This window comes from Rhinolophus sinicus, chromosome 15 (genome assembly GCF_057876585.1).
Source record: "Rhinolophus sinicus isolate RSI-liver-muscle chromosome 15, RSI-T2T, whole genome shotgun sequence".
NCBI classification, from domain to species: domain Eukaryota; kingdom Metazoa; phylum Chordata; class Mammalia; order Chiroptera; family Rhinolophidae; genus Rhinolophus; species Rhinolophus sinicus.
In genome coordinates this window covers 122,245,953-122,318,041 of record NC_142515.1, presented here as the reverse complement: position 1 = coordinate 122,318,041, position 72,089 = coordinate 122,245,953, and the positions used below count along the sequence as shown (strand labels likewise).

General features: G+C 34.3%; 1 pseudogene; it reads left to right on the top strand.

Annotated features, from left to right (window-relative positions):
* Positions 1 to 31,734: 31,734 nt before the first annotated feature.
* Positions 31,735 to 67,304, top strand: LOC109437353 (exportin-4-like; annotated as a pseudogene).
* The last annotated feature ends 4,785 nt before the right edge of the window (positions 67,305 to 72,089 follow it).

Genomic DNA, 72,089 nt, shown 5'->3' with positions numbered 1-72,089 from the left:
AATAAATTGAAATAAATGTGAAAAAAAGGAAAAGGGGGAAAAAGGAAGGTACGGAGGAAGGAAGGGAGGAAAGAGGGGGAAAGAAGGAGGGAAGGAGAGAGTGAGGGGGGAAGGAAGGGAAAGGAAGATAAAAGGGAAAGAAGAAATAATGACCTCCATATTTTTCCAAGAGTCCACAGATGGAAGGATGCTAATAATATCAAGCGAGAATAACTGGAAAAGAATCAGTCTGTGTTTTACTATTAATGATGTAGAATATTTTGTGTGAACTGAGAAAAATCTAACTGGGGAATTCCAATATTTATTTAAACATGTCACTGAGAATAGAAACTTAATAAGCATTAAAGGGGGTACATGTGACTGTTGTTGTGAATCTGGGTTTTGAGCTGGGAAAACACTTTGCTTAAAGTTGCAGTGTGACTATACAACAGCAATTCCCCACTCCAGAAAGAGCTCAAGAATGCCAATTTTGGCACCCCAAATATGACTTTGATATTTCTTTTTATCTATTCCTTTCATATAAATTCATAGCGAGGAAATAACAACTTTCTAAAAATAAGATAGTTCAGTTTGGCTTTGTTTTTTAAAGCAAGCATGTATGATTTTTAGTTTAATGGCATCAAGTAAGCTCTTGCTGACTCGGCAGATAATTCTAGCACAGAGGCCTATTCACAGAACACGATTTTGAGAATTAAGATCAGAATGAAACCAGTCACAAGGCTGGCTTACTGATGAACCAAGTTTAGTAGCCTGGGTCAAATAAAATGCTAGTGAATGGACTGATTTCAGAGCTTGGTCTACATGCTTAATTAGCAGGTGGTAGTGTTTGTTTTGTCTTGTTTTTATCTCAGCGGAAAGATTGGGAGTTTATTGGGGCTTGGTGATAAGGAGGTTATCACAGTGCCTGATTGTTCTTACAATTATTTCAGTTTGTGTGTGTGGGCACACGTGTGTGTGAGTAGCAGAACATTTTAAAGCTCAATTTCCTTTAAGACTTAACTGGCCTGCTTGAAAATTTTTTTTTCTTAATGGAGATGAAAGACCCTAAATATCTGCTGTGTCAGTCACTTCAACAAAGCAGTATAGGAAGGCACGTTCCTTCTCAATCATCAAATAAAAACAAACAGAACAAAACAACTCTCTGTTTTCGTTGGCATTTTGTACAAACCCTGGTCCATTTTGTGCCTTTCTTCTAACCATTATTCCCTAGAGTTCATATAAATATTTGGAATTTAATTTCTCCATGTTTATTCAGTTTCCCTTTTGTAAGTCTCATTAAAAAAAAATAACCTATCCTCACCTTAAGTGTTTTTTCTTTTCTTTCTCATTTGCAGTAATGTTTTGAAGATTAATTTAAAAACAAACAAAACTTACCATTAGTCACATGTAAAAGAATTTTAACTTTTAGCTTAATTCCATCTAACAAGAAAAGACTTGGTGCGTGACAGGGAAGCCATAATAAGAGTTTTTAGTGTTTGCACGAAACTTTGATATCATCTAGTCAAATCCATACATTTTACACATAAGAAAACTAGATTTCAGATATTAAGTGGTTTATATAAAATCATACAGATAGCGTGTAGACTTATGCTCAGCTGATCGATTAAACATTTAATGTTATTTCTGGTTTAAACATATTATAACTGAGCTTCTACCAGGGATGGTAGGGAATGTTAGCCATAGTCTGAATTCAGAAAATCATATTTAATACATTTTTAAAAATTACATTTAAAAATTTTAAATTTAAGATAATGTAAATAGAAAGTTCTTATGTCTGCAGATAAAAGTAAATATGTTGTCATTATGAAGAATTTGGGGAGAAAATTAAAACAGTTTATAAAATGGGGAAAGTAGTTAAGCATAAAGGTTGAAAAAAAGAAGAAAGAGTAATCAACATGGTTTGGAAATTTTGAAGCCCTACTACAGAATTTATTCAATAAAAAACTGTCCATTCCAAAGGCTATCTTATGTAGACATAGTTTGACATAATTTTCCAGACTGGGATTGTATCCTTAAAACACTTAAGCTGAACTAGACAATTTCATAAACTTGCGCGTTTGATGAAATGAAATTTTCATTTGCTTCTCATTAGATCTGACATAAGCACATGCAGCTATAGGATGTCTATTGTAATCATAGTTAGGGTTTAGAAAACCAACAAGAGGAAGTGTTCATGATAAGTAGGAAATGCTGAAAAACAAATGCCACACACACACACAAAATATACATTCCCAAACCTGTGTTTAAGAGAAAGATTAGTTTTAGTTTAACATTAAGAGCAAGAGCCCTCTTTAGAAATCAATTAAGCAAGACATAAAGTAGTTTTAGATCAGACATGGATTCCTGTATGATCTTTAAGAATCTCATCAGAACCCCAAAACTACATACAGTGGGGAAGCCATGGGAATTTACTTCATGTTCACTTGAGCAGCTACATAAAATGGATCTGGAGCACAGTGATCCCTAGTTTTGAACTAGGAAAACTGAGCCAAGCAAATAATTGAATCATTGTTTTATCTAATGGGTAGACCCATGACAATAACAAGGATGGTAAAAATCAGGCACTGTTAAATTTCATCTCTGATTCATCCTTTGATCACTTGCAGGTTTATGGATATATGGATTAACACAGTATACTCAGTAAATGTAAATTATTTTGGCCTCTTTTATTGAAATTAAGTACTGAAATAAGGATCTGGAAATATCAGAAAGTATTCCAAATCCTCATACTGAAGTATTTATAGACAGAGACAATTTAGCAACTCAATGAAAACAATGTATTTCAGATAAAAGGGACACTCTGAAGTTTAAATGTGTAAGAAACCACTGAAAATGTTGAAAATATGTCAGTTAACAAAATACATGAAATTCCCTACCCCAATGGAGCTTAAATCCTAGTAAAGGCAGACAGGATATGTTAGTGAATTATATATTAGAAGATAATAGATGCTAAAAAGAAAAATGAACAAGTGAAATAATTGCTAGAAGGGAAAAAGGTTGGCATGCACTTTCAAATAATGTGGTCAGGAAAGTCCTTAAAAATGCAATATTGGGGCTAACGCTGAAAAAGCTAAGGAAGATCTCCATAATATCTAGGGGAAAATGTTTCATATATAAACATAATCTGTGTTCCATTTCAAAATATATAATCGATATAAAGTTTTTTAATGTCAATGAAAGGTTAAAAAGTATCATAGATAAACCCAGGAGGAAAAGCAGAACTCCTAAAAAAGCTAATGCAAAATATCAAATTTTCCCTTCTCAAGTAAAAATAACAGAATACTATAGAAAAACATTTACCAAGTCTAGAGGAGGAAAAGTTTGTGTATAGAATTCTAACTGATTACTAGAGGGGAAGGGGGAAGGGGGATGGTAGAAGAGGGTAAAGGGGATCAAATATATGGTGATGGAAGGAGAAGTGACTCTTGGTGGTGAACACACAATGTGATACATAGATGATGTATTACAGAAATGTACATTTGAAACCTATGTAATTTTACTAACCATTGGTCACCCCAATAAATTCAATTAAGAAAAAAAAATTCTAACCACGTCAAGAGTGTCATTCATATTTGACAATTTTGCTTATGTTTGCATTCAGAATGATCTTACTTAAATATCTTACCTTAAAAATACCAAATATATATTGAAGTAAATAAACTGTAAGTTTAATATAATGAGAGATTCAAAGAAGTGAAATCTTAGGATTGGGGGGGAAAATGTGGAAGGTTGAAACAATGTTACATTTTTCTCAGTAAATAATCTCTGCGAATGTAGTTATACAACATCAATGTCAAAATGATTTTCAAAGTTAAAAATGGTTTATTTCTGTTGTCACTTAGCTCTCTGGTAGCACTTATTTTATGGGTAATATTTACTTATGTCCCTGATTATCACTGTCTTTGTTGAACTTTGTACTTGAAAGGGAAAAACGTATTTTTGAATAATTAAAGCTTGTTTTAATATCTTCTTTGAAATAGTAATTTCATTAAATTCTACTTGGTGTAATATGTTGCTATCAGTCTTTGCCCACTGAAACCAAATGTCATTCTTGAGATTGCTTGGGCCACCCAGGTAACTTAAAAGTTCATATCACAGGGTGCTGCTGATCCTTGCACAGACTACCTTCTTTGTCTCTGTGCCCTCAGCCAGAGGATACACACACACACACACACACACACACACACACACACACACACCCCTATGTATGCATACATCCACATAGACATCCCCATATACAGAACATGCCAAAGAAATGTATACACATTTTAAGAAAGGAAAAAACTGCATTAAAATTACGCTGTGGTAACTACTTTGAGCACCTCTTGTAATTGCAGACGTCAAATGTGACTTGTATTCACCTTTTGTTATCAGTATATATTGAGTAGTACAATATTAATACAGATTTTCTTTCTTAACATGTGTATACATGTTTTTGGCACCCTCTGTACCTGTATCTATTGTCTCTGTAACAAATCACTATAATTTTTGTGGCTTAAAACAACACAAGTGTACTGTCTTACAATTCTTGAGCACAGAAATCTAAAATAAATCTGCAGGGATGGGTTCTCCCTCCAGGCTTTCAGAGAGAATCCATTTCCTCGCAATTTTGTGCTTCTAGAGGCCGTCCTTATTCCTTGGCTTGTGGCTCCCTCTTCAAACATCCTCTGAAACATACGTCCCTGTATAAGGACCCTTGTGATTACCATGGGCCCGTCCAGGTAATCCGGATAATCAAGATCCTTAATTTAGTTTAGTGAAGTCCTTTTACCATGTAAGTTAATGTATATTCACAGGCTATGAGGACCAGAGCGTGGACATCTAGGAGACATTCCTCAGCCGTGTGTGTGTGTGTGTGTGTGTGTGTGTGTGTGTGTGTGTATTTACAAAGCATACTCATTGTGGGTGTAAAAATTCACTATTTAAGTTCCTATTTATTTATTTCGCTCTTGGGCTATATAGCCTATTTTATAGATTAAAACTCAAGTGGACATTAATTTCTTATTATTTGGGAAAGAACTGCCACTACAAAATGCACATGGACCATTAGCTATTCTATACAGAAGTCAAAGTTTTACAAATGTCTGCGTCATGGAGTTACTTAATATAGCGGTATGTAATACCCCAACTTTTCCCTTTAAAAGAAGTAAAAAGAACAGATCTGTGCAATAAAAATCACTGAGAATTTAGAGAAGAATTTATCTAAGAGAGAAGATAAATATTTCAGAATGGATTTTAGACCTTATTCGCTTTCAGATACCTCCAAATCCCTTCCTAGCATGCAAAAAGTGCTCTCTGTGCAATTTCACCCTTTCCGGTGCTTTCATCCAAGAGAAGTTCCGGGAGATTTTTGCCTTCAGGCTTTAAAAGCACTAAATCTTATAGTACAGAAGACCACTTATACTTCTGAGCTTTTCGCCACTGTCTTCAGGAACTCTCTCCTTGAGTAGCATTCTAACATAACTTCAGACAGTATGGGGTATTACTTAAATACACATAGAACAGGGGGACAGGGTTTAATCCGATACCCTCCAATATGCAGGGCACCAATGGCATCATGAGGACTGGTGCAGACAGTACAGGCCAGTATCCTGAATGACGACGCAGACAATCATGAGCTAGAACCTGAGAGCTTGAAAGCCAAGCTGTCGGTAGGATAGCAACAGCCTGCATGGTGAAGGCAACACTGGGGCATTTTGTACATCAAGCGCTGAAGGTAGTTATCAGGCGCCACCTGGGTGCAGGTGCTGGAGGAAAACCAAAGTTTATAAAATGTGTGCTGATCAGATAGTATGGCTGCATCATAGACACAAATGATGGGATGGTCTACCTCTTGATATGTAAGAAAAGGAATCTGATGTTTCTTTTTTACTTTTTGTAGAACACATGAAGAAAAAAAACGCCCAAAGGCAGGCATAATAAATGATAAATATGAAATGACATAAAGAATTAAGTCTCAAGTGGGTCGGCTAAGCAAATTTAGATGCCTGGCTGTATTCTTTAAAAAAATGATTTAGGTTTGTTGTATGCTTATTTTCTCCCTTTCCTTGGGGTTTTGGTCAGTACTTGTTATTTATTTTCTACTGTTGAGCAGTTTTTCTTTGCTTATTTTTGTTTTTATTTAAATGAGTGAATCCTCTTAGGGGCACTCTCCAGAGATTTTCATTCACGTGTCCAGTGGGGCACAGCTGACTTTTTGCCTAGAGCATATTGGCAGAGATAAAGAGCATTTTCTTTTCATTTTGTTTATTTAATAGCTACCTTGTAGAGTTAGATAGTTATTTACATAGTGGTTGCCTCTCACAATGTAAATTACTTTCTCCTACTATGCTCCTTGTTCATTTCACAATTTTTGCCCTGAATTTTTAGCACAACCTTTCCTACTATTGGTAAACTTGGACATGAGAATAATCTGACTTCCAACTTGTATGCATATCATCCTGACACCTGATTTTCCTCAGGGGATTCAAGAGTGCACAAAGCTGCCATGTTATTACAGTCCTTCATGAAAGATTGCCTGAAGTGATGTCACAACATCAGACATTCAGCTCTATTTGACTCTGAAACATCACTTACAGAAAAACGTTGCTTTGGGCATATTTTTATTTAAGCTGTGACAACTCCATCTAATCATCTAAATGGCATACCTATGGACATAACATTAATCATTATCTTATTCTATTACTCTTTCATTTATTTAATTATTCATCACCTGTCCAGTTTTTTTTTTCTTTTCTTTGTGTGTGTGTGTGTGTGTGTGTGTGTGTGTGTGTGTTTAACTTCATTTTTAGATTGCCACTTTTGGCATTTATATTCAAAACCGATTCAGAATGGTTTCATTCCTTATCTTTAGTATCAGAGTAGTAGAGAATCTTCATTTTCCACATCAACACAACTACCATATGAGAGAATTTTGAAAGCTTTCTACACTACAGCATAAATCAACTTATACAATAAAAGAAACCAGCACACATTTTAATAATCAAAAATAAGTGTTTGCAAGAGCACTGTAGAGGATTAAATAATAACATTCAGAGGAGACAAATCAAAATATGGATGAAGAAGAATACTAAACGTAGTACATTTATTTATAGACTGAGGTAACTACACTTACAGCTCTTGTCATTAAGACAAAGAAGGTCAAGGCAATACTCATGAATTATCGGTTTCTCAAACCATATATTACCGACTCTGTTTCCATCAAAAAGGTACTTTTCAATAACTCCGAAGCACACTGCCTTACTGCTTCTTACTAAACAAATTTTGAGACTATTCCATGCAGTACCATTCCTCGTGATTGTATTATATATCTTCTGTGCGAAAGACCCTCAGCCACATTGTTCTAAGGAAGAGAAAAGAAGTTTCTGACATCTGCATCACTATCTCCCTTTCTGACAGTCCCAATAGAGCCTCACATTGCTACTTGATTTTTTTTTTCTCCTGACAGCAAGTCAGGCCAGACACCAATTCAAATGACAGGGAGGTTACAGCGGGGGCGGGGGAGTTGAGGGAGGGGACTGCGGGTGGGCTGGGGGGGGCTTGGGGGCTTGGATAAACAGTAGCTTGAAAGGCTAGGATTAGATAGTAGCTTGAAAATATTTATCATAGCATAAAACATGTTATAGTTCAAAACTATGTATTCTAAATATTAAGCTAAATTATCCAATTCTAGTCAACCCTAATCTAATTGTAATTAGTATTCACCATCTCACCTCAGATTATCTCTTCTTCCTGTAGAATGCAACATATTATCATATAACACTACAGGTATTATCACTTCATTTCAGGAAACATAATGAATTACCCATGGAGTTTTCATTTATGGAGGTGACTGAGTGATGACATGGAAAGGACAATGTCACTGAAAAAGGATGTTTATTTATTACTTACAGTTCCTGAGAAAAGGGGCATGCTACACCATGCAGAACCACATATGGATGCCCTGGGTTTGGTGAGGAGGCAGAAGCAGAAGTGAGGGGAAAGCCCAGGCTATGGTTTTATTGGAGAATCCATGGAAATGCAAGGCAGGACAGAGGGCACAGCTTGTATGTGGCTAGTCTAAATGACTTTTGCAGGCTTTGGGCTACAAGAGTGGTCTCTAGTTGCCTGGGACCTTGTCCTGGAATGATTTAAGGTGGGAATATATTGGCAAGGAGATGATTGGGGCTATAGACTCAGGATCAGTTGGTTGGTTTGCATATGAAAGGCTTGTTCATAGGCAAGTTATTATTAGGTTTCAGAATTAGCTACCCCTGGGAGGGACAGTCTCTCTGGAGTCTGTAAGGTCCCCAAATGCCAGAGCCACGAATACAGAATACAGAAAGAATACAGAAAACAGGATTTACAGTTAATGGAATTGGCCCTATGATGAAAAGATGCCAAATAGTATTTGGTTTGTTAAGAAAATATTATTTTTATACACATTAGGCCCAGGAACTTTATTTCTTTTTCCTATGTCATGTTAAACAAGAGAGAGATTTTCAAAAAGCTATAAAAAATAAAAGGATTTCCATGAAAATGTTATTTCTACTAGTAAAATTTAAAAGCAACTTGTTTCCTGTATGTGAATTAAATGTCACCTACCCATATGGAATAGCATGTTCTCTTCAAAACCGACATTTTTCAAGATTATTAAATCATATGGAATGAGACTTTGATGTAAAAGTAAAAGTGCAGGATATAAAATATTTTCTTCTAAAACCATAATTTTCTCTATATTTTATTCAAATACATGCTCCCCTTATTTTAGAATAGTTAAACATTGAAAATCTAGTTACCAGAAGTTTTTTTGTGGTTTTTTTCAGAATTGTCTTCCTTTTATGTCTAACAATAATAAAGTATTATTTTCTATACATTAATGACACTTGTCTTGTTGCTGATTATTTTATCTTGCTTCATTGCCTTTATCCCATGTCATATCCAATTTCTTCAACATCTATTTCAAAGAAACACCTCTGCTACAAAATTTTTCAAGATTTTCTTTGTTCTAAATAGCCTGTGCAACACCCCTATCTCTACCCTAGCCTAGAGTTATCCGGGCCTATTTCTTCTGTCTCTGACCAAACCATGAGCATCACAGTATCAGGCCCACGATCACTGCACATTTTTTTTTTGGATAAAAGATTCTCAAGCTCTTGTGGCACGAATAAATTAATTACGTCTGCATATTACACAAAACTGCAAGGAGCTTTGATCCCACAGCACTTCCTATGGGTGAAACTTCATTCTGCAGCAAGTAAATGACTTGCAAAAAATAAATACCTGTGAATGCATTTTGTTACTGTGAACCATGTGAATCTCAGTACATGTCCACTCAATTGTGTGTTATGATGTTCTCAAATATCAGGACACTGGGAAATCAAGTGTAGCAAGACGCTCAGTATTTGAATCTCACTAATGACAGAATTTAGTCTTGCAATTATGGTTTATTCATCTTTGAATAATAATCATGTTTGACATTAATATGTGAATATCTATATTGGAAGTTGTTAGTATATACTTAATTAATTGGCCGAGGTGGTTACAAATCAATATTTATATAGTACAATATGCACTGTTCTCACTGCAAACATCATTAATAAATCTGTTACAGGAAATCCATTTTGGTCTAAAGGTTTAAGAAAGAAAAAAAACATTCATCCTTATGATTTCACTTCCAAAGACTGGAGATTGTTCCATTTTCAAGAAAATAATGAATGTTAGAAAATGAAGCTTTCGTTTATATACATTTTTGTTTTGAGTTTTGCTACATCAGTTATTCCTTTCTAACTTCTATTAATGGAGTTTACCCTCTGGTGGAATGAAGTAATTAATTTGAAGAGGAAATAGATTCAAAGTTAGAAATTAATAAGAGGAAATTTTCTTTACTCATCTGTAAAATTACTTCCTTTATCAAAAAAAGAGAAGGGGTGCAAACAATCCAACAGACAGCTCTTCTGGGGAGTGAAGACAGTTTATGGAATACATATTAAAAAATAAACAAGGGAGAAAAAGTATTTTCCTGCCATAATATTAACAAGCCATATAGAAATATATTTGAGGACACCAAATGACACCAAAGATCGTAATTTTCCTGATTTCAGTTTTGCTTTTGATACTTACTTCCTACCCTCTGACTCTCAGGTCAAGTGATGCCAAACTTCTTTTTTAAAAATTTTTTTCCTTGAAATATGTTTGACATATAACTTTGTGTAAATTAAGGTGTACAACATGTTAAATAGATTTATATATTGTAATATGACTCAAACTTCTAACAAGTAATAGTTATTATTAGAAATTATTACAGTTTTCTTAAAAAAAAAACACTACAGTTTTTTTTAGATATCCTCAAGGTTTTTGATGCTGTTTTCTATTAGTGGATCACTATGAGACTCAGACATTTTTTTTGAGGTGTGCATTTAAAATATCCCTGCTTTAAATCTTTAACATTAATTATGTTGAGTCAATGTAGTTTATATTTTATAATGAATTTTATATGAGAACAAAATCATCCTAAATGCCTTTCATAAATACAACATTTATCACACTATATATTTCAGTTTTCTTTTCTAAATTACACACTAGATCATGAGATCCTTGGTGGAAGGGATTGTATCTTTTATCATGTCAAACTGTACTACTTTGCCAATTTTCAACTATTTTTTACCTATTAAAAATGACATTGCCATCTGATTTAATTTAGTATACTCATCTCCTCAGTGCTAAGCTCCACTTAACAAAAATAGTCGGTGCTCAATAAATGTTTGATGGGCAATTGAAAAAACGAAATGGCAATTTATATGGTAAGAATTCTTGAAACGACCTGAGTGTATGTTCTTACCCTTTTGTTTCCCTATTCTTATTTACTGAAGAAAAATCAACAGCAGAACTCTTGATTACTTGCCAGGTAACATAGGAAAGGAGTGTTCACCCACTCTCTGATACTACACACACACACACACACACACAGCCCAGCAAGTCTCACAGACACTTTGTATAGATTATTTCCCACATACACTCCACTCTTGCATGCTGGGCTAGGAAGCTTGCATATTATCTAACCACACACGTAAACAAAAGAGAAATAGATACAGACAAATGTCAATAATTTTTTTCATCCATTTTCTCATTCCACTTTTACCTCTATCCCCACTACTCTGAACTTCATCCTGCTTGCTTTGGACCCGTTTTTCCATGACTCCTAAGCTGTAATTTCTCTTGGGCTTCCCTCTACCTCACGCCCATCTTGGGGAAGCTTCCTGTCCTAGACTATTAGTATTGGAGCCCTTCCTAGATCTGTCCTAGACTCTCTTCCACTGCCACCCTTCACTTTCTCCCTGGACATCTCGTCCACTCCTATACTGAATTGTTCCCAAATGCCAATATCTTCTGAGTTTACATCTCCAAGCCAGACTCCTCTCCTGAGATCTGTGACCACACTTTCCACATAAATGCACCAAGGACATCTAAAAATATGTTACATTAAGTATTCATATTCTCCCACAAACCTCTGCTTCTTCTGCCATGTTTCCTATCGTAATGCACCATATCATGAATCATTTACTGTAACATTCAATCAGTGAAAACTGTCCTTTCCACATCTTTAGTTATTTTGTGACGTTATTCTGTATATTCCTCGATCTTAATTACTGCTGTCTTTGTCTGTGACTATCATCTCTTAACTGCATAATTTTTCAGGTTTTTCTCAATACAAGACATTTTCCAAATCTACAAAGAGTTATCTTAAACATCCATATCTTATCATTACGTTATGTGATTAAATTATTCTCATGACTCAATATTCTCCATCTGGCATAATGTAAAGGGCCACTTAGATTAGAATCTGTTCTCTGCTTTAGTTTCAAGCCTTTTCCATTACCTATACCCCTCCTCATGTTGTTTCTCTCATGCTGAACATTGTGGAGTTCCCCAGATGAAGCATTTCCTCATTCTCATCTCTGATGCTTAACAGGTAATCTTGTCTCTCACGGAATTCAGTTTCCTCAACATATGAACTTCACCAGTATTCCTTATCTACATTTTTATTGATATGAACCATTTTACTTCAGGTCTTATCTCAAATATCATTTTATTTGTGAAGTATAGGTGCGTTTTTCCTCTTTATGCTACCATATCATGTTGTACTTATTCCTGACTTACCACTTTTCACACTACTGTGTTTCCCCGAAAATAAGACCTAGCTGGACTATCAGCTCTAATGCGTCTTTTGGAGCAAAAATTAATATATAAGACCTGGTATTATATTATATTAGATTAGATTAGATTAGATTACATTACATTATATTATATAATACACGTTATGTTATGTTATGTTATGTTATGTTATGTTATGTTATGTTATGTTATGTTATACCGGGTCTTATATTATATTAAAATAAGAATAGATCTTATATTATTTTTTGCTCCAAAAGACGCATTAGAGCTGATAGTCCAGCTAGGTCTGATTTTCAGGGAAACACGGTAATTGTAATCACTTCATGAGATGTGTTCTTTCTCTACCAGACAAAGCAAAGAGAAAATGGCACTTAAGTATAGTAATTAATGTATTACCTGGCACATTTAGTTTTTATTTTGTCACTAAAAATTAATACGGCGATAAATTAATTAATCTTCATAACAATTCTATGAGTTATGTACCACATATTATTGTCATTTCATAGATGAGCAAATTGAGGCTGAGAAAGGTTACGGAACTATAAAAGGTCAAACAATTATTATGTGGTAGAACTAAGATTAACTATTATTGGCTCACAATTATTATCAACTCAATAAATGAAAAGCTGGATGACTTACAGAATGAGTGTATAAAATTTCCCTTTTCTCAGATCACTAAATATCTGTTAACAGTGACTGGGGTACACTTTTCATGACTGTCTCTCTTCCCTTTGGATGATTTTTTTTTCTTTTTTCACCCCCCAGGAAGTTCTTGGTCTCTCAGGCAAATATATTTCTGGCTGTCCACCTGCCAGGATGTACCGTAAGGTGAGCAGTGAATACTATAGGCATACTGAGACACTAGTTACATTAAGTTGAATAAACCCTTAAGTATTTAAAAGACTTTCCTATGAAGAGTTGTACAGACTGTGTCCAGGACAAGGGCCTCTGGCCAAAGGGACTAAAATCCAGTCCAGAATATACGGTCATTGTAGAGGAAGAAATGACATTTTAACTAATTAATTTTCTCAGCAAGTAGTGGCATATTTTCCAATTAGACTGCCAGACTGGATTTTTTTTTCCTAATTCTAATATTTTTGTAATATATGCTAGCAGAGAGCTGGCCCAGGAGGGCCTAGATATTCAGGTATGTATATATGACCTTGGAAATGTTCCTTCAATTCAATTTTCTCCTTAAGGGAAGGAGATAATACAATATCTAACTCCAAATATTGTTGAGAATATTGAATAATATCATGCATACAAAGCACCAGCACTTTGTGTTGCATACAGTAACTACTCCATAAATATTGGCACTTATTGCTAATGTTACTTCTATTAATATCATCCTAAACAATTAAGAATAGAATTACCATATGACCCATCCATCGTCTCCTGGGTACATACCCCAAAAATCTGAAAACATTTATCTGTAAAGATGTATGTGCTCCAATGTTCATTGCAGCTTTATTTACGGTGGCCAAGACATGGAAACAACCAAAGTGTCCTTCGATAGATGACTGGATAAAGATGAGGTACACGAGGTCTGGAAATTAAGTTCACGAACTCATCCTAGTAAAAGTGCTACATACCATGTTTCCCCAAAAATAAGACATAGCCGGACCATCAGCTCTAATGTGTCTGTTAGAGCAAAAATCAATATAAGACCTGGTCTTGTATTAAATAAGATCAGGTCTTATAGTAAAATAAGACTGGATCTCGTTAATTTTTGCTCCAAAAGACTCATTAGAGCTAATGGTCCAGCTAGATCTCATTTTGGGGGAAATAGGGCACCACACTGCTGAATATCACTATGATTACCTTTGAAATACTCCCCTTGGGAAGCTATGCACCAACCCCAGCGCCTAGTCTACCCTTCAAAGCAATTTTGAACTCTATTTCTGGAATGGCCACCAGAGCTGTTGTCATATTCCCCTTGATGTACTGAATGTCATCAAAACGTCTTCCTTTCAATATTTTCTTTATCTTTGGGTAAAGAAAGAAGTCATTGGGGGGCCAGGTCACGTGAATAGGGAGGGTGTTCCAATACAGTTATCTGTTTACTGGCTAAAACCTCCCTCACAGACAGTGCCCTGTGAGCTGGTGCATTGTCGTGATGCAAGAGCCATAAATGTTTCGTGCAAAGCTCAGGTCATCTAACTTTTACATGCAGCCTTTTCAGCACTTCCATATAGTAAATTGGTTAACTGTCCAGTTGGTACAAATTCATAATGAATAATCCTTCTGATATCAAAAAAAGTTAGCCACATCATTGCAACAAGTTTGTGAACTTAATTGTCAGAACTGATAAATACACAATGGAATACTATTCTGCGATAAGAAAAAATTATATGGTGACATTTGTGACAACACGGATGGATCTTGAGATTATCATGATAAGCAAAACAAGAAAAAGTTGAGAACTGTGTAATGTCACTGATAATGGGATATAAAATTGAAAGCAACAACGGAACAAGACAAACAAATAAAGAAACAAAAACTCATAGAAAGAGACAATAGTTTAGTGGTTACCAGAAGGTAAGGGGGGAGGGCATGTTAGAAGACGCTAAACGTGATCAAATATATGGTGATGGAAGAAGAACTGACTCTGGTTGGTGAACATACAGTGTGATTTATACAGATGTTGTATTACAAAATTGTACACTTGAAACCTATGTAATTTTATTAACCATTGTCACCCCAATAAATTTTAATGAAAAAAAATTCTTATAGATTTTGCATTTAGCTTTGGATTCTGAAAACTAATGAAGCTTTTTAGGTAAACCAACCTTTGAAATTTTGATGGAACACATGTTAAGACGGCAATTCCTCTCTGACACCATTTCCCAAATATTAGAACAATACAAGGAAAACTATTTTTTGTGTGTCCATTCTCTACTCAAAATTATCCAGCCTTACTATTAAACTGTTATACAAAATCAAAGACTTTCAGTATAAACTAATAAAAACTGAAGGTACTTTCTGTTCCTCAATTTGCACATTTAGATAAATTTCTGAGCAATATATTACAGACCATTCTAGACTAAGAGTAGGTATCAAAAGAACCGAAGCAAATTCTCAGGTGCATGAGATTTATTTGCAATGTGTAGTAGGCTGAATAATGACTCCTCAAAAATGTCCATGATGGAATCTTGGGAATGCGTAACTGTTACCTTACATGGTAAAAGAGACTTGCAGGTTTAAGTAAACAGAGGATCATGGGATATGGACATATCCAGTATTATCTGGGTGGGCCTGATAATCGGGGTCCTTACAAGTGGGAAGCTGGAAGGTCAGAGTCAGTAGCAGGAGATATGACAACAGAATCAAGAAGATGAATGTTGTGAGGAAGGGTGCGATGAGTCAAAGAATGAAGGTGACCTCTAGATACTGGACAAGTCAAAGGATCGGAATCTGCCCTAGAGCCTGCAGAATGAACAACCCTGTTGGCACTTTGAATTTAGTCCAGTGGACCGATTTTGTATTTCTGACCCCATGAGCAATAAGATAATAAAACTGTTGTTTTAGACACTAAATTTGTGATATTTTGTTACAGCAGAAGTGAGAAACTAATATAGGAGGTGATTTCATACAGCACAGTGAATGAAGACATAAGATAGGAAAAGAGGAAAAATCAATTATCATTATCAGTTAAATTACAATTATATACACCCGGTGCTTGATTCTCATGGATAAATCTGGGAGCAGTACAGCATACATACTTTTAAATTCTCTACTCCCCATCAAGGTATGAAAAAGCTGCGAGTTTTATACATGAACTTCTACTAATTGTGTTGGGGCTGATTCTGAAAACAATAATTTCCTGGCATTTCTTGCACTGCCATGTGGGCACTAAAGCTGGCCCTAGTGGCTATGAAAGCCCATTGGCAAAGATCTGCAGGTGCCAGGGTTGGGAAGTCTCCCTTTGGACAAGGAAGCATAATTAAGAGGATGTGATCAGGGCACTGATAGCTTCTGCAAAGGTTTCTAATATATGTTTACTCATAGTGAGCTGAAATTACTGTGACTTATTAATGATTAAATTAATTTTGAAAGACACAATACTTGGGATCACTATTCTGTGAATCTAAAGGACTCAAAGGAAAAGTGACAAATTAAAAAATAAACTTAACTTCTGTGTATAAATGCAGATTAAAGATTTACTTTGTTCACAGAAATGGGATTTATCAGGACAATTGATACTTCTAGGATATATTAAAGAACATTACAAAGTATTAAAGTTAACTTTTACTACTAATAAATTTTAATAATCCACACTTATATACCTGAATGAGTGACTGTGGGGAGAAATGCAGTGTTTTCATTTTTGGAAGTCATCAGAAGATAAAGTAGTATTTGTTTGCTTTTTTTGTTTTTAATGGAAGACTTGAATAAAGTATTTCCTGACAAAGCAGAAATCTTTGACCCCTCAGTGTTGTTTTCAGCCATAACATCAATTTCTGTGACCCAACTGTGTTTCTCACCCATTACCTTGCTATCTTTATTGTTTTTGTTATAATTTCCCTTTCCTGTTTCTATGGTAACAGAACAAAGTTACCAGTCCGTGCTTCTTACACCTTGCCAAACATCACTTTTGCCAGAAAAAAAAGAAGTGAAGGAGGGGGAAACACTACAGAAGTGTTGAGCAGCTGGAAATACAAGACCAAAATTTCCCGCAAATGTTCATGGCTTCAATTTCATACTTAATTTATCTATATGACTTAACAAAATCACTTAACCACACAAAAATACTTAACATTTGAAATTGGAAAATTACTGTACTAATATCATTAGTAAGAACTATCATCAGCAACATAGAAAACACTCAAATATCTCTAATCCAGAAAATTTTAATTACCTAGCCATGCTAAAAGTAACAAAATCATTTTCCCAGCTGCTTTTCTATTGCTTGTAAAATAAGCTCTTCAGTACAATGATAAGTTAAATGCTACTTTTGTATTCATGAAAAAGGAAGCAGTCTGAGAAGAGTGCAGCTGCCTCAATACGCTCAAGGAAACCTTTTGTCTTTTGCAGAATCACATACACACATGCACTCATGGCGTACACACACTCAAACCTAAAGAGGTGAGAACAATTTTTATCTTGTTTTACATTATACTAAAACACACTTTGGTATATCAATTGATGATGGGTAAAATGACAGATGGAATGGAAATCAACCTTTCAAATAAAAAAATCAGTTTCCGATGATTATATAATTTTAATATTTGACATCACTTTTGAGATATTCAAAAGACAGTAGATATTTTATACTAAATATAATAATGTGTATGAACGTCATATTTCAAAAGCCTCATCTAAGTTGCACTAGTATTTTCACTGTGAACAACTGAAAGCAATCAATTATCATTAGAAGCCTAGTTATATTTATCTCTGTCAAGATTTAAAAAAATAAATGTTGCTGCCCAAGTCTATGAAAATACTTCAGTTTTTCAGATATGAACTTAGGGTGTGTTCTGAGTATGTTACATTTTGTGATTCTTTGTGTAAGAAATTTCCCAGTGTCTTGCCCCAGAATAAAAAGCATCTGTCAGGCAGCTTTTTAGTTTTATTTTAAAATAGGAAGTATTTCTCATCTTCTTGCAACAACTTATTTATATACACGCAAAAATTATCTAAGAAATTAATTGTAACTCAAAATTAATTGTGCAGTTTTGAGGCTCTACATTATGAGCACTCATAATTTCATTCCTATGGAAATTCTCTCCTTACTCAAATTTTCTGTTTCCTTTTCTCTTTGACTGCTTTCCTCTTTAACTGCTTTTCTTTTTACTCTGTTTACTCTTAAAAATTGATGTGGTCTTTCCTACTCCTTCCTCTCTCAAACCTGACTATTTTTATCTACACCCATAGCTTTATTTCCCCCCAACAACTCCTGCTCATAAATAGATATACTAGGGCACTGATAAGCTTACACCATTTCAGAACCCACCATTTACATGGACACAGTTACAGACTTTGTGTTAAATACTGTATTTTAAAATTCGTATTTTTAAGACCTCCAAAACCGTGCAGTTTCTGCCACTGTAATACTTGCTCTGCCCCTTCTCTTGATTGTATACACCTGAAATGTATCCCAAAAACATGACCTGTGATTTCCTTTAGAGATTTCCACCTAGGTATGTTTTCCAAAGAGGAATCACACACGGGCGCTCTAACTCAGTGTGTACAGTCTGAATTCATATCCAACCTCTAAACTTCTCTTCTGATAAGCCCTACTTTATTGATTAGTTTTCATGCAGCTAATCACTAAACCAAGAAATGTGACAGCTATCCTTCATCCCCCATATATTTCAGTCAAAAACAGTATAAAACTCATCGTAAACATGGCACACAAAATCCTAAATTTGACTGACCATCACTGGTCTCTCTCGCTAACCTGTCATGAATGTACCCTAAACCATCTGCGTGGTTCATAGACCTATGAGACCCGTCATGCCTCCCTGCCTTTGAATTTACTATGTCTTGTGCTTAAGATAATCCTTATCTTTCATTCTAGTTTAGTCACCATTGAAACCCAGGCTCATACTTTTCACCACTTTCTGTGAAGTCTTTTTGACAACTTCCTTCATCAGTGTCCACTCATTCTCTTAAAATGCACACATCTGCTGTCATGATAGCGTTGCATTCTGAGTCTCCAGTAGTCTTTTTAAATCAAAATTGATCAAAATTAATTATGTTCATTCCTAACTCCACCAGAGGTCTTTAATTCCCACTACGAAGACCCTCATTGTCTAACAGAATCATGGCACAAATAGCAGCACCCAGTTAGTACGCCAGATGAACGAATGAATGGATTTACTGATTTACTCTGGATGAACCATTTATGTTCCAACCTAGCACCAAACCCTCCACTTGTGCTCATGACTCCCTCTGTTATCTTCTTTTCATTTGGAACGTCACTTGAAATTGCCTCATCTGTCTCTTATACCTCTTGCATAATTTTTCTCCTCTCCATTAGATTTATTTCCATTGGCATCAAACTTGCTGTACTACTTCCCATCTTTAAAAAGTCCACCCTTCACCATACTTGTCCTCCAGCTATCACTCTATTTGCTCCTTTCTAAACAAATCTGTTAGAAACAATTGTCTAAATGTGTCCTTAATGCCTTTTTTGTTAGTGTGACTTGGATCTTGTATATTCAGGTTTTGTTCTGACCTTCCACTCTACTATTTCTGTTCAAGTCAAGGGCACCAGTGACATCCAGTTTGTTAAATGTTCACTTCTCTCTTTTTTTTTTTTTTTTAAATTTTCCTGGCTTTACGAGTATTAGATGCATTTGACAAAATGGATGAAATTCTCCTCGTTAAAACACCTTCTTCTCTTAATTTATCTTCCCACCTCATTAGTTGTTCCTTCTTGGTTTCCTTTGCTCTCTCTGCTCTCTTAATTTGGAAAAACCCAGACCTCTCTGAAAAGCTTCTGATTGTTCTGACTGTGTATCTGTATGCATGTTATCTCAAGCAGTGCCACGCTTTAAATCTCTCTCATATGGTGTTGAAAGTAAACTGACACCTTGGGACGCTTAACCATGGAGATGGGAGGACTGTGGATGGAGGTGGGCACCTTGCTGACCCTCTAGTCTTGACTTTCTGCTGAACTCTGTGGTAACCTCCGGGGGAATGGAGGTCAATATAGGAGGGAGCCATGTTGGGCTCAGCCCCTCTTTTCGGCCACAGAGGACTGCCCTCTGTGTGCAAACAAGTTTGCCTTTCTTCGGTGGTTCCGTTTTCTTTTTCTTTTCCCAAGTAAACGGTTTATTTTGGTGGATCATCTGGAGAATAATTTTGGCCAGATGACAATGGCAACATTTCAAAATTTGTTAAGTCCAAGTCAGACTTCACCTTTGAACTCCATACGTATACCCAAAATCTTATTTGACTTTCCCCTCTTTCTGTCTAATAGACATCTCACACTTAACATATTCAAAACCCTAAATTAACTTCTCCATTCTGCTGCTCCAGTAAAGAGTAATGTTATTCTGTAAGTTTTTCAGGACCCAGTATTTGGAGTTATCCTATGGTCTTCTTTTATATTCTTGTCTGAAATGTATTATCAAATGATCAGTAAATCCTGTTGATTCTACCTTCAAAATGCATCCAGTATCCAATCACTTCTTATTACCTTTACTGCTAGCCTCCTAATCGAAAACACCATTGTATCTTACCCGAAATGTTCTAGTATCTTCCAAAGTGCTCTCCCTGATTTTGCCCTTGTCCCTAAAGCATACTGTCAAGTCAGCAGCCAAAATGATCCTTTGAAAATTACTTCAAATCAGATGAATCTGCTTGAAACTGTCCATGGCTTCCCCGGCTTGCACTCCGAATTGCCCCTTTCTTTCCCTACACTGTCCTGCAATGCCCCAAAAGAATTTTTGTCTTAAAATGCCCTCCAGCTGTTCATTTTCTGATTTTCTATCTTACTATTTCCCACCTCTCATTGCATTCCAACCACTTTGCTGGCTGCTAACTTTCAATCATGCCAAGCATGTGCTGAGCTTAAGACATTTATACCCCCAATTTCCTTTGACTAGAACTTACCCACAGACGTGATGCAGGAAACACTTTCTTCAGCTCTCGGATCAAATACTAACACATAAATGAGACTATTTTTGAACATACTATGGAACTGCCCCCTCCTCCCTCATTAGTATTTCCTATTGTATCTCCCTCCTCTAGATCAACTGCATAGTGCTTACCACAATCTTTCCTACCTAATATTTACTTCTCCTTATTGTCCCTTGGATTTGATTACCCAAACAAATTCAAAGAAAAATCTTCTGCCCAAAATACTACTCTCAGATCTCTTTGAGAAAATGTGATTCTACCTCAGTGTGAGTGTGTTTGTGTGTGTGTGTTGTGTGTGTGTGTGTGTGTGTGTATAATGGATTAATTTCTAGCCACAATTATTTACCTTTAAAACATTTCCTGCTCTGTGAATTTCCAGACATTGAAGTTCAATTTTACCAACTTTTTTCCTACATTCATTGTACTGTCCTTTGAGAATATGGTCACTTACAGTTTCTCTTATACTATTCAGTTAATTAATTCTCTTATGCTTTCTCAAGTTTGAAAAACTGCAATTTATAATGCTTTAATTACTTCATTGCTATTTTAGTTTTTATTTAGAATGTATAAAAGATATCATACTTAAAACATTATTATATTTAAGTAGCCTCTAGACATTCTAGTTTCAGGGCATCTATAAAAAATATACACATAAATACACACACATGAACATACACGTACAAGGTAAATTTTTTTGGTGAAAGTAACTTTTGACTTTCCCACCATGCAATGTTTCTTAAGTCGCTTTTACCATAGGGTTATATAAACATGACCACTTAAGAGAAATGCTCCTGATTACATTTAATTCATTTCTACTAAAGCCACCCACCAATATTTATTGATATGATTTAAAAAAAAGTATTTCCACATGTAATGATTTGACTACTCCATGACTGGTACAATGGAACAAACACATTTTTTAAAAAACAAATAAAATAACAACTTGTGTAAAATTAGAAATACAACCAAACTTTGTGGCTAAAAAATGGATTTAACTAACAATTTATTTACATTCAGTCAAGAGCAATTTAGAATATGGCTAACCACACAATGTTAGTCACTGACGTAAAACTCTTTAATAGGAGAAATCTGAGTACATTTTCATGGATACAAAAAGCATAAAAATCGAAATATATGAAATGTCAAATTTCTTCATTATATTTTCAATGTGCTTTAACAATATGTTTTATTGCAGTAATCATTCTAGTCTTCCTTTAATTCTACACTCAGTCAAAATAGTGGCTCTATATAGAAAACAAACATTAACTCAGGTGAATGCTGCTTTTCATTCATCATGCATTAATTCCTTAATATGACATTGTATTTCCATAGACGAAGTACAGGCCTCTTTCCAAATAGAGACCACATGTCTGTGCAATGCCCGGGCCATGTCCCTGTGCTACAGGTAATAATTACCACAGCATTCATCAAAGTGCTTGTCTGCAAAACAGCCATGTGTAACTTCTCCACTCCAATTGTTACAAATGGAAGGAGACTAGAAAATTAAAAAATAAAACTTCAAGGAAGAGGGGGCAGAACAAAATATGAATCAGTTTCCAGCTGACTTAGTGCAACCACCAAATCTTACTTTGAAGTAAGCTAAAAACCTAACTTTAGGGAGAAAATAATGAACACAAAGGGAGCATTTTAAAAGACTCCCATCTTCTTTGGAATATTTGTTTCTTAAATTGCCCATTCTTCTTAGTATGAGAATTTAAAGGCGTCTAACTAGGCTTTGAAACTGATATGCTCTTGAAGTTGTTAGGCTAAAGTGGAGAAGTCGGTATCTTTTTAAAGCATTTTTTCCATCATGATAAACAATTCCTACAAATTGCTCAGGTATTTCTATAATCAAGTATCTCCAAATATATTTAATTTATTTATTCAAAGCATATATATATATATATATATATATATATATACATTTATTGAAAGCATATCTATGTGTGTGTGTGTGTGTATATATATATATATATATATATACACACACATATATATACAGAGAGAGAGAGAATATTGGTCTTTTGTATCAAACATTTTAATACAATGCCTAATACCAAGATGTTATCTAATTTATAAGTGTAGATTATTGAATGAGAACAGTGTTCAGATTTGACTACCTTGTTTCCCAATTTAGAGTGAAATAACTTGTTATTGCTCATAAATAATGCATTTATAATACTGATCTGCCTTTTCAAATTGAATTTATTGGGGAAATTACACAACTCTTTTTAGCTGATTCTAACTTTTATTTTTGCTAAATTATATGCATCTTTACTGTAAATTTATGATAAACATACATAAACCCAATGACAGACAGTGCTTGATCTCTCCGCTGTTAGTGTTTTATAGTATTATCTCTAATGTCTATCTTGTACTCTGACACTTAAAATCATAGGTATTTGCGCACGCGCACACATGTCTTCACCCTATAATTGGAGCTAAAGTAATCTAATTATGTCATCAGATTTAAGTAAAAGTGTTTTCTAGAAATTAGACTTTGGAAGTTCAATTATAAGTGTAGACTACAGTAATTACAACTTTCATCAAATATTGGCAAAGTTCTCTCATGTGAATGAAGCTGCTATTCTAAAGAAGGGAAAGCGGCCAGAGTAGGTGCTCTGTCTCCCTAACATCTCTGTGGCTTGTTGAGTTGGGCTAGGTGAGCACTGAACTGAAATCAATGGAAATGGTAATGTATATTCAATTTAGCTAAGACTTTGGACATATATTAAACCCCTTTCAATGTATCAAAAACACAAAGAGAGATTTTTGAAATTTTTAAACTATATGAAGTTTGCTTTCAGGTTCTTTTTTATACAGCAAAATAAATTTTAAGTAGGTTAATCCAGATTTCTGTGTACAAATATTTTATAGTGTATATACACTTTAAAAAAGCCTACATGTATGCCTTTTCCCTCTTATCTTGTCTCCTTCATTTATAAACATCTTACTCTTAGGTCAGTTTTGTAATAAAAAAAGAAAGATGAGATTGTTGTATGTCTCCATTTGATTTGAAGCTGTCACCTTAGACATATCACATGATGTGACTAAGCTCTAATTACCTCAACTGGTATGTAGGAAAACCAAGACCTATTGATATAAAAAAATGACCCTTTACAAATTTATTTTTTCAATATATTTGCAATGTTACAATCAATAGGATCCTTGAAAAATGGTGGAACTAATGAATTTTAATTACTGTTGACAAAGCCAGGAATGTCCTTTCCAATATGTCATTATTGAAATACCTATGAGAACTTATTTTGTGCAACATTTGCGCTTGCATTAAATTTTATTATTTCTATTAAATAATGGGAGAGATGGGAAATAAAGATCCTTTGTACTTTGAATGAAGTGAAGAAGTCCCAAGTATTTACCCCTCTGGCCCATCCTTTCTCCCTCAGTGCAGGTAATAAAAAAAAACACGGCGTATCACTTTCCTGCTTTTAAGCCTTCCCAAGCAGCCTACATGGAGTTTGCCTATGTAAAGCACTTATCAGACCTGAATACACAGTTAGTATTTGAAGCCAGAAAGAGGAACATATTAAGCAGAGGGCTACAGGTAATATTTGAATATTGTTTAACACTGTCTCAGATAGAAAATAAAAAGAATAGCAAAATAACCTCTTTAAAGGCATATTCAAGACAAGAAACTTTTATCTCATTGTTTAAAAATAATCCAATTAGACTTAACTCAAAGAACAACATCATTTGTTATTTTTCACAAGGTGTTAAAACACTATCTCCCAGGTGTCTTATAAATATCTCATAAGATAATGTAAGTGAAAATATCTGACTTATGCTTGGAACATAAGAGGCACTCAAATATTAGTTTTTTTCTCTCACAAGATGAACTACTATGTACATTTTTGTACAGACATTCAGGGATATTATTTTTATGGTTTAAATATATGTCATAATTTTATTCTAGAGTCAGAAGTCAGAAAGCATGTTAAACCTGTATGGGTTCAGCCAGTCATTTTATAAATGAAAAAAAAAATAAAAAAGTGAAAAGCCATGACATCTAAGCAATAAGATAACTTGGAGTTAGAACAATCCAGTCTGTGTGTGTGTGTGTGTATGTGTGTGTGTGTGTGTGTTTTGTTTTTTAGGTTTTTGTTTTTTTAATCTTCAGCCTATGCTATTTCAAACCTATTTTTGCCTTGTCTCTTTACCTGCTCTATCAACTCCATCACAGCAGGGTCTCTTTGTCTGGACCTCCCACAGTGTCAAGTACAGCTGCCAACACATATGTCCATTTGATATCCTGTGGTAAGTTTTAAACTAATGGAGTATAATATAATGCTAAGATTGTGCTGCTGGAATATTGAGGGGCTAGGAGAATGGAGCAATGCTCAGTAGTGGGGGGTAGCATGGATTTGGAGCATCATTGCAGTTTGAAAATAAAACAGTATGTCTGTCTTAACATTATGACATTATATGTATTATCGGGAAACCTGAGTATCCCATTTATGTTTCTTTAGTAAAGAGAAATGTCTCTGTAAATAATGCACCCAGAATTATTCCTATAATACTCTTATAAAACAATAAGCAAATGAATGAAGGCAAATATATTAAAGTTTTTATTAAAGCCCCTCCTTGATACTCATGTACCATTGTCCCTTGTTTCTTTTAAGCCCTTAGAATGCGGTCTCCCTTGTTTATTTATAGATAGAAAATATTCTATTAAAGTTATCATGATCAAGAAAAAAAGGAATTGCTGTCTACGCACCTATATCAGCATCTGTATAACTGCTATTTTATACACACTGAACATTGAAAATGTTGAATCACTTTACATTTTTTTTCTAGTAAACAGCAATACCCATCTTGCTTTAAATATTTAAAACAAGTCCAAATTATTTAGTGAGAATGCAAGTTCTTTGAGGTTGAAGTTTCATAAAATCCTTCCAATGGCTCCACTGGTTGGAACAAAATTATTCTGTAAATATTCAACTATTGGAGGATGATGCAGATTTCCAAAGAAATAGATGCTGATATTGTGATTCAAATTGGTGGGTAAAATAGCTTGTGCTTTGAAAACCATGCGTAAGTAATTAGGGGGAGAAATGGTATTTTGTATTCTTGACTCTCTGTAATCATCTCAATTTAACATATGGAACTGAATATGGGATTAAATCAAACACAGGATGCACTAACTCGCCTCCACCTCAGTTTTTCTCTTTCAAATTTTTTTTTCCCTTTTAACCCAGATCGAATCTCTCAATAAGTTGGTTCCTATTTAGAATAGTCACAATTTCCCCTAAATTGCTTTTATGTTACATTAAAAACCCTAAGGTAAATGTCATTAACTGTAGTTTTAGCCATTAGTCTCAGCCCATCATTATACAATTGACTTAACATAGAATTTTTCTGTATGTGTAACTCTGACTAATTCAACTCTCAATTGGAAAACTTTTCAGAATCCTTTAAATGTAATGATTTGTCTTAAGCTATATAACCAGCAAGGGAAATTTGAAGTAATAATAGTTGAAGGTCAAGCCTAAAAGTAATTTCTTATTTTCATCTTTAAAAAAATTGATGACAAAGAATAAGAGTTACAACTTTGTTTAAAGTATAGAAGTCTGAAAAAAAGTAAATATAAACAGGGGACACGAACAGAGAAGAAAAGGAAAATGTTGCCCCTTTGGACATCATTAAGTAAATATAGATCATATAACATCAAAATACAGTTAGCAATTTTGAATGCATTGTATGAATATATAATCTTGCTACATTAATGTAAATATACAAGTTATGTTTTAATATATTGTTCATAATACTTCTTTCTACATATTTAAGTTTTAAATACAAATATTTAAAAATTATACTTGAAATATTTGCTACTTTGGAAAACCATTTGCATCTACTATCTCCTTAATAAGAAACAATTGAGTCTATAAATTTAAGTCCTTCCCAGGTGTGAAAAAGGAACCCTTATTTCAGGGTTCTTCCACAAAAATCATTTCTACCTAGGATTCACATCTCATAAATATCAGCTCCCAGGAGCATAGGATAAAATATAATCTATTGAAATACCAGACCGAGAAAGCTAACTAGAAAAGTTTTATGGAGTTTGTTGCTCAAACAAAGGCACATACCAACATAAATATCAAGCACACAATCAAAGACACATGAAACACTGACAGTAAACAAAATGCATGAACTTATTTGGCAGGAAATGACTGATTCTTTAACTGAATAAATACACTATTCTACAAGGTTTATTTATCACTCTTCTTTAACCCATCTACATAGGCCAGTCATATTGATCACACCGTGCCAGGCCCTCAGCAAATAAAGTTGGCCTTCACTTGGGTACAGAAGGAAAAGGTAAAAGTGTGAACACATACCTGCCTCTTTTTTCTCCATGTCTCCATCCAAAGACAAGAGATACTCAGGGCAATGGTCCTTCGAAGAGAGATCTGTGAAAAATAATGATATATTAACCATGTTAGGTTAACGGCATGTCTTGGAGAATAGTTTTTGAGCTGCTGGAGTTCATTTTCCAGGGGCAGGCTTTGTGGTGATTGAGTTAGATTGATTTTTGCCATCAAAATTTACATGTTGCAGCCCATAGTCACTCCATTCCTAACCATAGCTCAGCTCTCTTACAGTGTTAAACCGTTCCTGTCTGTCACAGTAAGCCCCGCCCCCATTATACCAACCATGTGATCATGTCCACAGGAGCTCAGAAATACTCTCTTTGGCTTATTTACCCTGAAAGCACACTCAGAGTGCAGCAGACTGTGTGCGTGGGTGTCTGTGTGTATCTGAAAATATGTGTAAACTAACTTTTTATTCAAAATTTTTGCAATGTTTAAAGTAAGTAATTCTTAACTATCAAATGGTTTTTATAACCAGGAAATTCTAGTATAAAATTAATTCTAATTGTAGCACCCATTATCAAAACACAGCAACGTCCCCATGTTAGTATATTCGGTATGTTTTTTGTTTCCAAATTGAAATAATGATAAACATTGTTCTGTTGGAATTGATCTGTGCCTAAGTTGATCTTTGCTCTCTTTACTCACCTTCTAAAGTGAGATCATCAGAAACAGAAGTTAAAGGGTTTTTCTATTCTAAATCATTTCCACTTTTTCTATATGGTGAGACTAGCTTATCACACAGAGCCATGCTAAAGACAAATAATGGGATAGATGCATTTTGTCTCATGGCAGGTTTTTATTTTCTGATCAATGAACAATTATAAAGCCTGCATCATGTTCTTACAGAAGCCATTAACAATGCTGAATATTTTACAATCAGAAGAGACCTTAGAAATCTGTCTACCATTTCCCCAAATACATTCCAGAGTATTTGTTCTGTAAAATAGTCTAAGGAACAATAATTTAACGTGGTTGTAGAGAAGTTATATGGTCAAGTACGATTGGGAAACTGCAAATTTTATCAATCTCTTGACAATTTGGAAAGCATATCTGTATAGTAAAACCAAATACTGTGCCAAAGAGCGTTAAACATTCAAAACACAGGGTTTAACAAAATATTTTCCAAATTTAGCTGCCTATGGTAAAACAATCTGTGATCATGCTCGTCTACTCCAACTGTATTTTTTAAGCTGATCTCGCCAATGTCTTACTCAATGGGTCCTGAGTTCAAAGTCAGGAGAATTATAAGTTGTGGTAAGTTGGCCATTATAAAGGTTAAAAAATAATAAAAATAAAAATTGAAGGTTGTGAATAATTTACAAAATATAAATGTGCAAGTAGATTTTATGTTTCCCCCTTCAATCCAATTCGTATGTTTTAATTTCTCTATTATACTTCAGTTGAACAGAAAGGAATGAAGCTACATCTGACATGTAATTTCTGCATAGTCTTCCAACCACTCACTGGCAGCTGAGAGAGGGTTTTGTACCACGGGCTACTGACAGTCCTGTCTGTTCCTGGAAAAACAAAATTGAGAAATTCTAGTTCTAACACCTAGCTCACTGGTCTCAAAATAATCCATGTTTCATATGCAGAAATCTACATAATTCTTAGAAATGTGTATGGCATATGAACATTATTGCTAGCATTATAAAAACTGGAAGCACATTTGATAGTTGATAGAAAGACACACAAAGCCTCAAGGGATAAGCAAACCAACTCCTTTCTCTTAGAAAACCTTAGCCACACCCGACTCAATTTAAGGCCATTTTCATGAACTTTTACCTGGTGTTTACAATAAATCTGAGGTGTTGCTGAACTTTGAACCTTTCCTGAGTGTTTTCTAAGGTTTCCTAGTTGTGAATGTTAGACAGTGATGTCTTACATTTTTTCAGCTTCTAATTCTTATTGCCAGGTATTGCAACTATTGATTTATGCAAAAAATTAAAATTAATATTCAGCATAGTTTTTGTTATATCTCATTTAACGATAAAACTATACATATAGATCTAAAAGTGAGGTTTATATACTGAAGAGTCCCTGAGACAATTGAATGATAACACTGATAATTTAATTGGATTTCCCTTAATAATTGTAAAATAATCACGAACACCTTCAGACAATTAAAAAAAGAGGCAAAGTTTTAAGTGCTTTCTAACTTTTTAATTTCAATTCTTCAATAATTTCCCAAGAAGGGTAATATTATCATCCTGTTTCACAGATAAAGAAACTGAGGCACAGAAAGATTGAGACTTCTTAAATTTATAGATCTAGTAAGATGTATTCCTGGGATTCAATTCTTGTTAGTCCAGCCTTAGAACCTGTAATGCCTTTCTAATTCTTTTTTCAAAATATAATGATTTCAAAATATTTCCACATATTTAGAAAATCTGCAAAGATTTGAATATATCTCAACCGGGTAGTGTCACAGTAAAAATATCAGCAATTTACTCTGTTTCATTTCCATTATAGATATTTTTAGGTTGTTGCATTTTCACAAACACCCAGCTAGAATGAGGCCTGGAAGACTTTAAGAATTAATCAGTTGGATTTCTGTTATTAAAATAATTCATAGTAAAGTAATTGTTTCAGTATTTCTCTGAATTCTATAGATTGTACATGTGTTGAAAGCTTTTTCTATTTGAATTGTTATATGTATGCAATTCTAATTGCATGCATGTTAAACATAATGATCTTCAAGTCATTAAATATTTGTTACTTATAGTTTTTACTACTTATAATTTTGCCTGCATGTTCAGTAAGTGCAATTTAGTAGTACATTAATACGACAATATACTTCCAAACTGTCTTCTAAGGGTATACTTTAATGGCAAAGGCCTTTAGATGTTAATTTCTCATTGATGATTTGTACAAATATATGATATAATGGAAATATTATCATGTAGAGAAAGTTAATTTCTTTGTGTATTTCATATTTTGATTAAATTTAAAAAATGATCTTTAAAATTCTCTTTCAGAGATGATATTTAATCTTTTCTAGAAATTGAAAAGTGCTTCTGGTTAGAAATGCACATCTGGGATTAGAAAACAATGAGTCGACTTGAAGTCATTCTCCATTCTCATTTCTTACAAAGCTGTTTTGACATTTGGAGACTAATCTAAGCAGAAAAGCAAAGCATAGGAATCCAATCAAGTCAGTGGTTATTCATCCAAGTCATTACAGAAGTAATTCTAGACCATCTGAGTTTGAATTCCAGAATATACGTATGAGATACCTGTTCTGAAATAACTGAGATACCTATTTTGTTAGAGAGGAATCATAGTGCATGGCAGATAATCTTAAGTAGGAACTGTTTTGACTTGTGTCAAGGGAAAAAAAAAAGAATATTTTAAGGACCCTTCTCTGAAGATTCACAGCACACATTAGCTTAATAAATCTTTAAAAGACATGTTGTTTAGAAACATTTTAAGTGTTGTTTAATCCAACATTTCCTAAACCAAATATGCTAAAAACTACATTTTAAGCAAAATCTCTTGATACCTTGATCATTACCAAACCCGTTAGGAAACGCTGCCTTAGAATATAATTTCTGGAAATATTTCAGGACCTTCTTGCAGAAAGTGTATTTGGGGATAGCACAGCTACCATCTTAGTGGGCTCATGTACCTTTTTCTAAATGTATAGCTAGTTGTTTGGTTAAAAAATATAATCCAAAGGGCAATCCAAACATAATCCTGAAGTACAATCCAAAGGAAATGGATGAAATAATATTCAATACATATGATATATTGCATATGATGTATTGAATATGTATTATATTTAATAATTGAATGGTATGTTTTACCTAATATATTTAAAATGTTACCATTTCAATATGCAATGAGTATAAAGGGTTAATAATCAGATATTCACAATTGAGCAAAGTAAGCCAGAGATAAGTAATACATAATGTATAATTCCATTTACGTATAATCCTACATCAGGCAGAATATCTGATTATCTAATAATCAGATATTCACAATTTTCACACTAGGTCTTAGATAACTGGTATCTTTACACTTACAGCAAATGTCAATATGGATGTAGGGAAGACGCTGAGAAAATTTGCCGTCATTGGCTGATGTTTACTTTTGTCTGTTAGCTTTTTGTGCCCCCACATGAGAGACGGCATGTGGGGTTCCCTCATGTAACAGACTTCACGTGAGGTACTGGTTAGCTTTTTGCTCCCTCGCATGTGCAGGACTGCATGTGAGGTTTGTCCCAGACTAACTCTGAGTTGTCTTTTTGTCGATTTTGCCCACAGCAGCAGATGAGGTAGAGAAGTAACTAAGTTATAGCAGAATGACGTGACAGGCATGATGCTAAGCTTTGAAAGGCCTTGGGCCAATGGTCTCAGGAGAGAACAGTAAGTATTGTTTGTCTGAATGAACTGGCCCGCCAGCTGGATATACTATATTTTTATCACAGTAACTGCTGGACCCTCCTGGAACTGGCCATCCCTGAAGGGGAGGCAGGCACAAGGAGCTTGGCTCGAAGGTACATCTGAAAAAATATATGACAGACCTCAGGTGGCAGTATTTTGTCATTTGTCATTGATGATTTTTCATCATTCTAACATTTTGGAAACGTGTATACAACATGCAGCTTACAACACCAGGAGATGCCCTGACTTTCAGCCTTGGATCTGGTGAGGTCCGGCTGGTTCTCGACCTCTCCAGTGTTGTTCCCCATGGTTAGCCTTCTTGAGAACTGGTTAGCATTTAGGAAACTTGTACCATGTTTACCCAAAAATAAGACCTAGCCAGACAATCAGCTCTAATGCATCTTTTGGAGCAAAAATTAAGGATCCATTTTAAGTTAATATAAGACCTGATTCTATTTTACTATAAGACCAGGTGATATATGATATATGATATATGATATGATATGATATATGATATGATATGATATGGTATGATATGATATGATATATGATATATGATACGATACAATACAATACTGGTCTTATATTAATTTTTGCTCTAAAAGACATATTAGAGCTGATTGTCCAGCTAGGTCTTATTTTCGGGGAAACAAAGTATGCAGCTTGCAGTTTACAGCATCGGGAGATACCCTAACTTCCAGCAACAACAACAGCAACAGCAGCAGCATTCTTGAGAACTTGTTACCATTTTAGAAACTTGTGTGCAGTTTGCAGCCTGCAGCATCAGGAGACGCCTTGGCTTCCAGCAATCACAGCGACAACGGCAACAGCAGCAACATCCTTGGGAACCAGCAAGGAGCACTGGGCCAAGCCTCAGCTTTCCCAGCTGCAGACCTGGCAAAGTTTTGATTCCTGACCTTTCCACAGTTGTTTTCCTCTTGGTTTGGTGAGCTTTTGGCATCTACTGTAATAGTTGCTATCCTATAGAGCTTATTACTACTTTTGGATACTTATGTTATTTGTGTATTCAGCTTTTGATCAATAGTGAAGATATGTTGAGATCTCTTAAACTTATAGGTATATATATACGTCTTTGACATGACATTCTTAACAATATATGTATATAGTTTCGTCTTAACCACCTTTACTTTCTGTCATTAGCACACTCCTAAGTGCCTTTGTCTTTTGCTATTGCACATTGCTAAATAATTGATTAGATATTGCTAAATAAACTACTTAGCCCATCTCTAGTGTATGCTCCTCTTTCTTTTCCCTGCTCATCATTACAATGGAATAGCCATATCCATTGTTTTAAAACACATTTGTGGTTAGTGGCTCCTAAACTGGGGAGCCCAGCTCTGGTTCACGAACTATTTTATTTACAACCTCTATGAATTTAATTTCACAACTTCTACAATTACATTTGTTTTGATAAGTTAAAAGTGATGGATTCAGAAATCTTTCCAGAAGCTGATATATATATATATATATATATATATATATATATATATATATATATATGTATATATGTGTATATATATATATGTATATATGTATATACATATATACATATATATATTAAACTTACTGTGATATAATTTATAATAAATTGCACCATGTAAAGAGTACTGCTCTATAAGATTTGACCGATGTATATAGGCACGTAACTACCACAATGCAATATAAAAAATCTCTATCACCCCAAAGTGTTCTTTTGTGTATCCTTTCAGTCACCTCCCTCTTCCAGTCCCAGACAGACACTGATTGTATCTTTCTGTCTCTAAAGATTATTGCTGCCTGATGTAGAATTATACATAAATGGAATTACAGGTTATGTATTATTTATCTCTGGCTTATTTTGCTCAACCTTTTTTTTTGTGTGAGATTCCTGCACTTATGTGTAACAATGGTTTGTTTCTTTATAATGCTAAATGACATTCCATTACAATTGTATCACACTTTGTTGATCTATTTATCTGCTGTTGAACAGTTGAATTTTAGCCAGTTTTAGGTAATTATGAAGAAAGCTGCTATAGACATTCTTGTAGAAGTTTTATTGCGGACATTTTCATTTCTTTTGTATAAATACCTAGGCATGGGATTTCTGGAACAGGTGTTTCCCAAGGTAAATTTTGTTTCCTAAAGTGTTTGTGGCATTTTATAAAACCCAGGAGCAGTGTATTGCTCTAGTTGCTCCACATCCTTTGCATCGCTTGATAAGGTCAGCCTTTAGAATTGTAACCATTCTAATGGGCTTACAGTACTAAAATATAGTGATGGAGATGCTAATCATCTTTTACGACATTTATTGATTATTCAATTTTTTGCTTTGTGATGTATATGTTTAAATCGTTTACCATTTTTTTCACTGCCCCCCGCCCCAATTCTGGATATAAGACCCTTATCAGCTTTATTGCTAATATTTTCTCCCAGTTTGTGGTTTCTGTTTTTTATGGACTTAATGGTGAATGTTTTCTCCAGAGACCAGAAAAATTTTAATTTGATGTTTATCATTTTTTTCATGTTCTTTTGCTGTTAGTGTCAAAATATTTTCTATATTTTCTTCTATATTTTATATTTTTAACTTTTATGTTTAGATCTATGATCCATTTTAAGTTAAGTTCTGTGTTTGGTGTGAGGTAAGGATGTATTAGGTTGGTGCAAAAGTAACTGCAGTTTTTGAAATTATTTTTAACTTTTAAACCACAATTACTTGCACTTAATAGATTTTGTTTTCTAAAGGATGTCCAGTTGTTTTAGGACCTTGCAATTGTCCTATAGATCACGGAAGCTTTGTTAATTTATTTTTCTATTTTATTTTGTATTTATCTGGACTAAGTTGTGCCCCCACCTCCCAGCAAAAGAAAAACAAAACAAAGCAAAAAATATCTTCTGAAACTCTAACCTCTAATGTGACTATCTTTTGAGATAAGGCCTATTAGGAGGTAATTACGTTTAAATTAAGTCAAAAGGATGAGGCTCGGATAAGATAGAATCATTGTCCTTAATAGAAGATACACCAAAGAGTTTACCCACATACTCTCTCCATATGAGCACAGACAAAAGGTTATGTGTGGACATAGCAAGAAGATGGCTCTTTGTGAGCCAGAAAGAGAGCAGACACCAGAATCTGACCATGTTGGCACTCTGATCTCAGACTTCCAGCCTCCAGAACTATGGCAAAATAAATCTCTGTTGTTCAAGCCACCCAGTCTATAGTATTTTGTTATGGCAGCCCAGACTAACACGGGTATTCTCAATTGCTATTTTTCTGAGTTTACTGCTAATTTAACCTTTAGTACCTAATCACCTGTTAACCTCATCCAGTAACATATATATCTATCTATATCTATATCTATATCTATATCTATATCTATATCTATATCTATATCTATATCTATATCTATATCTATATATTATATCTTGGAAGGTCTATCTGGTTTTTACCTGCAAAATTGTCATTTGTACAAAGGTTTTAATATTATATATTGCTAAAGCTGGTCCACATATTTTAATTTTCCCTCAAATTTAGGAGATATATATATATAGATATAGATATATATATAGATATAGATATAGATATATACACACACACACACACACAAACTATGAGGATAATCCACGCAATCATTGCTGTTTTAAAAGATGTGTACTAAACAGCCCATGAAGTGGTCTCCCTAATAAGACAGGTGCCCATCTGACGTCATACAAAAATCTTTACATTTGGATTATATTCCCCAAACTCTCTTTCATATCCCTGTGGCAAGATTGTGACCACTAATTTGTACTTTCTAATCCTTCTACCTTCTCCCCCTCCCACTGAAACTAAAACAAAAAACAAAACAAAAAAAAACACACAAAAAAAACAAAAAAACGATGTGTACTACATCTTTTCATTAATTTTTTTAAATTGCCAAATTAACATTTATTCGTTTTTTTTTTATCCCACACAAAATTTCATTTCTTAGGGGAAGATAACAAGGTACTGCATTATTAGACTAACAGAACTATCATTACAATCAACTACAAATATGAATATAATTCTATCATTTTAGATTCATCTTAATAGATGGTCCGGTTACCTCTGGGTAAATGATTTATCTTTGAACATCTAACTAATGACAGAAAACTGGATAGCACTGTAAACCTGGAAAAGAAGGAGCAATTGAATATAGTGGAACATGAATACTGTGGTTTGCTCAGAGGTATAGAGATATAAGATAATTAAGAGTATAACATGTAGGATTTCTTGTTAGCAGTTTAAAAATATCTCGTTGTAACAGCTATATACGATGTCAGAAGGGTAGATGGGGGGGTTATCACTTTGTGAGGCATGTAAATGTTTAACTATTACACTGTTTTGTGTACCTGAAACTAAAAATAAATAAATAAATAAATCTCATCAGTATTATTAAATGCATCCTGTAATCTGAGAGAGAAGAACTAATCTCTTATAACATATTTAGCAATTGTAACTGTATACATAAACACAAATACATCTAAGTATTCCTATACAAGTACAATCCATGACACAAGAAATAGCAAGATTTCCATGTAATTGCTTCAGGCTAATTAAAGAGTGAGATCATATGGTATTTATCTCTCTCTGTCTGACTTATTTCACTTAACATAATGTTATCTAGGTCCATCCATGTTGTTGCAAATGGTAAGATTTCTTTCTTCTTTATGGCTGCGCAATACTCCAGTGTATAAATATACCACAGTTTCTTAATCCAGTCGTCTACCGATGGGTATTTCAGTTGTTTCCATGTCTTGGCTATTGTGTATAGTGCTGCAATAAACATAGGAGTGCATAAAGATTTTTGAATTGGAGTTTTGGATTTCTCCAGATAGCTACCTAGGAGTGGAATTGCTGGATCATAAGGTAGTTCCATTTTCAGATTTTTGAGATACCTCCATACTGTTAGTGCCTGCACCAATCTGCAATCCCACCAATAGTGCACAAGCGTTCCCTTTTCTCCACATTCGCACCAGCACTTGTTGTTTGTTGATTTATTGATGATAGCCATTTTGACTGGGGTGAGGTGGTATCACATTGTGGTTTTTATTTGCATTTCTCTGATGGTTACTGAGGTTGAGCATTTCTTCATTTGTCTGTTTGCCATCTGTATGTCCTTTTTAGAAAAATGTCCCTTCATGCCCTCTGCCCATTTTTTAATTGGGTTGTTTGTTTTTTGGAGTGAGTTTTTTATAAATTTGTGATATTAACCCCTTACCAGATATAGCATTGGCAAATATCTTTCCCCATTCAGTAGGATCCCTTTTTGTTTTATTGATGGTTTCCTTTGCTGTGAAAAAACTTTTTAGTTTGATGTAATCCCACATGTTTATTTTTTCTCTTACTTCCCTTGCGCGAGGGGATATATCAGTAAAAATCTTACTCCGGGTAATGTCTGTGAAGTTTCTTCCTATATTTTCATCTAGGAATTTTATGGTTTCAGATCTTACATTTAAGTTTTTAAGCCGTCTTTTTCATGCAGCCTTTACAGCACTTCAAATAGTAAACTTGGTTAAGTGTTTGTCCAGTTGGTACAAATTCATAATGAATAACCTCTCTGATATAAAAAAAAAAGTGTTAGCATCACTACAAAAAGTTAGTGAACTTAATTGTAAGGTAAAAATTACCACTAGTCCCATTTTACAGATGAGTAAACTGAAGAAAAGAGAGTTTAAATGACCTGTTCAAGATCACATAAGAAGTAATATAGAAGGGATTTACTTAATGGTGGTCTTGTGTCAGAATCCTTGGTCTCAAATGCTTTAATACCAAAGACAAGAAAGACTTAAGAGTAGCAGTTTCAAGCAATTCCACTTATATCATCACAATTTGTTTTTATTTTATTTTTAGCAGGACTTAAAAAAGTGTCAGGATTAGCCTCTGGTGTTTTAACTTTTGAACATCTGAGAGAGGTAGAAATGGGAGACTCATTTCTTAATTGTCAAGTTACTATTTTTGAAGAAGAAACATCCACTTTGCATAAAGAGTCTCGGGAAAACACATGAAAAAGATCTGGCTTCTTTCTCTCTTCCTTTCCTCCCTCCACCAGCATGCCCAGTGTTCAAGACTTCACACTGGAAAGTTTCTAAACTCAGAGGTGAGTGTTGGCGATGCAGAAAGAATGCCCACTTATATTCATTTCAACTAAGAATATACTTGATCTACTATTTCCCTTTAAAATATTCATAGCCTTGGGAAATTTTGTTTTGCATGATTTTCATAGTTTTTGTTCAATTAGTTTTCCTTTGAATTCTTATCACATTTTCTCTCTTCTATGATGTTTACATCTTTGGACTCTTCAGCTTTCTTTTTCTTCTGTTTCTTTAATTATTCATTTTTATTTTAAAATCTGATGTTTTTCAGGAATAAATGAGGTTAATGTCAATGAGGTAATTCTCATGGGACAGAAAATTTAAGAAAGCTGCAAAATTAAATAATCAAGATATATACTATTTCCATGCATATATGGACATATATATATATATTTTATATATATATATATATTTTTTAAATCATTGGCAAACTATGGCCTATGAGACAGTGGTCTTTTTGTAAATAAAGTTTTACTGTAACAAGCACAGGAATTATGTGAGGTAAGTGAAGCACAATCGTGCATGTGCAGGGTCAAATTTGGTCTTCATTTAAAAGTTTGCTATTCTTTACTATGGGTTTTTGCATCTTTTAAAAACATTGCATTGAAACATTATATTGATTATATACTTATTTTGTCCCCCTAGAATTTTCCCCTAAGGTAGCTGTCTCACTCACCTCACCCTAGTCTCAACCTGAGAATATGTGAGGTTTTTTTTTAAGTAACCCTGGAGTTCACTTTCATACCAAAATTGTTTTCTCCATGCGATCCACAACTAAACAGCTTTCACAAAAAGTAACGATTCTCTCATTATACTACGTATGGATGAGTACACTTTTCCGAAGCTCAAATATTGGCCGGTATCATATCCTGCTGCACAAGTTCCACATATCCCTTGTAGTTTTCAAATATAATAAATACATATTTTACGTATCAAACTGGAACAAATCCCAGTATCTAACTCTTGGTATGCTTTTCAGATTTTGTAAATGAAAAAAGAATGCAAAGGAAATGACTAAATTTGAACTCTCTCTGGTCACTGTCCTGCTTTGTGGATTGCATTAATACTGTTTCAATGTAGGATAAAGAACGTTCTTCCTAGTTTGTATTTTTCTTTTCACCTCCTGTACAAAAGTAACAAGAAAAAAAAACAGGGCAATTGCCTTAAAACTACTTCAAAAAACTGACACAAGAAAGTGATCCATTAATTTATAAATACCTTTTCAAGCTTTCCCTTCTTAATAAATTAACGTGTCAAGAAAGGAAGCCAATGGCACAAAATATTACCATGTGTCTCATACATACCCATAGTCACTAACTGGTATTGAATTTCGCCTTTCTATTTGAAAAACTTACATTACTCCTTTTTTTTTTTTTGCTTTGCTTCTGAGAACAATTTGCTAACCATTGTCATCAGGAAGTTTGTTTTTCTCTTTATGAACTTTACACAAACAGTGGTTTGGGCTAGTTTCCCAAGGTCTTCCAACATTTGGACCTACTACAGCTTGGCATATATTATAAACAGTGTTTCAGTGTGTACTGATGTGTGGCTGCATGCTGACACACACCCCACGATCATCATGAGACTCAGCCAAATACATGGACATGCAGAGGCAATACAACATGTTCTCTTCATTTTTCTTTGCCATTCTGAAAATAACTTCAACCTTCAAAAGAAAGAATTATTGATTTCTTTTGTCATTTTAGTGAAGAATACAAATTTTGCAACTATTTCTTAGTATTTCATCTGCCATCTAGGCAGTGATAAACTAATTCAGTAGTATATCACCCAGATATGTATATTCTATGATAATTATATTTAAATGAAGTCAATTAATTGGACGATTTCTTAACAAAGAGCTTAGCCTTGTAAAACCTGGGTTTTAGTCCTGACTAACCACGTAATGCTCTATGGCAGCAGCCAAATCCAGCCTACTGCCTATTTTGTAGGACCAATGAACTAAGAATGTTTCCCATATTTTTAAGAGGTTGAAGAAAAAAATCAAAAGAATAGTGATATGTTAAAATTATACAAAATTCAAATTAGTGTCCATAAATAAAACTGTACTCAATACTGGTTTACACGGTGTCTATTGCTGTATTTGCATGAAACAGCATAGCTGCGTTGTTGAAACAGAGACCTTTTGACCTGAGAAGCATAAAATGATAACTATCTGGCCCTTTACAGAAAGTTTGAATAGCCCTGCTCTGGATGAACTGAGGTAAGCGATTAACCCTTCCAGGGAGTTGGCTTCATGAGTTAAGTGGAGACTAAGCCCGTTTCCTAACTAAAGTAGACGGTCACAATAAAATAGCATCTTGAGTTAGACAGGGGTTCTCGAATTCATGACGGTGGGAATGGCCATCACACATTTACCCAATCAATATTTCACTTTATATACAAATGATGAGATAAGCTACCTAAGTTTCCTCAGCTTGTTAATCGTTGAGAAATAATAGAAGCCAGATTAAAATATTAACCGTTGTCAGTTTTATATGCTTAACAAATCTGTTGGCCCTTGTGCCAAAACCTTATGTACCTTTTTTTGTATTTAATCTTCACAAGCTTGCATGTAGGTATTATTCTCACTATTTAATAGCTTGACTGAGACTGTAGGAATTAAGTAACTGACTCACTGCTTATAGTTAGTAAGGGGCAGAGACATTATTCTAACTTGAGTGTCTATGACTCCTAAGTTTTTACATTTAATTACAAACTAATGCCTTCCTTCCTTTGACATAAATCTTTATTTCCTTTTACTAAAGTTGTAAGAAAATGGAATTTAGTAAAAGAACTGAGTATGCCCATATTTGATAAATATTAGGATACAATGACACGTAATCCCCTTTGTACAGAGGAAAACAATGTTTATTAAGGCACAGGGTGAAAATGTTTTGGCTGTCTGTGCAGTGGCATTGCTTGTGTATTTATTGGGTAAATAGTTCTGAAACAATCCCAAGTAAAGCAGCTGGAAATAAACATGTTTAACCCAACTCCTAGGTGTTTTTCAAGATCATCTTTGTCTGTATCTCAGTTTAAAAAGCACATTGTTATCTTTACGTGATTCTGATGTTTTATTTATTTTATTTTATAAAAATATCTTCATATATATTTTATTGTATCTACAAGTAAGACAGTTGGACATTTTCATTCTTCATTTATAAATGAGAGGTGGGAGAGAAAAGTAAATTAATACCCAGAGTAATGGGCAGAGGTAGGGCTAAATATCATGGCTCCAAGTATTAGTTCTGGGCTGGTTAGAGGTTCCTGGCAGAAGGCTACTAGTCATACCACCGGTCTTTTCACAATGGCCAGAATTAAAGAGAACTGCCAGGGTTTGAGGTAAAGAGAGACAAAAGCATTTTTGCCCCCTTTCCTGTATTAATAAATTCACGTACTTTTTTTTTTTTACAGATGTGAACCATAGAATACAACTAGCTGTTATTTAGAGTACATTTGCTATTTTGTTTCTATTTTTATGCCTTCCTTTGGTTTATAGTTGAAATGTTTTTCATTTTGTTTTTAATTTTTTATCTAGTGAATCATTGCACTGTTGTACTTATTTTTGCTTTCTGAAAAACACAAGGAAATTAAATCAAAATTAACAGACCTATTTTTCCTCCATTAATTGAATAATATGATTTATTCAAATATGCAGGCAGTGAACATTTTTATGAGTATTTACTGTTCATGACATTCACGAGACATTCCTATTAAAGTATGAACATTTTCAAAAGCAAAACAAATATATTTTTGATTGGCTAAGTGAACTCTATAGAGAGAATTTCACAGCACAGGTCATGCCATGTTGTGTTGTTAGGATAATCTGATGAACATTATTGTTCCTTTTATTTCCAAAACTGGCAGGCTTTCCCCAGAAGAAAGATGCTATGACTGTAGCTACAGTTTTATTTTTAAGATTATAGATGGTACCATCCTATTACACTATTATATTCAAATAGGTTTCCTTGCATATTATCTTCTAGCAAGAATAGGGAAACAGTATTTCCCTGAATGAATCCACATTATGCTGAAATAACACAAATGTGGAATTAGTTACCAAATTATTTTATGAAGTAACTGCGAACTGTAGTCTATTTTAACTATTTACTTAAATGTGAATCTTAGGGCTCCATGTTAGCATTTTACAAATTTTATCCATGAGAGTTCCTATTATATTTTTAACCTTATTTCTCACATAGCTGCTAAGGTATATGATAAAAAAAATAGCATAAAGAAATCATGGAATTATGTTTCCTTTTATTTTTTTTATTTTCGTACCTTCCTATGTTTGGTTAAAGAATTAGAGTAAACAGAATTAGTAATACCACTTTATAGTCAAAGAGCTACTATGTCAGAGATTTTTAAAATGTTAAAGAAATGTTTAATTAGCAAGAAGAAATATAGTCCAGAAGAGAATTGTATTCAGAAAAGAAAAATTCATTCTAGTGAATTGATCTTGAAAATCTTGGAATATTTTTACCTCAAAAGAATGTTCTGCTGAGTGAAATCCATATTTCATGTTTCAAATGAAAGCAATCACAACAACAAAGAAAAATAAAATTATCAAAGTATAAGCATATTGAGGTCTCTGAAAGTCATAGCTATTTGACAAAAGAGACCATAAATGGCAGTTAAGATTTGTGCAACTGACAAATATTAATATAACTTTTTGGTATATTTTCTCTCTGAAGTAGCAAGCAAGGTGCTCTCTTGAGAGTAAAAGGGGAAGAGCAGGATTAGCAGGTTTAGAAGAAGAGAGAAGGTTTAAATAATCATTGCATTATACATACCCTCTGCACACAGTAAATGCTATTCATTGACTTGAAATTACAGGTAGCATTTGCAGAGCCCAAGACTGTTTGTGATCCTGCCATTTCAACTGAGTTGTTCAATCAATTTGGTCAAACATCATGTTAATAAGGTCAAAAAGCCAGTCAAACTGGTTGTCTGACTTGAATGGTTGTTTGACTAAAGTGATTAGTGGAAACAACCTTACACTCACATTAATTCCAAACTTTGTCTTCTGAAGGTGCCCTGTTTCTGAGCTAGGTTGTTTCTGTACACTCTTCCTGTTATGTTAATGTTCCTCAGCATTTTAGAGCCCAGCTTCCTGTTGAAAACGTACTCAATTTTATGCCCTCTTTCAAAGTTTTGGAAAATCAAAATACATTTTAATGTTTTCTTTTAATTTTTTTTTTTTTTTTTGCTTTCTTTCATTGTTTTTTATATTAGTTTCAGGTGCACAAAACAACACAATGATTAGACATTTACATCGCTCACTAAGTGATAACCCCCCCAAGTCTATTACCCCTCTGCCATCGTATAAAGCTGTTAATATATATATATACACACATATATATAGTTGAATATATATATATACATACGTATACATATATATGTGTATATGTGTGTGTGTGTGTGTGTGTGTGTGTGTATATATATATATATATATATATATATATATATATATATATATATATATATTTAGTTGAAATTCAGTATTATTCTATTATTCTACTTCAGTTTGAGGTGTACAGCACAGTGGTCAGGCATCTACGGTCTATGAAGCTATTTCCCTGATTAGTCCAGTGCCCATCTGGCACCCTACATGATCTTTACAGTATTAATTATATTCCCCATACTGTATTGCACACCCCTGTGACTATTTTGTGACAACCAATTTGTACTTTCTATTCCCTTCACCTTCTCCCCCATCCCCCAACACCTCTTCCATCTAGCAACCATTGTTTTTTTTCTCTGTATCTATAAGTCTATTTCTGCTTTGTTTGCTCATTTAGTCTGTTCTTTAGATTCCACATTTAAGTGAGATCATATGGCCTCCCTCTTGTCAGAATAGCTATCATCAATAAGTCAACAAACAAGTACTGGAGAGGACGTGGAGAAAAGGGAACACTAGGGCACTCCTGCTGGGATTGTAAACTGGTGCAGCCACTGTGGGAAACAGTATGGAAGTTCCTCAAAAAATTAACCATAAACCTTATGACCCAGCAATTCTACTTCTGAGTATTTATCCAAAGAATTATAAAACACTAATTTGAAAAATATATGCACCCCTATGTTTATCGTGGTGCTATTCACAATAGCCAACATATGGAAACAACCTAAAATGCCCACCACAGAAGATTGGATCAAATCTTTTTTTTTTTTTAAATGGTAAAAGACAATGCGCTTTCAACAGGTTTTCAAACTGAAAATACCTTTTCTTTATCTTGATATGCATCAACGCCCATTTTACAAGAAAAGGTTATTTCAGATGTGGCTTTGAGTCTTCACTTTGTTCCTCATCTCCCATTATATGCCCATTAGGGAAATTGGGCGCTAAAAAGACCTTTTAATAAGAAAAATCTTCCTCTATTTTCTGAAATCTCTTCTTAACCTCTCTCTCTCTCTTTTTTTTTTTTTTTTTTTTTCAAACTGGGGAAGGGGAACAGGACTTTATTGGGGAACAGTGTGTACTTCCAGGACTTTTTTTTTCCAAGTCAAGTTTTGTCTTTTCAATCTTAGTTGTGGAGGGTGCAACTCAGCTCGAGGTCCAGTTGCCATTGCTAGTTGCAGGGGGCACAGCCCACCATCCCTTGTGGGACTCGAACAGCAACCTGTGGTTGAGAGGACGTGCTCCAACCAACTGAGCCATCTGGGAGCTCAGCGGCAGCTCAGCTCAAGGTGCCGTGTTCAATCTTAGTTGCAGGGGGCACTGCCCACCATCCCTTGCAGGACTCGAGGAATTCAACTGGCAACCTTGTGGTTGAGAGCCCACTGGCCCATGTCGGAATCGAACCAGCAGCCTTCAGAGTTAGGAGCATGGAGCTCTAACCGCCTGAGCCACAGGGCCGGCCCCTAATTCTTGGTAACTTTACTTTGATGTTTACCGTTACATATTGAACTCACTGAGTATTAATTCTATGCTTACCACATGTCATCCAACACAGTTATCATTAATTACAGACAAGGTAGAAAGTAGGTTATAGCATTTATCAACTTCACTTAAGTCAGTTAAGTCTCATCTGTAGCTTCCTATTATTTACATATTAAAATCAATCTTTGTATTAAGATGACAGGATAAATGAAATCTACATCTAGACTCCAAGTAATTTGTTGTTTCAGGGATGTCTTTATAGGGCAAATAGGGTCTACTTGACATTATTTTCTGGTAAAATTATTAAGTAATTGTAAAGATCAAAACCATTAATTGAAAAAGAATCAACATAATCATACATGAAATGAAATCATACCATGAACATCTTTTAATGAACCCTTAGTGAATTTACTGAAAAAAATTCAATATTGAAATTTGATAGTGTCTGTAAAAGGAGATTAAGTTTCAGTGTCTTATTTCACTCCTATGCATCATACCATCATAAGCCAGGTGACCTTGCAATCCCCACTGCCCCATCCAAGAGATGTACCTGATGCTAAGTGTACTTTAGGACTTTAAGAGCAAAAGAGAAGAATTTTCTCTTTTCTTCACTCCCATACATTACATAAAAGAGCAAAGGCAATCAAGAGTGGCACAGGTTGGAAAGGGAATACTGACTAAAATAGGGAAAACTTACTAAGAAGGGAATGCTGAATAATGGGTTAAAAATCATAAGATCAGTATGACATTTAATGAGTTCAAAGTGATTGTGAGAAAACTAAGTATAGATCCTGAGTAACCCATTACATATAGCCTCCTATGCTTCTAATTTACACCATTGCCTCCTTTTCCATTGTTTCAAAGGATATATTTTTCCCTGGAACAGGAACAATAAAAATCACAATTTTGACCCAGGCATCCTAAGTTCTATACTTAAAATACGTAGTCCATTGTTCATAGAGTAGTGACTAGCCTTGTATAGTCTGGCCCTAGCCTGCATTTCCCACCTCATCTTGTTCCACACTTTTTCTGTGTTCCGTCAATACTGCTTTCAGTGCTTTCCTTACGCCCTCCTTACCCTGCAGGGATTTCTGTATGTCTTACCTACATTATTCATTCCACCACCTTCCCATAAAATATGGTCCAGTATCACATCAATCATTTTGAGTTACTACATGTATACTCTGAAGTGCATTGTACACAGGGAGAAAAAAGGAAAGCGTAAGTAAGAGGTAATTAGCCATTCAACTATGAATGAAAGAGCCTGAGTGTAGCCACAAAAACAAAACACTTTGGAAAGATACTCTAATAGTATGACAAGAAATTATTGTCCTCAGTTATATTTTGGGAGCACTTATTTTTCCACTGGGAATACAGCCATGGAATAGTCTTTGGTTCTTTATTTTTATCTAAATTATCTAGTTTTATGAATCTTTTAGTCTTGAAACTTAAATTTATTTTTGTGTCATGCACCACATACTATTTTTATTATTATACTTTACTTGATAAAATTTTCTATTTCATCTAATATAGACCAACTTTTCTAACAGAAATAAAGTGAATGTCACTTATAATTATGCCCCTTGGTCTTTAGGTAGACAAATAAAATGATTCTAGATTACTTTAATGAGCAACAGTAGATGTAAATTAAGAGATTTTTTTTTTTTAAAAATCTGAGCTACATGTGTATGCTTCATGAATTTCAGCTATCCAGATGGACACAGAAGGATACTTGAACCATGTATGCTTTTCCAATTTGGGAGATTTATAGGTTGCTGAACACTTTTTGTTAAGTACTAAAAGCCTGTGTTTATATAATAAGTCTAATTTTCAAGCTAATAGTTTTAGTTATTTCAGTCTGAATATTTGAAATATAATTCCAGTATACTAAAAAGATTAATAATTTGAAATTACCTGGTAGGATTCTCAGAAACATTTACTCAGAATATTCAGAATATATATAATGATAATGCTAAATTTAGAGTATATATTGATTATAATCATCGGATAGACACCATCTACCCAATAAAAAGAAATATCGGTTATATACTGTTTCTCCTACACCTTTCCCTATTTTACTATGTATGTCCAAAATCCATAAAGTAGAAATTAGTCAGTGAAAATAGAAACCACTTTTAACAATTCTAACTAACATGTCACTATCTTTACGGTACTTCTGGGTCTCCTGACATTCTAATTATATCTATCATCCAGGTACTAATTTATAATTGATTGAAAAAATTCAAAACTGTTCTGCAAAGCTGCTGGATCATTAGGTGGAGAACTTGCAATAATATGGGAGAGACCAGGTCTGCTTTTGTGTAATGTTGCATTCACAGTAACTTCCCCATGAGTCAAAAGTAATTATTAAAAAAACAAATAAAACTAAATTATTTATTTTGCTTCATTAATTGCCCATCTTTGATGTAGCTTTTCAGGTAACCAAAAATAGAATAAAAATATGGCATTAACATTATTTGTATCTATACATGTTTATAGCTTTATTTTGAGCAAAATTTAAAGAAACAGCTCTTCATCCCATTGAAAAGAGAGGATAATTATATAAATTTGAATTTCACTTTCTCAACAAAGAAATGCTGAAAACATATTTGAAAATAGCCACTGATCACTTGTAACAATAATCTTAATCTATGGATCTAAAAATAACGATGGATTCGCAGTACCAGACTCAAGTGATTTTTATCAAACTCTTTGTATATTAATCTTTGTTGATGATTTAAAAAGTCATAGTTTTCTACATATCAGAAATTCATAAGGTATAAGCTTATAGAATATTTTGTGATTTCATCTGGTAATGAAATGAGTGACGTTTTTCCAACCACCAAGTATCCATCAGCAAAACAGGATGAGCATAGTTTATGATCCCTCCAAATGCCTGAGATAGTGCTGGGCCTTTTATAAATCATCCCATAACATAGTCTGACTTATTTTTAGGATATTAAAACATGATGCTTTAACTTAGTCATTTAAGAAGAGAAGACAACAAAATTTAAACTTATTTCTATGATAAGTAAGAATAAATATACACATATAAAAATAAGGAAGAGGCAAGTTCTAACTGCTTTTCCTAATCTTATCCATTGTATATAGTCATTATCATTTAAAATTAGGGTAAGGCATATAGATAATGTTCATTGGCATGGCTGTTCTATTCAATTGCCCTTTACTGATGCAAAAGATTTTTTTCAATTTTTTTTTTTTGTATTTTTTTTTTCCTGAGAATTATTCACCTGGACTCTCTTTTCAATTATGTCTCCAGTGACAAAGTGACTCAAACTTAATATTTAATATCTCTGTCATATAAGGTCATATCTTATTACTTATTCTAAAATATGTTAAACATATTCCACTGCCAAAAAAGGAATCAAAGTCCTATCTCTTAAAGCATGGGATACAATTACTTCTAGAATGTATGACAAAGCTTAACAAACACTTTAAAATATAAATCCTTTAATTCCACAATATGTATCTTGTATTATTTTCTTTTACAATATCACACACAATTTTACTTGGATTTTTAATCATTTTCTACAACTACTATTATTTTGGCAGGACATTAGAGCAACTGTTGTATCCAGTAGGTCAGAAACATTAACAAATACTGAAAAATGATACAGTATCAAACAATTTTTGCAAAATATTTATTAACCACAAATGGATTATTTACTTCAATATTTTTCACATTTCATATTGAATATCAATTGTGAATATCTATGAAGGGGATATAATGGAACATTTCTGAAAAACTCAACAACAAAAAAAACAAACAATCCAATTAAATAATGCGCTTGAGGACTTGACCAGACACTCTCCCAAGACATACAAATGGCCAACAGATACAGGAAAGAGCTCTAGTTCATTAGCTATTAGGGTATTGTAAATCAAAACCACAATGAGATATCATCTCACTCCTGTTAGAATGGCTGTTATCAACAACAATAACAAGTACTGGAGAGGTTGTGGAGAAAAAGGAACCCTCATACACGGTTGGTGGGAATGTAATTGGTACAGTCACTATAGGAAACAGTATGGAGGTTCTTAAAACAATTAAGAATATAACTACCATATGACCCAGCAATCCCTCTCCTCGGTAGCTACCCAAAAAATATGAAAACATTTCTCTGTAAAGATATATGTACCTCGATGTTCACTGCAGCATTATTTGTGGTGGTCGAGACATGGAAACAACCAAAGTGTCCTTCCAAAGATAATTGGATAAAGAAGATGTGGTACATTCACACAATGGAATACTACTGTACGGCTGTTAAAAAAGATGAAATACTGCCACTTGAAACAACCTGGATGGATCTTGACATTATTATGCTAAGCAAAATAAGCCACACAGGGAAAGTCAAGAATCATATGATTTCACTTATATGTGGGATATAAAACTGAAAACAACAAGGAAACAAGACAAAGAAACAAAAATTCACAGACACAGGCAACAGTTCAGTGATTACCAGAGGGTAAGGGGGAGGGGGATAGTAGAGGAGGGAACATGGTCAAATATTTGGTGATGGAAGGAGAACCGACTCTGAGTGGTGAACATACAATGCAATATATTCATACAGATGATGTATTATAGAAATGTACACTTGAAAGCAATATAATTTTACTAACCAATACCACCCCAATACATTTAATTTTTAAAAAAGAACTTTTACCCACAAGATCACTTTTTCATTGGCAAATCTCATATATAAGTATTTTTTGTAGTGTGGTATGAAAATGTTAATATATGAGTTATTTCTGAAATATTGAACATTTAAAAATGGATTATAGCGTTGATCACTTGTGAAATCTAGCCTAAAATCTGTGAACACTTTTATAAGTATAACCAAAGGGGGAAAAAATAAAACTGCATTCTTTCAAAGAGATATTTCAAGAATTCATTTGATCTCAAGATCCATGAGATTATAATTCTCAATGAAATAAGTCAGGCAGAAAAAGTAGAGAACCATATGATTTCACTGATATGAGGTATATAAAACTGAAAAAAACAAAGGAACAAGACAAAAAAAAATGAAGAAACAAAAACTCACAGATACAGACAATAGTTTACTAATTACCAGAGGTTAGGAGGAAAGGGGGTGGTAGAGGAGGGAAAAAGGGATCAAATATATGGTGATGGAAGATAACTGACTCTGGGTGGAGAACACACAACATGATATATAGATGATGTATTACAGAATTGTGCACTTGAAACCTATGAATCTTTACTAACACTTGTCACCCCAATAAAGTTTAATTTAAAAAAATCATTTTGATTCTCACCTATCTGTTGAATAATAAGTCATAAGTTTCATAAATATGTAACAATTTAAAAATTATATATAGTAATAAAAATAGCCAAAGAAAGCCTGAGAAATTAAGTATGACTCCAAGAATGCTTAGCAAAAAGTAAATGCACAGCAGAAAAAAAAAGAATAAAAACAAAGCTATAATATGTAAAATATGAGTAGTTAAAAGGATTTACAGAAAGAGAGAAGATAGAAAGTGTAAGTTAGAAAAATCATCAAACAATAAAATAGTCTTTTCTGTTATAGAAATACTTCAATCTTTAGAAAGACTGTCATCAAGAAGGATTAATTAAGACCAATATTTTCTACATACTGTTGAAATTTCAGAAAAAATCCACAAGAAAACCCTGACAGCTCTCAAAGATGAGAAATCTATATATCTATATCTCTCTATCTCTATCTCTGTGTCTATATCTATATGTATATCTATATCTACATCCACACATATATACACACACAAAAGGAATAAGAATCAGAGTGGAATCAGACCTGTTATCAGATAAACCAAATGTTAGGAAAACAAACAAAATGTTAGGAACTAAAGATCTAAAAGAAAATTATCTTGAACTTAAAAGTCAATATGCAGCTAAAATCACAATCAAATATGTGAGCAAAAATCAAGATATCTTCAGACATGTAAGGCTCAAGTAATTGAGTTCTAAAGCACACCTTTCACAAAGACATACACCTGGAAAGCAGAAAATGGGGTTTACAGAAAACAGAAGATTTGAATAAGGAATACAATGAAAAGAAATCCCAGGACGACAGCTTTGAAATAATTCTTAACATAATCAATCTAAATTATAACAGAAATATGATGGAGTGAGAATTCATTTTTAAAAATATACAATAAACTAAATTGCACTGACTAGATGCACTAAAGTCACATTCTGGAAGAACTTCATAGCATGGTGAAGAACGCATAAGTTTGTTTTCTCAAAAACAAAAAAAGGAAACTCAATTGGAATTCTACAGGAGGAAAAAAAGTAATACTGCCATGTTATGGCCTAAATAGAAAGCAAATATATGGCGTGGCTATTGGGCATTACAATAAATGGATATGCTACTTATACGTAAAACAAATAATTTTGAAATTTTAGAATCAATATTTAGAAAAAGGAAGCTATGGAAACTGAAACGATTTATAAATATTGTAATCATAGACAACGTAAAATACATAGCGCGTTTACTATAGTTTTAGTTTTTGCTGTTATTCCAAATTCACATGACCACTGAGGTAAGTGGCTGATACTGCTTATATAGCACTGTATATGTGTATGTTTGAGGTGACTCTTATTATCACCAATCTGATGAACTTATTAAGTCCTTTCCCAGCTACCCCTTTGGCATATTTCCCAAGCCACTTTGTAAACTCCCTTGGCCTCCGTGACTTACTGCAATGTTCATACTTTATACTAGCAAAGTTACTAGTGTAGTTCCCCGAAAATAAGACCTAACTGGAAAATAAGCCCTAGCATGATTTTTCAGGGTGCTCGTAATATAAGCCCTACCCCAAAAATAAGCCCCATTTAAGACTGGCAGCCAGACAGACACATAGTACGTCCATTGCAACACATGACAGATGTAATGAATTATAAAATATTAATATTAATATGTATATATAAATAAATAATATTATTGACATTAATACTTAAAATAATATAAATTATAATTATGTATTTGTAAATACCCAAGCATGCGCCTTTGGACTTGAGGTAAATGCCTATGTAAACAGATGAACTCGAGACTTATTTCCAAATGACCAATTGGAGTACAAACACAATGCATGAATAACGTGTGCACTTGATAACGAACAGAGAAGGTTGTATCTAATATGAATCTTCATAATTCAATATGTCGTGTGTTCTAACAGACATACTTAATGCACTCATGTGAAATAAAGAAACATTTTCTGAATTTTGGTGTTTGCAATTTTTTGTTGCTTTTGTGTGGACCATCATTCTTAACTGTCATCATTTTTGTTGCCACTCCTGTCTTGTAAGTCTTCAATTAACATTTGATTTAATGGTAGATTTGAAGGGAATAATATTGTGACCTCCAGACGAGTGCAAAAAGAAAGAGCTATTCCATCGAGTACAAGCAAGGAATCATGGAGGACTCCTGGGGCAAGAATCTTATGGCTTTTTGCAAAGAGAAGAAATTGGATTTCCAAATGGTCCAAAAATGGCGAGCAGAGTATGATAACCTCAGTCAACAGGTGGATGAGGGAAATGCTAAGAAGCGCAAGTGTGGATCAGGTTGGCAACCATTATTTCCTGAGCTGGAAGACATCATCTGTGAATGGATTGCTGACATGAGAGCAAAGGCTTTGGTTGTGCACAGGGCTGATATTCAAGCATTTGCCCTTGCAATGGCACCACAGTTAGAAATATCCCCAGAAGAATTCAAAGCATCACACACTGACTGGATGGCTTCCTTCAGTGATATGAACTGTCTCTAAGATGGACAACACTGTTCAAGCTGGAAGATATTAAATTATTAAACGTGCACTTGCATCTGAGTCCTTTGTTGATGGCATCGACTTTTCTAAATACCAACTCTCCAACATGATTGCTATGGATGAAACTGCAGTGTTTATGGGCCAAGGATCTCAAATAACAATTGATCAATCTACATTCCCTCCACTGGTTATGAAAGTGCACGTGTTACCTATACTTTGGCAATTTGTCTGGATGGAAAGAAAGCCCCACCTCTAATCATCACTAAGGGCAAGAAAGATAAGGTTGAACGTGTTTCAGGCATTTATGTTCTTAAAACTGAAAACGCCCGGTGCACACAAGCAGTTATAAGGAAGTGGGTCGATTTAATGCGGCCACTTGTTTTGCAAGGTGGCCAAAGAGGTCTGCTGGTCTGGGATTCAGCCAGCACTCACTGTGCTAAAGACATGAAGAACTTCCTTGCAGAGAGAAGAACAGATCAAATAATGATTCCCGCAGGAATGACTGCCTATCTCCAGACTCTTGATCTTGTAATAAACAAGCCATTCAAGGACCATATGCACATGGAAATCAATGACTACACTGAAAATAGAATAGAGAGAAATGAACATGGAAACTTTGTGAAGCCTAGCCTGCAAGAGATCGTGACTTGGGTGAAGAATTCATGGGATAAAATCACTGACAGCTGTGTTGCCAATGCACTACGAGGACGCTACACGGACAAGAAGTGCTCACTTGAGAGCTCTATTGCAGGACATGAGAGGTTGGGGCCAAATATTCTACAGGAAATGGAGTTGCAAGAAATTCAAGCTGGGATTTGGAGAGCTACGACGATGTTCCAGAAGAAGATGACATGACTGTATTTGAATAAATGTAGATTTTTGTACATGAATAAATGAATAAATGTAGATTGTTGTACATGAAAAAAATAAAACATATCCTAAAAATAAGCCCTAATGTGTCTTTTGGAGCAAAAATCAATATAAGACTTGGTCTTATTTTGGGGGAAATAAGTTATGTACTAAATAATTATGATATGTTGGGCAAGAGGCTTTTCCTAACACTTATAAAACAGAAAAATACAGAACAGATTTTTCAATGCAATGTTGGAAATTCTATGATAGGTATAAGCACGTTTGATAAGAAGTATACAGAAGTGGTCCATACAGCTATTTGACTACCTTTCCAGAAGTGGTCATAAATTCTACTTATAGAAATAGTTCATAATCTCCATAATCTCCATTCAATCTCAATGGAGATTTAAATATCAACCCAGTCACTTATTACATATTTCATCCTTGTCAGCTTGCATATTCGCTTGATCCTCAATTTCCTTCTTTGGAAAATGGGTAAGATAGCAATAATATAAAGTTTCCATGAAGATGTTATCAGAAAAATGGCACCTGCCCTAGCATCTGACACAGAGTAGATAATTCATCAAATAGCATTCATTTTTCTTTCACTTTAATCACTAAGCAATTATACGCAGGCATGAACTGAAGAAAAATATGATTTGGTGCAACACTGCACTACACTACTAAAAATAATATGTTTGAGTGTGCTATATTTTACCAAAAACAAAACAAACAAAGGAACAAAAAAAAGAAAAAGAAAAAGACAAACAAAACAAACAAACAACAACAAAACAATAACAACAACAAAACACACACTTATTTTCTATTTATTTGCCACAAGAAAACTTTGGGAAGATCTGTTTTTATCCCACAGATCTAAGTATAGCATGAGTAAAATTTTTGGAGTGACAAAATACTTTGATGTGATTGCTTAGGTTTTCATACCATACCTACATATTTCCAGTTACCAAACAAAAAACAACTGCAACTTCAGTTTCATCAACTTTTGCTGATATAGCATTATCTTGCCAATTGTATCACGTTTTTCAGAGTTAGGTTTATTTCTCCTCTTAGAGGTTAATGGGAGCATATGTGGTTTCCCTACTTCAGCTGTTTCTCCTGACAATATACTTATGTCCGGTGATTCTCTGACCAGGTAACAAGCCAGAATGCCTTGATACTCTCTATAAAAAGCACTCAAAATGCAATAGCATTCTGAAACCTCATTGTTCACATATGTCAGTAGCTGATTTAATGAAACAAACTAAACATAATGACAAGGCATATTGTTCAAATAATAACATGCGTATGCTTACGTACATATCTTCCAACAGTACAAAAATAAATGATGTTATTCTTAGATATGTATCTTAAACCTTTCTGCGTTGGCTTCCCCTGATGTGAGATCAGTCTCCTGTACAGTTGACCTCGGGGACAATTGGTATGTCAGGGATGTCACTACAATGTTTTGACACTAGTGGCAAAGAGAGAAACACCAGCATGAATTAAGATAAAGTACAGACAAATATACAGCTTTCTTTTCAGTAACATCCTTTGACTTCATTTCATAAGAGATTTTTTTATGCAAAATAATTTTTTATGCACTTATTAAAGTCAACCTGATGTTACTACTGATTAAAATACTTAGAGACTAATAACTGATTAGGGGCTAAACATATAATATTGATACTTTAACAAATTAAAAGGGAATAGTTAAATCATATTACTATAGAAATTTAAGGGAGGAGAAAGAATGAATTCAGAATTTCTTTCCATAGCACACAAGCACAAATATACACAAAACACTGATTTTCCTTTCCTTTTATAGTGGAGGAAATAATTTTTACAAAGAGTACAGTTCATGTTAAAAATACTTTCTGAAATAGCACTGATTAATACTAATAATTACAGATAAACAACAGGAAAAAATACTTATGTCGAAACATATCAGTGCAAACTATCCTGGCCGTGCACCTAATGTCAAAATCGAGAAAGTCACTAAACATAAGACTGGAAGGCCAAAAATGAGTTAAGTTAAAGGATTTATACACACTTCACTCTATACAACAGAATATGACTCTATGTTTAGAAAGCGATTAAGAAGAGATTTTGTCACTTCAAATGGTAAAACATAGTAGGCCAATAGGCCATAAGGATTACAGGAAATGGTAGATTAGCAAAAATTAAAACTATATTGAAACAATAATAATTAGAACTGACACAGTGCTAAGAGTATAAGTTTCAGAATCTCTCCCAGAGTGCAGAGAAATATTACAGAGACTACTCTTAAGACTTTTCTTGGGAAACAGATGTCTCTCAAAATTTTACAGCTAAATTTCTCTTAGTGTTGGAAGGCCACTAACTTACACATTCAGATATTTAAGGCCAAGATAGATATATAATTTTTCTAAGCTTTACAAAAAAGGTTGAAATCCTAGAGGTTGAGAGACCAATGAGAGTCTGCAGTTGTCAGTCTCTAAGAAGGTTCACTCTCCCAATGCGCCTTGCTTACTGGTATTCAGGTCTTTATGTAATTTCCTCCCGTTGTGTGTCCACAGGACTTACTGATACACTTCTAAGGAAAAGAAGATGGCCCATATAATGCTACACCATTACCAAGAATAGGCTAAGAGAGCCTGTGTCTTCTGTTTTAGGAGTTCTTTAAATCTCTCTTGGGTAGTTCATGCTAGGGGAAACCAGCTGTCATTTTGTGAGGAGAACCTGGCAATAGAGAGACCCAGGTGGCATAAAGAGGAACTGAGTTTCTTGTCCCAAAAGCCTGCAAGGAACAGACACCTCGCAACAACCGTGTGAATGACTTTGGAAAATAATTATTTAGCTATTGTCAATTCTCCAATGGTGGAAGCCCAACATCATGAGAGATCTCAAGCAAGATGTAGCCTGCTCAGCTACATCGATTCCTTGTCGACACACAGTGTGAGATAATAAATGTTGTTTTTTAAACTATTAAATTTTGGAATAATTTGCTACTCATCAATAGATAACTAGTATAGGGTCCCATAAGGGTATCAAAATTATGATTGTTTTTGAATAAAATGATAGTAAACATTAAAACCAATTAAATAATATTAAATATAATTTACAGTTACAACTGTAATCAAGCAATCCTGAGGGGGGGAACAAGGCCAGAGGGTCACATTCTCTTACTTTAATTTATGATACAAAGCAGCAATAATCAAAACAGCATGGTGTTGGGGGAAAAAAAAACACCAACAAAAAACAAACAAAACAAAAAAAACACAGACACACAGGCCAAAGGAATAGAATTGAAAATCCAGAAATAAATCCACATATATGGGCAGATCATTTTCGATAAAGGAACCAAGAACATACAATGGAGAAAATAAAGCCTCTTCAATAAATGGTACTGGGAAAATTAGAAAGCCATGTGCAAAAGAGTGAAATTAGACTGCTGTCTGTCACCATATACCAAAATTAACTCAAAATGGGTCAAAGACCTAAATATAAGACATGAAATAATACATTACATAGAAGAAAGCTTAGGTACTAAGCTTATGGACCTTGGGTTCAGACAGGATTTTATGAATTTGATTTCAAAGTCAAGGGAAGTAACAGCAAAAATAAATACATGGTACTGTATCAAATTACAAAGAAGCTAAAAAGCTTCTATACAGCAAAAGAAACCAACAAAACAAAGAGGCAACCAACCGAATGGGAGAAGGTAGTTGCAAAGAACATCTCCGATAAGGGGTTAATATCCAAAATACACAGAGGGTGTCCCCCAAAAATGTATACACATTTTAAGAAAGAAAAAAAAAAAAGTATTAAAACTACACTGATGGTAACCACTCTGAGCACCTCTTGTAATTGCAGAAGTCAAACATGACTTGTATTCATTTTTTGTTATTGGTATATATTGAGTATTACAATTTTAATAGTTTATTCCTTTCTTAAAATGTGTATACTTTTTTTTTTTTTTGGCATCCCTCCCCCTCTCTGTATAAAGAATGTGTACAACTCAACAGCAAAAAAAGAAAGAACCCAGTTTAAAAAAATGGGCAGAGGACCTGAACAGACATTTCTCCCAGGAAGACATTTAAACAGCCAACAGATATATGAAAAGATGCTCAACTTTACTAACTATTAGGGAAATACAAATCAAAACCACAATAAAATACCACCTCACACCTGTTAGGAAGGTTATCATTGACAAGACAGGTAATAGCAAGTGTTGGAGCAGCTGTGGAGAAAAAGGATTCTTCATACACTGTTAGTGGGGATGCAAGTTGGTACAGTGACTATGAAAACAGTGTGGAGGTTCCGAAAAAAATTAAGAATAGAATTACCATAAGACCCAGCAATCTCTCTTCTGGGTATCTCTCCAAAAAGAATCAGAAAACATTTATCCGTAAATATATTGCATCATTATTCACTGTGGCCAAGACATGGAAACACAAGTGTCCTTCAGTAGATGATTGGATAAAGAAGACGGCACATACATGCAAAGGAATGTTACTCGACCACAAGATGAAACAGTGCCATTTGAGACAACATGGATGGATCTTCAGACTATCATGCTAAGCAAAAAAAGTCGTAAAAAGTCAAGAACCACATGACTGCTCTCGTATATGGGATATAAAACTGAAAGCAACAAACGGAAAAGACAAACAAATAAACAAAAACTTATAGACACAGACAACAGTTTAGTGGTTACCAGAGGGTAAGGGGGGGGCAGGTGGGTGGTAGAAAAGGGTAAAGGGAGTCAAATATATGGTGATAGAAGAAGAACTGACTTTGGGAGCAAATACACAGTGCAATATATAGATGATGTATTATAGAATTGCACACTTGAAACCTATATAATTTTACAAACCAATGCCACCCCAATACATTTAATAATAAAGAAAAAATAATTAAACCTAAATATTTCTCTTAACTGACATACACTTTTCTTGCCCTATACCAGATACTTACGGACTGTACATGGAGATGGTTTAATCACTTGCCATTCTCTTTGAATTCTTATGATTATGTAGTAACTGAATTCTTTCTATTTTAATGAGCAGTTTTCATCTCTATGCATGTACTTTGTTCTTAAGATATTTTCATATTTTTAATACTTTATTTTTACAGACACTATACAAACATATGAACATATTTAAATAGCACACAAACATACTTCTAGTGGGACAATATCTCTTGAATTTGTTCACATTAGTGGTTAGCAATAATGACAACTTGAAGAAGTATACTCTCCCATATCTTGTAAAATTAAGGCATGCTATAATCACTTAGTATTTCACAAGAAATGTTTTAAACATATTATCTTAGACGTTTGCTCTTCTCTTAGTATATGTAAGTTAATATAGTAACAAGTTTACTCAAAATTCTAAAATATACAATATAAACCGCATTCGATTTAAGAATTTGTACACCAGTTTTCTCCCATAAAAATAATAAACCCAATTCAAGAAATAGAGGCATATTACAAAACATGTATTATAGTAATTCAGAATTACATGAAGTTTCAAGTAATGGCTCTATTTTAGCTTATTAATATTGACCTAATTATTATTTTAACATACTTTTAATGAGGTGCTTTACAAATAACTTAAATATTGGATGCTCATCAAGTTTCCAATGCAAGAAATAGCCAATTAATAGTCTCTGATTTAAACTATGGTGAACCTATCTTCAAAACTTGTTGTTTGGCTTTTCCTATTACTCAGAATAAAAATAAAAAGCTGTAAAAAGTATTACAAGGCTCTGTGTAACCTGGGCCCTTGTTATAGCTGACCTCGTCTCTTACCAGTATTCTGCTTTTTCATCCACTAACGCCATTGTGGTTTGTTGCTGTTCCTTGGAACATACCTCAGGGCCTTTGCACAAGCTATCTCCTCAGTCCAGACTATGCTATCCACAGTTATCTATTTGGCTTACTCCCTTTACCTCCTTCACATTTTTGCTAAATATCAGAAACCCTAATTTGAATACTCATAATAGTCACTGTCACAATATGTTTAGACTCTAACAATGCATAAGTGAAAATCTGCCAAACAGAAGTCCAGAAAACATTGAGACAAATGAAAAACAAGGAAAAAAAAACCCTTAAGAAAACATGCATGTATATTATCAGCCTTCCTTATAGTCTTCCTTGTATCCTTTTCCAAAAAACTGGAACTCTTTAGCCCATATAATCATAAAAAGAAAACTTTAAAAGGATAATGGGTGTAAGATTCAAGCTAATACAAATTTCTCGGGAACCAGAATTTAAATGAAGTTCACTGTACACAATGGGCATTGTGAGGAGTAAGGTGATAATTTAAATTTTAACAAAATTTTCTTGACATGAATTTCAGTGAGTTTGTGAATCCAATGTTATATTTTTATCAACTTCTGAATATGTGAGTGGAATGGGATATTTGGTACATAGCAGCACTCTCACTTGGGCTACTTGACTTTTGAAGTCTAATCAACTTATGATAGGACAGACACACTAATACTCATAATAACAAAAACAAAAATGTTTGCTATTTTCCATTCCTGAAGGAGTTGAAAATTTGTGTGAACATCAAACACTTGAAAGATGCCAGCCCTATAATTCACAGCATATCCTTACTCTCTTGACTACTCTGATTACTGTAAAAGACTAATAAATCTTTAATAATCAATTACTGTAAAGTTATTTAGTAGGCCCAACTGTGCCTACTATGCAAATGTATTCTGCTTATTAGAGCATGCAAATATATGTCTTGGCAATTAGTATGCTTTTATTGATCTAGGAATTTCAATGGAACACAAATTAAAACAGAGTCTCTTGCTTTCACCTGGAAGGAACTGCCTCTGGGATACTCTGCCTCTGGGATATATCAGCACTCTAGTTAGTTCTGTGTCATAATGCTATAACAACATTAACAGCAACGCCAACTAGCATTTATCATTTATATATGTTAACATACTCTGTTCATTTTCTGCATAAACCCAATGAAAGAGTTAATATTATCCCTAGGAATAACTAATAGTGAGGGTAGGATTAGCAAATTCCCTTTATGCCATAATAAAAACACACAGGAAAACACGTGAGAGAAAAAGGAAAATATATTTCTTGAAAATGTCAGTACTCTCAGTGGTCCAGAGCACGTACTAGTTTTCTGTTGCTATGTGACAACAGAAAGCTTCTCTGCTACAGACCTAGAAGCTTAAAACACAAATTTATAATCTGACAGTTCCCATGGGTCAGGAGTCTAGGCATGGCTTTTCTGGAATGTCTGCTCAGGATTTCACCAGGCTGAAATGAAGATGGCCGGACGATGCTGTGATTCTCATTGGAAACTTAGGGTTCTTTTGTGAGCTCACTGGTTTTCAGAAGTCATCTCCCTGCAGCTGTATGATTGATTGATATCCCTCTTTTTTTTCTAGATGTCAGACTGTTGTATTTATTAGATCAGAGAGACCAACCTGTACTTCTTTGCCACGTGGCCCAAGTGGCAGTTCACAAACTGTCCACTGCTTTCCTTCAGGCCTGCAGGTGAGTATGCCTCAGACTTCTTTCTCTGCATTCAGCTGGGAAAAACTCTACTTTTCAATAGCTCTCATTAGGTAGGCCCACCCTTGGGCCAAAAAATAGTAGTGGTATTTCATATTCACAAGTTCCACCCACACTAATGGGGATTATAGAGGGCAAATACACAACATGCGAGAATGCTGCTGATCACAGCATGTCTGGATTTTCCCTCCAAAGTGAAGGATGTGCTTGCTGGTCCTTAACCTCCCTGCTTCCCCTCTCCCCCATCCAAAAGAGCTGTCCTACTTTTACTCTGCTATTTGATAATTTTTCACTGTGTACTGGAGTTCAGAGAAAGAGAAAGCAATTGAGCTGGTCAAGATTGATGTTAGCAGCTTTATCACTGTTCAGGATCTAACAGATTCAATGCTGCTGCAAGTGTGGACAGCAGATCAATGTCATGTGGAACACACTGATAAGAGTATCACAGCAGGTTCTCCTGAGATATGGAGTTTTTAAAAATGTCTCTTTAACACTGAATATTGTAATTTAAAAACAGTAGACTTATCTTTTAGAGAAAACTGAATATGTGGACTTAGAGCACCGACCAAGGGCTATAAGCTTGCATTATGTTCTCAGTGCTTGTTCATCTGCCTAACCATAAATTTGGGCATGACTGGAAGTACCCCCACTATTACGTGGTATAGTGTATATAAAAGAGTCCCTAACAGACGCTGAAGGCAGAAAGGAGTTATGTGAATAGGTTTATCACACTCTCAGGGTACTATCTCAGGGTCTCCCTTTCCCTAACCTCAAAGTATAAGCGATTACTAATAAGTATGTTACTAAATATTAAAAAATGCAAATATGATACATAATATACACATTTCTTTCAGTAAGTCAGCACTATTCAGAAATAGACAACTTCTTCTAACTATAAAATAATTCTAACACGTCAATATATGCATGCAGAATTTCACTATGACATTTGGAAGAAATATAAATTTGTAATTAGAAATATCAATTAGACATTTTAGCTGATGTAAAGAGAAATATTTGTTTACAGAAAAAAGATACATAATTGTATATGTAGGATGATCACAACTGAATATAAAAAAAAAAATTTCCACAAATTACACACAGAGACTGCTAATTAGAAGGAAATAAGTGAAACATCTGCATGTCATTGGAGTTTAGGTGATGGCCCTTAATATATAATATTCTCTTATTTAAATATACATACTTCCCAAATGTTATTTTAGCTGCACAGTCTTTAAAATATTGAAAAAGTAAACATGAGACAACTGACATGTTTCATTCCAGTTAGTTTTTTAAATTGTCTCTTTAGAGTAAAATGTATTTGTCTAAATACTTTATTTCACATAAAATGTAATTTTGGTTAAGTATGTATGTAAAACATACATTTATCTATACAAAACAGTTTTATTTTTAGAATCAGAACATTTAATATTAGTAAAGTTCTAAAATGTTAAGAATATAAGAGAAATTTTAAAAAGACTTGTTACAGGGCTGGCCCAGTGGCTCAGGGGGTTAGAGCTCCATGCTCCTAACTCCGAAGGATACTGGTTCGACTCCCGCAAGGGGTGGTGGGCTGTGCCACCTGCAACTAGAAAACGGCAACTGGACCTGGAGCTGAGCTGCGCCCTCCACAACTGAGACTGAAAGGACAACTACTTGAAGCTGAACGGCACCCTCCACAACTAAGATTGAAAGGACAACGAATTGACTTGGAAAAAAGTCCTGAAAGTACACACTGTTACCCAACAAAGTCCTGTTCCCATTCCCCCAATAAAAATAAATAAATAAATAAATAAATAAATAAATAAATAAATAAATAAAAAAGACTTGTTACAAATTTGTTATAAAACAGTAATCAGAATCTTTAATTACTCTTCGTTCATTAATTTGCTACGTATCTTAGAAATATGCTTCAAGACATTTCAGTTGATATTTTTTCCTTAAGTTCCAAATGTTGACACTTAAAGAAAATTTTAATTTTGGTTTTATTTAACCTAAATCAAGTGTAGACATTAAAACTACATTAAACTTTACTTTTCTTAAGTCTATATAAAAATGATTTTAAATATCCATTTTACAGTTTTCTTCAATTATTTGATTTCCATTAATGAGTTATTTACAAATTTAATATTTTCTCATCTATACTGTTAATTTTGTTACCTCTACTCTTTTGGCTTTTTGTGTTAATTCTTTAAAGACATACTTCTCCAATTTAAATCATTTTTTCCTAATGTGTAAACAATTTTATCAGCTCATACCCTGAAAATGCCAAATATTTACTATACTTTATTAGGAAACCACAGATATTTTTTGACCATATAACTTTAAAACAACAACATCTCTAACAAAAACTTCATATCCTTTTTTTTTTTTATGGTGTGTGCTGTTATAATATACTTTTAAATAAAAGGAGACATTGCATGAACATTAATTAGTTTTTTTTCCTCCAAATATACTGAAAAATTGAAATTATATTGTCATTATATTTTGTGTTGGTTTTTATAGAAATAAGTTACATAATGTAACAATGTAAAACTCGATCTAATTATAATTTTCCCCATTGGATATAATATCACTAGTTTTACCCTAACATTATTTAGAACAACCATCCATGACAAGTATCCACAAAACAGATTGCAAAAGAAGACTATCCACATCTAACCTAACATGCATAATTTCTCCCTCTTTTCATTTAGCACAAAAATTTTAATTTGAAGGAGAAATACTTGGTCTGCTAAACACATCTAGCTCATATCCTGAGAAACCTGATCTTTTAAAGATCATGAAATTTCTTCTGAAATGTTCTATAAACAGTACTAGCAGCTGAATTTTCCAAGAGGACACCTATATTATTATACTTTCATTTAGAGCAATTTTAAATGCCGAAAAAAATAAATAAATAAATAAAGGGAAAATGGTAAGATAGTAAGATTCTATTTAGATTTTAAAATGTTAGGTATCAGTAATGCTTTGGTATAGGATTCATCAGGTGAGGGTGAAGAAAGAGGCATTTAAGATTATTACCCCTTTTTAAGAAATAAAGCACATGAATCTTAGAGGGCTTTCATCCTCAAAGCCTAGAAGCAATATTCAAAGCTAGATCTGTCTAGTTTTATAGCTGTGGTTTGAAACAACATATTTTACTTTTCTCCACTGATTGCACGTGTAGTAATTCTAATATAATATTTGATTTAAAAATTGTATGCATCACATTTTATAACTGTATTCCTATATTAATAGATATTCAATGGTAGCTAACAACTTAATTAGAATAGGTATTCAGAATAAATAAGAAATCTATCAAATATTCCCCCAAAAAATAATAGTTTCTAAGATTGCACTATCTAACCAATGTGTCAAGACATACAATGTTGGGTCACAGGCAGATGACCATCAAGGAAATGGAGTCCTGGAGGCATCCTGCTGCCTAGGATTTACCTTTTATGGCTATATGATAGGACAATCTAGAGATTTTTGGAAGGGAAAGACCTGTTTCACTCATGCAATTTGGGGAACTGGTTATTTAGCTAAGGGAGTAGGAGAATCTTAATATTTAAACAAATCGTATGCCTATACAAAAAGCATGCTGAATATACATCAGCCTGGTTATAGGTGTGCCTGAGATACTGACCTTCTCAGCCCTTTTGTGGTCAAGTAGGGCTTGGGCAGCCCGTTGCCTCATCTGGTTGGTGCCCTGGAATAGTCGCCTCCAGCCAGAAGTAGCCTAGGTCAGGTTACCTCACTGAGCCATAGAAATGTTATTTCCTGTCTCTCCTGTCATTATCTGTGACCCACTTTTCTAAGTCAAAGTAGAGATATGTCACCACTCCCCAATTTACACTAATTGTATACAATCATTTTTTTTAAGGAAATTAAGTAATGTGTTTTGCTTATTATATTTATCTGTATTTGCGGTATCTTTTTGTTATTCATTAATAAAGTTAACTGGAATACAGCCAGTTGAAGCAAGAAAGGTAGGTTATAAATGTGGCTTCCATAATGTACTGTGTAAATGTGGAATATAATTGTATTTATTTTTTATAGCCTCAAATCGCCTCACTGGTAAGAAGACGGGATTGCAAGTGATTCATCCAAATAACGATTATGTGTTGAGTTTTTGCTAATCTTTAAAATATCCCGAGTCTGTGACATCAGACACTTACACATTTGAAAGCACGTCTAAATTTAAAAAAGGCATTTGAAGGCAGTTTTCACAATCATATGATAAACAGTGTCTGTAGGTGCACTGGGTGTATTTGAGAAAGAGAAGAGAACCCAGGGGCTGGAGTCAAGCACATCTCTGGTTTGAATTCAAGTTCTAACACAAACTCCCCAGAGCACACAATTTCATCTATCTAAGCTCCAATTTCCTTAGAAATAAATTTGATTTAAAATAGTACATACGGCCGCCATCCTGGCCAACCACACTGACCTCTTCTGGTGCAGGCCCGGAGACACCGGCTGACACTCGGCAGCAAGCAGCCTGCTCGCGGGCGCTCAGTCGTCTCCTCCCAGGCCGCCCAGACCCTAGTGGCCACACCAGGCCTGCGTGGGCCGCCACAGGGCATGGAGGGCGCCTGTCACAGGATTGCGAGCTCCTGGCTGGGGCTCTGGATCGCCCAGGCGAGTGATTGGCAGCTGAGGCCCCGTTCTCATAAAGCAGCACGTTGAAGGTCATTAAAGGGAGCCCATCAAGGCTGCTTGCTGCACTGGGGCTCTAAAGTGATTGCTCACCTGGGGAGCGTTGCCAAATTTCTGGGAGCACAACTTCCGTGGTCAACAATGAACAACAGCAGCATACAGAGCACACAGTCGTATCATTTAGGAACTCAAATGTCACCATTTGCAGTTGGCAAGCATATTTTGGAAGGTCATGATTTGGAAGTTAACAGTTGAAGACAGATGAGGAAAGTTGGTTAAAAGTATAATTGGTGATTATCTACCACCTGCCTGAGGTGCCTTTTGAGAGAGACTAACCTCTTTGTGCTGTGAAAGCAAAGTCTGACTAAAAACAAAAACAAACAAAAAACAACAACAATAAAAACCTGAAATGAGTAAAGCAGACTATATCTTCTTTGAAGCTGCCACAGCCATAATGGTAGCAGTTTTCCCAGAGTGGATTTTCTTGGGAAAAGGCAACATCACATCACTACAAACACTCCTTTTAACCGACATCTAACAAAGGCCTAACCTCCACAATGTGTTCAGAAGCAGATTCCCTCAGCAGGATCATTGTAAAACAACTGTAGTTGAAAAACAAGGCTAGTCAGATCAATTGACTACGAAGGTTTTCCATGAAATCAGCTAGCTGATAAGTAGTGGCAATCCTCTGTGCAAACTGGGGCCTGTTGTATTCTAACTGTGCTGCAGAATGAATACCCAAGTTCAGGTAAAACTAGCAACATTGCACTGAGTGTGGAATTCCACGGTAACTGGAAAAGAGTTTTTCAGGCAGAAGACTTTCCTTAAATGTTGAAGTTCTGTAGGAATTCATTAGGAGAGAAAACCTCAATGCTCAGATGTTTGGTAGTTCAGCATTACTTTACACCCGCCAATCAACTCTTCCACTGAAACTTTCTCCCTTCCAAGGTGGGCAGACATTATATAGCTGTGTTTGAATCCTCACACAATGTGCTGTTAAAGCCAACATAGTCCTGGTGGGAGACTTCTCTGGGCAGCAGAGTTCTGAAGCTTTTCCTAACAGTACATGGACAAATCAGAGGAGATTCAGATAGGGCACAAGATCCTTTACGGTGCCTCGCCAGTTGCCTTCTCTTCATGAGCCTGTCTTCCCCCGTGAAAGAACACAGGTCGACTATTTAGCACACTTAGTTGTGAGATTACCAAAAGTTATCACTGGAATTGAAATAGAAGATTCTGAACGTGTGGGAACCTCCAGCATTATCAGCAACCTGATAATTGTTTTCCCTTGAGATATTTTAACTGCCATTCCAAATGAACTTTTCTTCTCCTTGGTTAACTGCCTCACACACCTCACTTGTTTTGGTTGAAGGGCTGCATTAGAAGAAGTCTTGATAAAGATGGCGTAGTATACATATACATATACAAGGTTCTGACAAATTGCTGGACTAGTCCTGGCTAACTTTGATCCAATATGACATACATTTTCATACAGGTCATTTTTGTTTTGTTTCTTTTATCCACATGCAGTTCAAGTTTTCAGTTCTTATATTCAGTGCCACCTAGCTACACCAAAAGGCATAAGGAATCTGATTGCCAATGGCATGGTCTCTCATGAGGAAAATGAAATAAGTGAATATAAAAAGGATGGTCAAGACCAGTTTTAGATCAACTAGCCAGTGTAGTAATGCTAGGAAGAATTACTGTAGAACACTGTATACCTCTTCTGACAAGGTACACATAGTACAAAGAAATTCCAGGGAGCAAATATTATCTATTGACAGTTCTGTTCAGAGTAATTCAAGTGCTGAAAGACTTTAAACACCCCACCCTGTTTCCCAGCACACTGGACCAAATGGACAGACACATACAACTGATTGCATTCTTCGGCTTTGCATTTGGAGCCCAGGCACTATAGCAGACATCACAGAGACATTATGGAAAACATGACAATGAGAAATGATTTGACCCACATCAGTAAAAACTTGGAGTGACAAGTTTTCAAATACCTGTTGTAAAACTGGATTGTTCGTAAAACAATGTTTTAATGTTTAATATGTCACAAACAATAAATCACAATCCTTCTTTTTAAAAAGCATACACCTATAAAGTTTATGTAAATATTAAATAAAGTAATATATTGAGCATAATTGTTACAGTCCCTGGTACATAATTCTTACTTAATATTGTTTTATTACTAAAGTTGTGACCCTTATAGGGAGAGGATTATTTATATCCAGGCTAGAATCTCACCTGTCACTTTGGTTAGTTAAAAAAAAGAGCTAAGTGTAGGCATGGTGAATGAAGCTATCCCAGCTATACAGCGGACATAGAGATGTCCAGTGTTTACTGTACCTCAATTCTAAACAGGCTCCTTAAATTGCCTGGAGTCTGCACCCAGAGGCTGAGTTAGCCTTCAATTGAGAATAGTTACATAAAAAAAAAAAAAAAAAAAATTAAAAATTAACTAGCTAAACCAGAATATATAAATGTTTAAAAGGAGCTATAATAGAGTTATCACTTGACATATTTTATTACTGTTTTCCATTCTCAATAGGTGATTACTCCATTGTAATGTTAAAATTCAGGCTTATAAATACTGTCTATAAGACTATAAAGCCTTTTTTTTTCTTTCTGTACTCTCTCGTCTTTGTCTTGGCAGCCATTTCAGTCTATCACTATGAAAAAGAGACAGACATCAGCAATATGTAGTGAAACAAGATTTAAAAAATAGAATACTCTCGAAAATTAAGTAAGGTAAGCTTAGTATTAATTATGCCTAATTAATCAAGCTTTTCATTGAACGAGATCCAGTGAATTGAAGAATAGTTGGCTTGATATTAGACAGTGTTTGAAAGTATTCTATTTTTGGAAAAAAAATACATTTTTGCAGATTAGATAGAGTGTGCCTAAATTTTACCAATACAATTTAGCCAAAAAGTGCTAAACTGATTTTTTCATTATAAATTCATACCTAGATTTTCAAAAGTTTCTATCATCCCACTCTGCTGCCCTTCCCCACTGGGTTACATGAAATCAACAAAATATATTTACCGAGACATTGTGCATATATTCTTCAGTCTGCATATTTGAGGGGGGTGGTCTCTGAGATATAAGCAAAAATGCCATGTAGATTTTAAGCTCCAACACTTACTAGCTATGTGAATTTGGATACGATAAACTCTGCAAACCTCAATTTTTACATTTTAAAATTGGAGAAAAAATTTGCTGCATAAAGATGTTATATAGATTCAATGATGTCAATCCCTCTTCTACAGAATCTGTTACCTGGTAGACATTGGATGTTTCCTTCTCCTGTCCCATCGATGAGCATACAAGTAAGTCTATATCTAAGAGAGAAGAGATTTAGGGGTGTTTAAGTGTGGATATTATTACTATTATGGCTGTTGATTATATTCCGGATGATAATTGGAAATACTGTCCATGGTATCAGCCACTTCTGATGCGTAACATGGGTGTGCTGATTAGTTTGCATGTTTAGCTAAACTATTGTTACATTTTATAGATAGAATAAATTGAGGGTACCCACTTGTGCTACTCAAATAAATAAGAGAGTGATTTAAAGTGCAATGCTAATTAATCCTTTGAGAAATAGCCTTACCTTAGATTTATATAGGTTTTTAAATAAATATGAATTTGCTGATTGAGTTAGTTCTCTCTAAACATCTGTGGTCTGTTATATAACAGCATTCTCTGTACTGGAGAATTCTGAATACTTAACATCTACTTTTTTTTTTTTTTTAATTAGGGATTAAAATAATTTTTACCTCACCGAAGAGTTATAGGGTTGAGTATATTGTGACCCTTTATATTCATTAATTGAAGTTACACAATTCCATTCTCAGATCAGTGTCTTAAAAGTGCTATTTGTGACAACATGGATGGATCTTGAGATTATTGTGCTACGTGAAATAAATCAGACAGAAAAAGTCGAGAACCATATAATTTCACTGATATGTAGTATATAAACTGAAAACAGCAAAAGAACAAGACAAACAAATGAAGAAACAAGAACTCATAGACACAGACAATAATTTAGTGGTTACCAGAGGGTAAGGGGGGAGAAGGGTGGTAGATAAAGGTAAAGGGATCAAATATGTGATGATGAAAGGAGAACTCACTCTGGGTGGTGAACACACAGTGTGATATATAGATGATGTGTTACAGAATTATACACGTGAAACCTATGTAACTTCACTAACAATTGTCATTCAAATACCCCCATGATGAGATTTCAAAGTCATTTTTGTCTTTTATGAAAAATACCTGCAATACGTGACTATGGATAATTTATTTTGTGTATCAATAACTTGTTCCTTTTCATTGTTGAGTAACATTTTATTATGAATGTACCCCCATTTGTTTATCCGTTCCCCAGGTGGGGGACATTGGTTTTTTTCCCTTTTGTTGGTGATTTGAAAAACTCTTATATACGCATAGGTATGTGTGTGAACACAGATTCAATTCCCTTGGATAAATATCTAGGAGTGAGATGGCTGAGATATAGTAAGTATATGTTTAACTTTATAAGAAACTACCCACTTTTGTTTTCATAATGACTGTATCATTTTGTATAAGTGAGATTAACCAGTTATATGTGAAATTTCCAGTTCTGAATTATTTTCCAGCACCTAGTACTTGGTCAATTTTAACCTTTCATTCTAATGGGTATTACTGGTAATTTAGCACAGTTGTGATAAGTTTCCCTAATGACTAATTAGATTGACATCTTTTTATATGCTTATTTGTCCCTTGTATATCGTCTATGGTAGGTTTCTGATCAAATCTGACAATTATCTTATTTCATTCTTTCTTATCTTATTGTTGAGTTTTGAGAGCTCTTTATATTTTCTAGACATTAATCATTTATAACACATGTGATTTGCAAATATTTCTTCCTAGTCTATGTTTTAGTATTTTAATTCTCTTAACAGAGTTTTTCACAGAACAGTTTCTCAATTTTTATTTTATATATTGCATCCTTTGGTTATATCTAAAAACACTTTGGCTAACCCAATATTGCAAAGATTTTCTGGTAAAAGTTTTATAATTCTGCATACCAATGTTTGAAGTATAAATTTCAGACATTATTTGAATTCTTTTTTTTTTTCTTCTTTCTCTCTTTCTCTCTTTCTTTCTCACTTTCTTTTCTTTCTTTAATATGAAATTCTAGTTGTACCAGAATTGGTTGTTTAACAGACTATATTTTGCTCTGTTGAATTTATTTTGCTTTTTTGTCAAAAATCATTTTGACCATGTTTGTATGGATTGAAACAAAGAAAGCGAGAAAGACAAAAAGAAGGTGGAGGAGAGGAAGTGAGTAAAAGAGAAAAAGAAATAAGTGTTCACTCAGAAGACATATATAATTAAGTATCTGCATCGGGGTTTTCTGAAAATGGTTCTAGTGCACATTATTTTATGCTCTTGAGTAGGTACACAAAACAAAAAAACTAAATAAAGTAGGTTAAGGTAGGATTGTAAATTTGCATGGATAATTTGACAAGTACAACCTGTCTTGCACATGTAGGTAACTGAAGGTAAATCGAGCAATTCAACTGTGTTGTCTCTTTTGTAATTAACATCTTAAATAAAAGACAAATTGCACTTTTAGATTTATATCCCAAGTTTCAGTTTTACCAAAAGACAAAAATTAGTGCATTACTTTAAAAAATATTACTCTTTATAAAAATCTATTGTCCAAATGTGCAAATGGCAAGTGTATCACATACTTTATACACCATTTCAGGTATTCTTGGCATTATTTGTCTCCTGATCTTTGGCCTCTTCGCTGAAAACTAAGCTAAATATGGCTTCAATCTTGTTCCTAGACCAAGTCTGATTGGGGAGATAGGAAAATAGATTTAAAATAACATAATTCATTCCACATGTAACTGTTAAAGGCCTACTACTCTCACTAAGATATGTCACCTCAGTGAACAAAAAAGTGCAAAAACTACATAAATAACTGACTTTGTAACATTACAATATATAACATTATTATATGTTAATGTAACATATAATATTATAGTGTTCTAAACAGACTGTAAAACAGTAGCACAATGACAGAAGATAAACATATTGTATGTGAGAAGTTGACAGGCACAATAAGAAAAAATAAACCACAGTAAATGTATCCAGATTATAAAGGTGGCGACTTAAACTCTGTTTGTAAGTTTTATTTGATACAGATGGTTTTAGCAACTACTTGAAGAGCACAATGTGTAGTTAGCTATAGAGCTATCACAGGAGACAGTATCTCAAGAAAAAAATAATAATAATAACAGTACAAAGTCCCTAAGGCATGAGCTCACCTGATGAATATACTAAAAAATAAGGAGGTCAAGGTAACTCAAGCAGAATGAAGAAGGGGGGAGAAAAAATATATGAGATCATGTGAAAACCGGAAGACAACTGTAAGGCCTTTGACATTTACTTGCATTCAAATGGGAACCATCATGGAGTTTTGAGTAGAGACGTGGCATTTTGACTTTTGTTTTAAAATGACTACAGTGTTGAAAACAGACTAACAGCAGCACAAGTAGAAGCAGGGGATGGATTATTTAGGCCCATATATCTCTGGAAACATAGTGTCATGGTTCTTAGGCTGGCAAAGTCAGGGAAGGCTTCCTGATGGAGGTTACCCTTGAACTGTCATGAAATACTGACTGAATTTTGTTGCCTACTTAATAAAAAATGAGTCCCTGATGGATAAGTTCAATAAGATGGATGATATGTATCTATATCTACAATATAGATAG